Below are 72,089 nucleotides of genomic sequence, written 5' to 3'. Positions count from 1 at the left end.
GCGGTTGCTGCCGCGCAGCAGCAACCGCACGCGGCGCCTGGTCGTCGCTGCCACAAGGTAGCGGCGGATCAGACGCCTAGGGTTGCTGCCAAACGGCAGAAGCCCAACCTCGGGCCCGGACCGAGACCCACTTGTTTTTAAATCGTTTAAAATCAGTTTTGAATATATAAATATATGTTTCAGAAATTAATAGTTTTCTATTTTGATTATCGAATGACAATTTATTTAAAAGTTTGTTTTACCTATTTGTAAATCAAAATATTAAATGAATTGAAATCAAAATAATTGGGACGTGCATAATTAAAGTTTTGTATAGAAGATATGAAACTGTTAGAAGTAAAATTGGATGAAAGTTAATTTGATGAGTTAATGTGATTAACCTAAATATTACATAAAATACTCATATAATCAACCGATTAAATTTATTTAATTGAGTCTATGCATGTTTGGAGTTATTGACATATTTGGACCCTCTTTTAGTCTTTTGGTAATTTTGAAATAGGGCCTGCGAGTCCCGCCTTTCTACTATCTATTGTAATTTCTCCTCTCATCTAATTCCCTTCAATTCAATTGAAGTTTTCTTTAGTAGAATAGAAATTAATATGTAATTTCAAGGCGCCATGGAGAAGACGGAGGACCTAAAGAGAAATATGTAATAGTTAGTATTTCCCTAGGTTTGGCCTTTTTATTCCGTCTCTGGCTCGACGGAATAATTTAGATAATATGTCCATAACGCAAATGTATGTGTCTGATGTATGCTAAAGCAAATCAAGACTAAGTTAGATTATGAGACCTAAAATAAAATCCCTCATTAAAATTTAAGTAAATAAGCAAGTTATTAAAATCGGTTGCCCCTCCCTAATATTATAATTCAGCCGGCAGTACTGGGGGCCTTTGGGTTGTTGAGCAAACCCAAGCTCGGGGTCTTACGGTAACACCTAAATTATCGAAAATCATTTTTCATGAATATGGGGTAATACTTAAATTATATTATGATAATTGGATGAGCAAACTCATGTTGTCATAAACTAATGGGCAATATGGTTGGGATTAATATGAATAGCATATTAGTTACTAATGTGGTTAGTAACCCAATAGCCTAAGAATCACATTAAAGATGTGATTGATTACATGAATCTACCTAATGAATGAGACTAGCTTGTTGAGCAAACTCAAGGCGAAATCTCAAGAGTTAGGATCCTAGCTCACTAAAGGATTTGTGAAATTCTTTGAATTAATATGGAGGGCTATTAATTTGGCAAAATAGTGGGAGCAATCTAAAATAAACTAAAAGGCCTATACTTTTAGATTGATATACTTTAAAGCAAATGAATAACATACGTTTACTCTTTCTCACTCTCAGGTTTAATTAAACACTCTTAAAATCATGACTAAAACCAATCTGCAAAACATTCTTACCGATAACAAGTTGAACGGTTCAAACTTCACCGACTGGTTTCGTAACCTCAAAATCGTTTTGAAGTTCGATAAGATAGGGTATGTACTTGATACAACGATACCCCCTATCCCAGTTGATGATGCTCCCATCGAAGAAATCGATGCTTACTAGAAGCACAAAGCTGATGATGATCATGCGGGATGCATCATACTTGCATCGATGACACCGGAATTACAAAGGCAACATGAGGAAATGGATGCCTATTCCATCATCATGCACCTTAAAGAGGTATTTGGGAAACAGACTAGGTGCGAACGCTACGAGATATCCAAGTTGCTATATCATTGCAGGATGCAAGAGGGCACATCTGTGATGACACATTGTGTCAAGATGATTGGCTATATTACCAAACTTTCAAGTATTGGATTCGCAATGGATAATGAACTAAGCATAGACTTAATTCTTCAATCCCTCCCAGAGAGTTATTCACAGTTCATCATGAACTATCAGATGAATGACTTGCAAACCTCTCTTGAAGAGCTTGCAAATATGCTCAAGTCAGTTGAGCCCAATATGAAAAAGGACAAGGCAATATCAGCTCTTGTCATAGAGGGATCAAAGAAGAGGAAGGGGAATTTTCCCAATCCTAAATATCCCAAGAAAGGCAAGGGAGCCATGCCCACTAAAGCCAAGGGAAAGGAAGTGAAGAAGCCCAAAGGAGAGTGCCACTTCCGTGGTAAAGACGGGCATTGGAGAAGGAATTGCAAGGAGTACCTAGCCTCCCTCAAGAAGGGAAAAGGCAGTGCTTCAACATCTGGTATGTTTTATATTGAAATAAATACAATTTCACAGTCTGAATCTTGGGTACTTGATACCGGATGCGGATCTCATATTTGTACAAATATGCAGGAACTAAATCAGACTAGGGAATTGAAGAAAGGAAGCATAAACTTGCGAGTAGAAAATGGAGCAAGAGTTGCCGCCCTCGCAATTGGAGATTATGTTTTAAATTTGCCCTCTGGGCTTGTAATAGAATTAAGGAATTGTTTGTACGTTCCTCAAATGTCTCGTAACATTATTTCTATTAGCCGTCTTGTTGACGACGGTTTTCATATTTCAATAAAAGACAAACATTGCGACTTTTATAGAGATTCGATTTTCTATTTTTCAGGAATATCACAAAATGGGATTTATGTGTTAGATGACATAATTTTCTGTTTTCGCAATTGATACCAAAAGACATAAGCTAGATAATTCAACTTACTTGTGGCATTATCGTTTAGGCCATATAAACAAAAGACACATGCTTAAGCTACATCAAGATGGGCTTATAAATTCAATTGATCCCGAATCATTGGAAACATGCGAAGCATGTTTAAAAGGTAAAATGACAAAGACACCCTTTAGCAATAAAGGTGAACGTGTATCAGACACTCTAGGACTCATTCATTCAGATGTATGCGGTCTTATGTCAGTGCAAGCAAGAGGAGGATTCAGATACTTCATAAGCTTTATAGACGACCATACCCGATATGGTTATATCTACTTGATGAAGCACAAGTCTGAAGCTTTTGAGAAATTCAAATGCTTCAAGAATGAAGTAGAAAATCAATTAGGAAAGAAAATAAAGACACTTCGATCCGATCGAGGTGGCGAATATCTTTCAGATGATTTTCTGAATTATCTAACTGAATGTGGGATATGCTCACAATGGACACCTCCCTATACACCACAACACAATGGTGTATCCGAGAGGAGGAACCGTACCATACTAGATATGGTACGATCCATGATGAGCATAACATTACTTCCAAAGACATTCTGGGGCTATGCCTTAGAAACCGCCCTCTTCACCCTAAATCGAGTACCAACTAAATCCGCTAATTCCACACCATATGAATTGTTCGTTGGTAGGAAACTCATGTTCTCATTCATGAGAGTATGGGGTTGTTCAGCATTTGTCAAACGCATTGCGTCCGACAAACTAGATTCTAAATCTGATAAATGTTTCTTCGTTGGATACCCTAAGGAAACTGTGGGATATTACTTCTATCATCCAGATGATCAAAAAGTAATAGTATCCAAGCACGCAACCTTCTTAGAGAAAGATTTTCTCGAAGACACAGAAAAGGGAAGCATGATTGAACTTGATGAAGTTCATGAACAAGAAACACCAACTGAAACAACAGAAGTAGTCGAGGAACCCGATGCAGTCCCATTAGATGAGACTCAAGTGCCACCCCTTCGTAGATCACAAAGAGTTCGTGAACTCCCTATTAGATATGGTTTTCTAGTGGGAGATAATGATGAGGTTCCCGTGTTAGACGACGAACCCGAAATCTACGAAGAGGCTCTTAACAGTCTAGATTCTAAAGCATGGCTTGAAGCCATGGATTCTGAGATGGATTCCATGTACACCAACCAAGTGTGGACTTTGGTTGATCCACCCGAAGGGATAAAACCCATTGGGTGCAGGTGGATCTTCAAAAAGAAGACTGACATGGATGGAAAGGTTAGCACCTACAAATCTAGGTTAGTAGCGAAAGGATATCGTCAGAAGCAAGGAATTGATTATGACGAAACTTTCTCTCCTGTGGCTATGTCCAAATCAATCAGAATAATGCTTGCTATTGTCGCTCACTACGATTACGAGATTTGGCAAATGGATGTGAAAACAACTTTCCTAAATGGAAACCTGCTTGAGGATGTATATATGATGCAACCTGAAGGTTTCATATCAAAGGATGCAAACAAAGTTTGCAAACTTCAGAGATCCATTTATGGACTCAAGCAAGCATCTAGAAGCTGGAACAAGCGTTTTGACGAAACCATAAAACAATTTGGTTTCGAACAAAATTGCGAAGAAGCTTGCATTTACAAGAAAGCAAGTGGGAGCTCTGTAGCATTTCTGATATTATATGTGGACGATATATTATTAATGGGAAATGACGTAGCTCTACTACAGTCGGTAAAAGTATGGTTATCTGGTAACTTCTCAATGAAAGACCTCAGTGAAGCAGCTTATATACTTGGTATAAAGATCTACAGAGATAGATCAAGAAGACTGCTTGGTCTTTCACAGGCTACATACATCGAAAAGGTGCTAAAGCGGTTTAGCATGCTTGAATCGAAACGAGGTAACTTACCCATGCTACATGGAGTAAAGTTAAACAATCATCAATGTCCTAAAACCGATGATGATAAGAAGCGCATGGCTGTAGTCCCGTACTAGACCTGACGTAGCGTTCGCGTTAAGTATAACGAGTCGTTACCAAGGAAATCCGGGAGACGAGCACTGGATTGCCGTCAAAAACATTCTTAAGTACTTGAGAAGAACTAAAGATATGTTTCTAGTGTACGGAGAAGGGGATCTGAAAATAGAAGGATTTTCAGATGCAAGTCATCTCACAGATGAGAACGATTTTAAATCCCAATCAGGATACCTGTTTATCTTGAATGGGGGCGCGGTCAGCTGGAAGAGTTCCAAGCAAGGAAGCGTAGCTTTCGCTACGACCGAGTCAGAGTATATCGCTGCTGCGGAAGCAGCAAAGGAAGCGGTTTGGATTAGGAAGTTCATTACTGAACTTAGTATGGTGCTTGACATTGTAAATCCCATTACATTGTACTGTGATAACAATGGAGCCATTGCGCAAGCAAAGGAACCACGGTCTCATAATGCATCCAAGCATTACCTAAAGCGATACCACATTATAAGAGAAATTGTGGCAAGAGGAGATGTGAGAATAGAAAGAGTACCTACAGAGGACAACGTTGCAGATCCGTTGACAAAGCCCTTAACCCAGAAAGTACATGATCGTCATCTAACTTCTACTGGGATAAGTTATAGAAACAATTGGCTTTAGTCCAAGTGGGAGTATGTTGGGGTTTAGTGTCCTATAGACAATTGTTCTAGGATACAAACTTAATGTAAATGAAGTGTTCTTTATATCATTTGTTTTAATGAGATATATGTCTTATGACTATATAAAGGCAATCCCTTTTAAGCACTAAATAAAGTCTAATAAAAGGAAATCCGTAAGTTTGTTTAAAGTGATTATAAAGTGTTCATACAAGCATGAAGTGAGACGAAACTTTGTAATAAACTAATAAACTTAAAACCACCCCAAGTCAAGTAATATGTTCAGGATTGACATATCACTGTTGAGACTTGCATGTAACAATGTCTTCTGTCCAACAGAAAGCTGATCTCACAAGCTTCATATATATAGATATCTGGACAGTTACATGGATCCGATGAAAAGTAGTTCATTAGGATTGGGGACCCGACTTGAGATAACAGGATGGGTAGATTCATCCTTGTCACCTGTTCATCTCATTGGTATTAATAGGTATAAATAATCCTCAGACTCAAAGGAATGTTAATTAGTCATTCTGGATTACTGAATGTGACGCTTTGATCCTGTTGTAACACGATCCTTAATAGAGATGACTCTGGGGTGTGAACAACAGACGTTGGGTATCACAGGAAGTGATTGCGGGATCGTTATACATTGGATTGAGCATTTATCACTCCCGATAAATGGGAGATATGTCCATGGATCGCTTGTGGAAGTCTTGACTCTAAATCCTTGCAAGGTGATAGCTTAAGATTGAAATACGGATTTCTCTTAACCTATCTAATTGGAGTTGACTCGGCCAGAACAAGTAAAACGAATGTCTCGCTATATGTGACTTGACATTACCCATAGTCATAAGATTCAGTTCAAGGACGTAGTTGATAAAGGATCGAATTATACCGTAACTAATACGGAAAGGTCAACGACAGAATCAACCTGTCTTCTTATAGCTCTAGGGGAATGATTACGGACTTGCTAATCACATACTTTGTACATCATTCTATTATGCAAAGATTAAATATAATTCTTTGAAAATTAATTTAATAAGTTGCATACGGCTAGAAGCAATAAGAACCTAATGGGTCACACATAAGACTTGGAACCCAAAAGAGAGACAGATGTTAATTAATTAACGGAAGCCCAACTGAGCCCAATAAGGCCCAATTACTATGGGGGGCGATTTTGTGTATGTTGATACATAAATAATTAGTTTAATTTTATTAATCCTAATTAGATTAGGATTATGAATTAAATTAATTAAAGGATAAATAAATTAGGAGTTTTAATTAGATTATATTACTCCTATTATTATCTAATAAGGTTATTATTATTATCTTTTATATTTAGATATATTAATAGATAATAATTAAGAATTCTATTCCGAATTGAATTCTTATTCAATAACCTAATTCTATCTAACTAAGGATTAGATACAAGAAAGATTATAAATACCCCCTTATATAGATTTTCGAAATCTAGCCCTAGTATTCAAGAGAGAGAATTTCGACCCCTAGCTCGAGGACGAGATTTTCCACCGCTTCCTTCCATTCAATTGATTTTAATCTCTTTCTCTTTATCCTTGATCTTGTGTTGATTAATTAGAGACAATCTACTTTGGTTGTTTTAAACGGTTGAGTCTAACTTGATCTTCCATTGTTTTGTTTTGTGCTCGGGAACTCGAAGTAAGAGTTGTGGGCACTTCGTTTGCAACGGTAGATAGAACTTCTGAAAGGTATTTCTTTTATCTCTCTTTATATGAAATAACGATTAACGAATCTTGGGGTTAATGGAAATAGGTTAAAATTTTTATATTTCCGCTGGTATACGTTAGCCTATTTTCCTACACTGATGTATGCTAAATCAAATCAAAACTATGTTAGATTATAAGACTTAAAATAAAAATCACTCACTAAACAAAAGTTAAATCGATAAATAAGTTACAAATCAGTTGCCTTCCTAATATTATAATTCAGACGGTAATATCTGGGGGTCTTTGGGTTGTTGAGTACACTCAAGCTCGGGGCCTTATGGATAACACCTGAATTATTGAAAAAATTGTTTTTCACGAATATATAAGATTAATGACTTAAACTAACCTAAAATAATTGGATGGGTAAACTCATGTTATTTGAAGGTAGTAGGCAAGATGGTTGGGATTGATATTAAAATGTATTAGTTACTAATGTGGTTAGCAACCCAACAACCTAGGAGTAACATAATTAATATGACAATTACATGATTGATTACATGAATCTACCTAACGAATGAAGCTAGTTTGTTGAGTAAACTCAAGGTGAAACTTCACTAGATAGGATCCTAGCCCACAAAAGAGTTTGTGAAATTCTTTGAATTAATTTAGAGGGTTATTAATTTGGTAAAAATAGTGGGAGACATTTAAACAACTAAAGTCATGTGTCTAAATTGTATACTTAAAACAAATGAATTACATATGTCACTCTTTCTCACCCTCAGGTTATAAATAAGTTACTTGTAATCATGTCTAAAACAGATATGCGTAATATTATTACCGATAACAAACTGAATGATTCAAACTTCACCGACTGGTTTCGCAACCTCAAAATTGTCTTGAAGTTCGGAAAAATAGGGTATGTATTAGATATGACGATACCCATCACTCTAGTTGATAATGCTCCCATAGAAGAGATCGATGTTTACCAGAAGCATCGGTCCGATGATGATTATATGGGATGCATCATACTCGCGGCTATGACACTAGAGCTACAAAGGCAACATGAGAATATGGATGCATATTCAATGATTGCACACTTGAAGGAGCTGTTTGAGAAACAGACTCGATGTGAACACTATGAGATAATGAAGTTGTTATTTCTCTCCAATATACGAGAGGGCTCTTCTATTGTGACACATTGTGTCAAGAAGATTGGTTTCATTACCAAGCTTTCTAACATTGGATTTGTGATGGATCATGAATTAAATGTTGACTTAGTTCTACAATCCCTCTCAGAGTATTCACAGTTCATCATGAACTATCAAATGAATGACTTGCAAACCTCTCTTAAAGACCTTATGAATATGCTCAAGTCTGTTGAGAGCAATTTGAAGAAAGACAAAGTAGTGCCTGCATATGTTATTGAGGGACCTAACAAGAGGAAAGGGAAGTTTACCACCTCTAATATCCAAGAAAAGCAAAGGCTCAAAACCAATACAAGCCAAAGGTAAACAAGCAAAGAAGCCCAAAGGGGAATGCCACTTCTGTGGTAAAGACGAGCATTGGAAGAGGAACTACAAGGAGTACCTAGTTTCTCTCAATAAGGGAAATGATGGTGCTTCAATATCTCATATGTTCTTAACCGAAATCAATTCAATTCACAGTTTGAATCTTGGGTATTGGATACCGGATGTGGATCTCATATTTGTTCAAATATGCAGGAACTAAGACAGACTAGGGACTTCATGAAAGGAGACATAAACTTGTGGTTTGGAAACAGAGCAAGGGTTGCTGCACTCGCAATTTGAAATTATGTCTTAGCTTTCCCATCTAGACTTGTAATAGAATTAAGGAATTGTTTATACCTGAGATTTCTAGAAACATTATTTCTGTTAGCTGTCTAGTAGATGATGGTTTTACTGTTTCAATAAAGAATTCAAATTGTGATTTTTATAGATATGGAATTTTCTATTTTTAGGAATATCATTGAATGGCATTTATGTATTGAATGATAAAGTTTTTGTTTTCACAATCGATACCAAAAGACATAAGATAGATAATTCAACATACTTGTGGCATTATTGTCAAGGCCATATAAACAAGAAACACATGCTTAAGTTACATCAAGATGGGCTTATAGACTAAGTTGATTGTGAATCAATTGGAATATGTGAATCATGTTTAGGAAGGAAAGATGACAAAGACACCAGTTAGAAATAAAGGAGAGCGTGTATCAGACACTCTAGGATTAATACATTCAGATGTATGTGGTCTTATGTCAGTCCAAGCAAGAGCAGGATTCAGATACTTCATTAGCTTCATAGATGATCACACTAGATATGGTTATATCTACTTGATGAAGCATAAGTCAGAAGCTTTTGAGAAATTCAAATGCTTCAAGAATGAAGTATAAAATCAAACAGGAAAGACTAGTAAAATACTTCAATCAGATCGAGGTGGAGAATATCTTTCAAATGATTTCCTGAATTATCTAGATGAATGTGGAATTCTCTCACAATAGACTCCTCCGTATACACCAAAACACAATGGGGTATCTGAAAGGAGAAATCGTACTCCATTGGATATGGTATGAGCCATGATGAGCATGGCAAAACTTCCAAAGACATTCTGGGGCTATGCCTTAGAAACTGCCCTATTTACCTTGAATCGAGTATCCACTAAATCCACTAGTTCCACACCATATAAACTGTTTGTTGGTAGGAAACCCTAGATCTCTTTCATGAGGATATGGCAAAGTTCAACATATGTTAAACGCATTGCATCATATAAGTTGGATTCTAAATCTGATAAATGTTTCTTCATTGGATATCCCAAAGAAACAATCGGATATTACTTCTATCATCCGGATGATTAGAAAGTAATAGTATCCAAGCATGTTGTGTTTCTAGAGAAAGAGTTTCTAGAGGAAACATGAACATGGAGCATAATTAAACTTAAAGAAGTTCAAGAGGAAGCATCAGCTGAAATGGCGGAAGCGGTAGTGGAACCCGAAATAATCCCATTAGATGAGACTGCAGTACCACTAGCCTCTCGTAGGTCACAAAGAGTTCGTAAACTTCCAAAGAGATATGTATTTCTAGTGGGAGACGGTGAAGAGGTTCCCGTGTTTGAGGATGAACCCGAAACCTATGAAGATGCTAGTACTGGTGCAGAATCCAAAGCATGGCTTGAAGCCATGAATTCTGAAATGGATTCCATGTACACTAACCAAGTTTGGACTTTGGTTGATCCAACCGAAGGGATAAAACCCATTGGGTGCAAGTGGATCTTCAAGAAGAAGACATACATGGATGGAAAGGTTAGCACCTATAAAGTTAGGTTGGTAGCGAAAGGTTATCGTCAAAGGCAAAGAGTTGACTATGATGAAACTTTCTCTGCAGTAGCCATGTCCATATCCATCAAAACTTTTCTTGTTAGTTCCTCTCATTTTGATTATCAGATTTGCCAAATGGAGTGAAAACAGCTTTCCTAAATGAAAACCTACTTGTGGATGTATATATGATGCAACCTGAAGGTTTTACATCGAAGGTGGCAACTAAGGTTTGCAAACTTCAGAGATCCATTTATGGCAAGCATCTAGGAGCTAGAACAAACGTTTTGATGAATCCATAAAACAATTTAGTTTCGAGCAAAACTGCAAAGAGACTTGTGTTTTGATGCGCCCCGAGCTGTCGCTCAAAGGCTCACAAAGGGATACGTGTACCCCATCGTTATCAAGTAATAAATCTGGAAAAGTCGAGTGATCGAATCCAAATGATTTATACCGCAAGTACCACTAGGCTTCTAATGTTATCTAGGCAGTAGGGGGGTTTAGATTGAGTTTTATCTAAGTTAATCCTACTCCTAAGTGATCTTAAGCAAGGTAATTTAACTGGACGTGAATGGAATGATACGATAACACTATTTTCAACCTAATTTAACACTTAATTGATAATCTAATCTGAGGTGCTTAGGCCTAAGGTGATTAAACCTACTTATCCTTATATGGTTCTGTGAAGCCCAAAATATACCTAAAATATCATCATTATTTACATCACTTTTGCTACGAATTTGTGTTGTTTATATCTATTTAGAGTACTTTTACGTCCGAATATGTTTCTTTCATGCAAGGTACCTAAATATTTGGTAAAATCCGAATAGGAGCGAAAAAGGTTAGAAACGAAGGAAAAACCATACGAAAGGAGTCAAAGACGACGAAAATCAAAAGCACCGAAATGAAGACAAGGAACGAAGTCGGAGAAAAACCTCCCGTGTCGCGATCGAGATTCCTTATTCTCGATCGCGACACGCGTTGCTCAGGCATTTCTCTCCTCCATTTTGAAGACTGAAATTTACCCCCCTAATCTCGGTAGAGATTTTCTATTCTCGGCAAGATCAGATTTTCAGGCAGCACAATCTACACATGTCCGATTTCAAAGATACGCGTCCGCTCAATTGGATAGAAACGTCTCTTGACAGCAGACACGTCCCCTAGACTCAACTCTTCAATAACTATAAATACATAGTTGATTTCAGAGTTGAATATATGATAATTGAGAGTTAAGATTCAGTACAGAATTTATACCGAAATTCTGAGTCAAACGATTCAGAGTTAGAAGTTCGATTTTGTAAAAACGATATGATGTACACACATTGTTTATCAAATAATTACATACACAGTAGCATTTAGATTTAGATTAAGATCTGTTTATATTAGTTTACATTTTGGTAGTAGAAGAACCATCTCTATTCTGAAGATTCAATGAGAAGATCAAGTAGCGGATTCGACTCCGGAGCCTGACAAACTTTAACGAGGTTTGAGGAAAGGATTGATGACCCGGAACTCTCATGTCGTTTGAATGCTTCCATGCTTTTTATTCTCTGTAAACTTGTATCAAATTCATACTTCATCTAATAAAGTTCATGCAATTCAATATAATTTTATGTAGCACTTCTGTAAACGATTGAAAGTGAGTTCTGATGTTTTCATTAAAACGTAGTTAAATTCAATATCTTTACAAGGAAACTTTGTTGAACACTTAGGCAAATTCATTCTTCGAGAATTAATTTGGTTAAGGTAACGATCTATCCCGACCGTAGAAAGATTGTCTGCAGTTCAAAGCATTTTAATTAAAGGAGTTTACGTTATTACACTTTTATAGTTTATACAAAGTTTAAAGTTTTTTTCTTTGCTTAATGCAAACAAACACAATTATTCTCTTATTTTAAACACTAAATGTTTTTGTTTTGTAATTCATATTCAGAACAGAATTGATTTCTAACATTCTACATATTCTAGCCTAATTCTTATTCTATCAATCTCAAAACAATTTCAAATAACGATTATCTATTTCTATAAACCTTAAGTCGTATTTAAATTACACTCAAATAAATTTTCGTTAAAAAACGTTCCATGTGGGATCGATATCTTTTTATTACTACAAGCGAAACCGTCCACTTGCGGAAATCGCTCAACAGGTTCCTAGTCTGTTATTCCTTTATTACAAGTTGAACTAGCTCTAACGTTTAGGAATTTAGGTCTTACCAACTATGAGGTTGTCAATCTCATAGGTTCTTCTATTAGGGTTAATCAAATTCAACTCGCAATATGAACCTAGAGGATATTTGGATTATTGAACGATTTAAACCAATTAGGTAAAGCACAAACAGAAGGAAATAACAATCAATGGAAAAATTAATACTGAAAATATATATTAAAGATGAAAAGAGTATTGTTGTCACGGGTTTACAATCAACCTGGGATACATAAGAAAGATCTAAAGCAAACAAGAAATAAAAGAGAGTAAAAATCCCTTTTAGGGAACCTGTCGACCAAGCAGTCATTTTCTTTGGACTGAAGGATGAACAACCTTGATGAGTCATTGGAGCTTGAGGAGTTCTTCAATGGCAAACGGAGGCAGGAAGGAGGATTCTCAAGGTAGGGGGTAAGTTATTTTACACAAGCCAAAGATAACAACTACATATGAAGAGGGTCTTATTTATAGATACAATACCCAAACCCTAATTTAAAGTGTTTCCCAACGCAGGTAGGAAGTTTGGGTGAAAAAGGGTACTTCGTGGGGCTGGAAATCATCCCCATAGGCTAGCTCAGTGGGCTGGTTTTAACAAGCTCCTCGAACTTCTCCCGGGGGTCCCCAAGACGCGATTTTCTGCCATTTTTGTCCATGACTGACCTGCACACACGTATTTGAATAAAAACTCCTTTTGGTGGATTAATTAGCCAAAATAAATAAGGTAAACTTCAAGTGTGTGCTGTTTTGATGCTATTTCGTCCAGAAACACTTAGAAACATCTAAAAACTACAAAAATGCTAAAACAAGTGCGAAAACTAAACAACTGATACAAATACATAAAAGTGCAAGAAATACTTGCTTATTTGCCAAAAACTAAGTAAAACTACCCTAAATCGTACCTAAGGGGTTTTTTGACCCCTATCATGTTTATAAGAAGAACAGTGAGAGCTCAGTCATGTTTCTCATATTATATGTGGATGACATATTATTGATGGGAAATGATGTAGCTATGCTACAATCGGTGAAAGTTTGGTTATCTGGTAACCTCTCTATGAAAGACTTGGGAGAAGCAGCTTATACCTTAGGGATTAAGATCTATAGAGATAGATCGAGAAGACTGCTTGGTCTTTCACAAGCTACATACATTGATAAGGTGTTAAAGCGGTTTAACATGCTTGAATAAAAAAGAGGTAACTTACCCATGCGACATAGGATGAATTTAAACAACCATCAGTGTCCGAAAATGGAAAACGATAAGAGACACATGGATGTAGTTCCCTACGCTAGTGCAATCGGTTCGATTATGTATGTTATGCTATGCACTAGGCCTGATGTAGCGTTTGGATTGAGCATGACAAGTCGCTATCAGGGAAATCCAGGTAATGATCACCGTAATGCCGTCAAGAACATTCTTAAGTACTTGAGAAGGACTAAAGTCATGTTCCTAGTGTATGGAGAAGGGGAACTGAAAATAGAAGGATTTTCACATGCCAGTCATCTCATAGATAAGAATAATTTTAGATCCCAATCAGGATACGTGTTCTGAATGGGGGTGCAGTGAGTTGGAATAATCCTAAGCATGGAAGTAGTTTTCTCTACGACCGAGTCAGAGTACATCGCAGCTTCAGAAGCAGCAAAAGGAAGCGGTTTGTGTTAGGAAGTTAGTGACTAAACTAAGAGTGGTGCCTGACATTGTGAATCCCATTACTTTGTACTGTGATAACAGTGGAGCCATCGCACAAGCAAAGGAACCACTGTCTCATAATGCACCCAAGCATTACCTTAAGCTATACCACCTAGTTAGGGAGATTGTAGCCAGAGGAGATGTGAGAATAGAAAGATTGCCCATCGAGGACAACGTTGCAGATCCGTTGACAAAGCCCTTAACCCAAAGAGTTCATGATCGTCATTTGAATTCTTCTAGGATTAGTTTCAGAAACAATTGGCTTTAGTCCAAATGAGATTATGTTTGGGTTTTATGTCGTATAGACAATTTTTTAAGGATATAAATACTTGTAATTTAATCATTTGTTTTAATGAGATATAGTATGTTTAAACTATATTAAGAACTAACTAAAGTTAAATGAAAGGAAATCCCAAAGTTTATTTAAAGTGACTATAAAGTGTTCATACAAGCATGAAGTGAGACTAAACTTTATGTTAAACTAATAAACTTAAAACCACTCCAAGTCAAGTAATATGTTTAAGGGATTAACATAATGCTGTTGAGCCTTGCATGTAATAATGTCTTCTGCTGTGAATAGAGAGCTGATCTAACAAGCTTCGGATATGGAGATATCTGGACATTTGCATGGATCTGATGAAGGAGTTCATTAGGATTGAGGACCCAATATGAGATAACATGATGGGTAGATTTAGCCTATGTCACCATTTTATCTCAAATGGTATTAATAGGTATAAGTAATCCTCATACTCAAATAAATATTAATTAATGATTCTGGATTATGGAGTGTGATTATTTGATTCTGTACAAATATGATCCATTAATAGGAGTGATCCTGCGGTGTGTGCATCAGTAGTGGGGTATCACATAAAGTAATTGTGGAATAGTTAATATTAGATTAAGTATTCGTCACTCCTGATAAATGGGAGATATATCCAAGGGCCACTTGTGGAGAATTGACTTGAAATCCTTGCAAGGTGATAGGGTTAAGAGTTGAAATGGAGATTTCACTTAACCTATCTATTCAGAGTTAATTCTATCTGAACAAGTAAAACAAACGTCTCATTATATGTAACTTGACATAATCCATAATTACATATTCGTTTAAAAGATATAGCTGATGAAGGATCAAATTATACTCGAACTAATACAGAAAGGTAAATGACGGAATCAACGTGTCTTCTTATTACTCCGAGGGAATGTTTACGGTTCTGCTATTCACAGTCCCTGCACTCATTCCGCTATACAAACGGTTAAATATAACTTAGAGAAATTAATTCAATGGTTGTATAAGGCTAGTAGTGATAAGAACATATTCGATCACATATGAGACTTAGAACTGGAAGGGCGAAATGGTAATTATAGGGTGGAGTAATTGAATGGCCCAAAATTTATAGGTATATATATTAAGTGGGAATAATTGATTTATTTAGATAATTGTAATTAGCTTATAATTATAGTTAAATCAATTATAGGATAAAGTTTAATTAGAATTATAATGAGATTAAATCTCTAATTAATATTATCCTAACCTAAAGATAAGTTATGTAATTTTGATTAGAGATAATGTTTATATTTATATGGAATATAAATATAGATAATATGATAACTAATCATACTTATCTAATTGATAATCCTAATTAGAATGAGATTCTAATTAAGTGTTTTAATCTAATCCCAATAGGGTTTGGACTCAAAATTAAAACTATATATACCCCCTACTACATATATTTCGGCCAAGGCTATTTGAAGAACAAGAAATTTTTCCGACTCCTCCCGACTAATTATTATTCTCGTCTTCTCTCTTTGATCTCATTTTGATTCCTTTAGAGGCAATCCTTTTGGTCGCTATTCAATGGTTGATTACTAATCGTTTTATTCTTATTTGTTTTTGTGTGTTTGGAAAGACGGTTGATTTCCGTGAGGACACATCTTTAGCAATGGTAGATAATTCTTCATAAAGGTACATACTTTTATCCCTCTTTGATATGAAATAATGATTAATGGATCATTGGTTAAAGTAAATAGGTAAAAAAAAAATATATTTCTGATGCGCCCTATTTTCCTATTTTCTTACATGTAGGACACTAAACCCCAACAGTTTTCTCACTCGCGGTTTTCCTATCACATTTTTCTTTTTCTTCCTTCCACCAGCTTTCACGTTTCTGACACAACCTCTTTTCTCTTCCTCTTTCTCATCCAAGTAGTGTTTACAAAATCCTAGAGGACGACACCCAACAAACCCATTTTCTTTCCACTTGCTTCACAAGACATACTCAGCAAACCAACAGTCCTCAGCCACCCGAAAGAAGGTGTAAACAAAATTTTCAATCGATTAAAGGAGAAGGCACTAACTTAACTCTCCTCGAAGTCATTAGCATGAAGCATGGAACATCCAAGAACGACGATTTGATCATTCCTTGGCAAACACCTCTATTTCGTGTTGCTCTAAAAGGACATTTGAAATATGCAAAATTCAGTTCCAAGGCAAATTCTCCCCCTTTTATAGAAAGGGCGTTACCATTTACAACCAAATCGACTCACGCGTGACTCTTACGCAATCGTCATTTTTTGCCTCTTAATGACGCATGCTTTGTACAAAGCACACAACGTCACCAGATACCCCATAAATGAGAACATTCATAAGGAAATTTGGCAATCACACAAGTTACTTTTAGAAAAGGCAAAACAATGGGCACACCCATATTAATCATCCACTGCACTCGCGCTCCCTCTCCGGACCTCATATCATATGATTAAACGCCACTTGTATGGGGGACTAATTGATAAAGGATATGGGCTCATGGGCTGAGCCAACCCATTTGAGCCGTCTTCGGCTGTCCAAAGGGCGAGCCCAATAGGAAAATGGCCCACTTGGCCATGCCCAACGGTATTATGGACATTGAACAAGATGTCCAACTCCTATAAATAGTAAAACCTCATTATGGTAAAGGATATTGAACTCTCTCTCTCATTGGTTATTAGCTTTTTTCTATCTCTGTTCGGTATTAACTTGATTGTTGGAGTGTTCTCAATAAACTGATTTTAGCACAGTAGGAGGTAAGCGGAAGAATCAGTGACAGAAAATCTCATATCTATATCATCAAAAAAAAAAAAAAAAATCTCATATCTACATTGATTAAGGTGGTTTTAAAAATATAAGAGCAGCCTAGATATATCTAACCAAATTAGGAGGTGTGATCCTATGTATTAAAAATCCATCTAGATACTTAATGTGATTGCTATATTTGTACTATGTAGTTGCCGAGGCGATGTGTGGAAGGCGTTAGCCACGAAATTTAAAAGGCATTATCAAAAAGGAAAAAGCTAAAATGCAGTTATGGTATATCCGCATGTAGTATAAATAAAATATGTTGTTGGAAGCTAAATGTGGAGAAAAAGAAAATGGCGATAGTAGTGTATGTAGGTATGTTTGTAACATTTGTTTCCATTGGGTTTGGGTGTTGGTGGTCGAACAGAAGGTCAGTAATTCTGAATTGGCCTGTTGTGGGTATGATTCCATCCATTCTCTACAATGCATCTCGAACCTATGATTTTCTGACTGATATTCTTCAGCAAAGCAATGGTACTTTTATTTTCAAAGGTCCTTGGTTTTGTGGGATGGACTTTGTAATCACTAGTGATCCTATGAATGTTCATCACATTTTAACCAAAAACTTCTCCAACTATCCTAAAGGCCACGACTTCAACCAGATTGTCGAAACTCTTCTTGGAAATGGGATTTTCAACGCCGATTCTGATAGCTGGCGAATTCAGAGGACTATGATTCACTCTCTTCTTAAAGACAAGAGGTTCCAGCTTTCTCTCCACACCTCTATACACCACAAGATTTCCAAAGGTTTATTCTCTGTTTTAGATCATGCCTGCCAATTTGGTAATGAGCTAGATATACAAGACATGTTTCAACGTTTTAATTTTGATAATATATGCACTTTAGTTTTCGGTACGGATCCTAATACTCTTAGCATTGAATTCCCTCACGTTCCTTTTGAGAAAGCTTTTGATGACGTTGGCCAAGTTGTCCTTTATCGCCATATGGTGCCTGCTGTGATTTGGAAGTTCCAGAGATGGCTACAGATTGGACAAGAGAAGAAGATGACTAGAGCATGCCATGTTTTTTATACTTTTGTGAATCAATGCATTAAAACAAAGCAACAAGAATTAGAACAAAACAGAAACAGAAACAGAAACATTAACCGATTCGACGCCCTAACATACTTTCTGCAGATGGAAGATATTCAAGTATCATCAAACAAGTTCATAAGAGATATGGCTCTGAATCTTTTGTTTGCAGGGAGAGATACAACAAGTGCTGCTCTTTCATGGACCTTTTGGCTAATTGCAACCAACATATCTTCACAAAAAAACATCTTGGAAGAGATGGAGCAACATTTTGGTAGTCACAAGTGCAGATTTTTGGATTTTGAAAAGATGAGAAAACTTGTTTATCTACATGCAGTTATATGCGAGGCTCTAAGATTATATCCATCGGTACCCTTTGGACATAAAGTATCGATTGAATCAGATGATCTTCCAAGTGGTCATCATATCTCAAAAAATACAAAGATGTTGTATTCTTTGTATTCAATGGGAAGGATGAAGGAAATATGGGGTGAAGATTGCTTACAATTTAAGCCGGAGAGATGGATTTCCCCGACTGGAGGAATTAAACATTATCCTTCATACAAGTTTATAGCATTCAATTCAGGACCAAGAACTTGTTTAGGTATTGATGTGGTCTTTTTCCAGATGAAATCAATTGTTTCTGCAATATTATGGAATTATTCTCTTCAATTGATTCAAAATGAGCATGCTTCTCCATCTACTTCTGCAATTCTTCATCACAAAAATGGTTTAAAGGTTAGAGTTTACAAAAGAATGGTTTAATAAGCACTACTATTTTTACCAATACTTGTTTACATCTCTTACTTTTTGTAATAACAGTCAAATTAAGTCTTAAATTAGTAATTATAGTCGTATAATCATACATTTTTATTAAATTAATATAAAAGACCATATTATATTACTACTCTTGAACTTTTTTTATTTTTATTCATTAATTTTAATTAAAACTATAAATTTTGAGAGAGAATATTTTATGCCTAGTGCATGACGCTATCTGTGTGTCGGATAAATAATTTAATACCACGTGTGATTTTAACTAATAAAATACTAATATTGTATAATTAATTATATATACTTTTACTTAATTATTTATATGAAATTCTAGAATTCATATTTTAACAATGTTATTTACAATAGAAGAGTATATATAAAACACAAGCGTAACTCCAATATGTAAACAATGATATCAAGCTTTCTATACAATCATATTACATAACACTCGGCCACCCTCCCCAATATTGGTGGAATAAATGATCAAATTGAAACAGTGTTAGGAAAAAAAATATTTGGATAAGGGTTCTAAAGTGGGAATGTGTTGAACACAAAGAAGACATTTGGATACATGGCCACGAACAAAAATGAAATCAACTTTTATGTGTTTGCTTCGGTGATGAAAAATATGATTTACATGAGTTGCTGAAAGATTGTCACACAAATGTGATGTCCGGTCGAGACAAGTAAAAACCAAGTTCATTTGCAATGATTTACAACCAACAAATTTTAGAGGCAACCGCAGGACGAGCCGTATACTCAACTTTTTTAGAAGAACGATTACTTTTTAGAACCCCAAGAGATCAAGGAATGGCCTAGATAGATTGCAATGCCAATGGTAGACTTTCACTAGAAAAAATGGGTTTTAATAAGAGGGAAAAACCTTATTGAAAGTCAAATTATCCTTATTATAAGCTTTTACTAAGGGAAATTCCTTATGAGGGGTGGTTAATAAATGCTTCCTTACTAATATTTTTAATAAGGGAATATATCCTCTTATGATTAATATACAATAATGGTAACTATTTCCTTATTAAAAAATATTTATAATAATTAAAAATTCTCTTATTGAAAATTATTTGTAATAATTAAAAACCCCCCTTATTAAAATTATAAAAATCTCATTATTAAAAAGTATTTATAATAATTAAAAATCCCCTTATTAATACTTACTCTAATTAATGATATTTATTATTTGGATTAAAAATCTGGATTGAAGATAGCTATAATATCATCAAATAATAATTAGTATCCATATCACTCCGAAGTAAATTAAAATGTATATTATATCATACAATAAAAGAAAATTATACAATTTTTTTAATGTTTGAGTTGATAATAGCCAATCAAATTACACAATTTTTTCTTCTTGTTCACAAGCTAAACTCATGGGCTATACTTTTGAGGTTCACTATAAGCCGGGAAAAAAATGGACCAGCTGATTCTCTTTCTCGACAACATGAGGTTTCCTTCGCTGTATTCCATGATTTTCGTCCCAAGTTGGTCGGATGGACAACAACTAATTGAGGAGGCAAAAAAGGACCCTCAGATAATGTCAATCATGACAACTTTACAGCTTGACCCTTCTTATCGACCAGGGTACGTGGTGAAGGGGTTGTGTGCCGTAAAGGTAACTTGGTTTTTTCGCCATCTTCTAAATGGATTCTGACTATTCTCACGGAGTTTCATGATTCTGTTCTTGGAGGCCATTGTAGTTACTATCGGATCGAACCTATCGTCGAATCGTGTCCCATTTTTATTGGCACGGAATGGTACAATGCATAAAAGATTATCACTACAAGAAAACAGCCACTTAGCTACCGAGTTTAGCTACTGGATCAAAAGCAGTCGCTAAATTGCGACCGGTTCAGTCGCTAATCGATTTTCCCAGTCGCAAAGAGGAAAAGTAAAATATACGACCTATTTTAGCAGAGAATAACAAAAAAGAAATTAAAAGTAATAAAACAGAAAAAAGAAAGAAAAAAGAAATGATAAATATAAAAAGGCAAAAGATAAAGACAAAACCCTAAATCTCTCTCTTTCTCCTCTTCGAGCTCGATAAGCCGGCGGTTTCACTCTTCTGTGTTCTCGACCTAATCATTCTTCTGCTCCGGCCTAATACCGCTCTTTTCAGGCGGCATCTTCTCCGATCTAATCTCTCAAGCTAATCCTTCCTCTCTTATTTACCGACCTAATCCCTCTCGTCTCTTCTTCCCCGACCTAATCCATCTCCTTTTAGACCTCTAAACTTCTCATTTCTTCAGAAGCTCGGTCTTCACTTTGTGATGTAAGTTTTCAATTTATATTTTTTTTTTGTTGTATTGAGATTCCTCTGCCATAATATTTTAATTTGTGAGTCGGGTGTGAGATTGGTGTTGTTCTTCATCTTTGTGTGACATTTCCTTCTGTCTGATTATAATGATTTTCTCATTTTAATGAAATTGTGTCTTTAGATTTCTACTCTGCTTATTATGTTGATTTATGTTGTTTTTTGTGTATGGATGCTGATGGGAAGTGTTGTGCATTGGTCTGAGTATAATAATTTGGGGAAACAAAATTAAAACAGAAGTTTTTTTTGCTCAGAAAGTATATCAACCTTATACAAATACCTTGCTTCTGCTCATTTAATTGACTAAAAATTTGCTGAAATAGGTATATCCCATGGAAAGCTTCAATGTTGAGGGATTTAACCTTCTGAATCAAACCAGTTGGAATGATTTTGTATTTAATTTGAAGGTTTCTTCATCTCCTGATATACTTGTTCATAATGATAAATGTTGTTAATTATTGTCTTTTAGGATGATAGAGATAAAGAGACAAGGGAGAAAGCAGTCAAACAGAGAATTTTCTTATCATTCTAGGTTGTGTAAACAGGTAAAAAGTATTCATGTAAATCTAGTGCAAATAGCTATGTTTCTTTAAATGTTCATCATGTCATATGGTCCTTTTTGAATTAGGTTTGCTAAAGCCTTAAAAGAAGTTTGAGATCAGACGAGTACGACATTAAGAGCGAGTTTGAGCAACTTCTGGCAGAGAATGCCTCTCTTAAGGTGATTATTTTTTCCTCCTTTGATCTTTTAACTTTGTTGGCTTTATTTTTCTTAAGTCAATAGTAAGATACAATATCCACAAGATGAGAAAAACCTAATCGTTGGAATTTTGTAGGCTGTAATGTTGATGCTGATTTTCATTTTTGCAACTGTTCATAGTGCCTTAGCTAGCCTACGAGATACGGGTGATGAACTTATTGGAGAGCGAGCCTATCGTGTTCTGTTTTCAGGAGTGTCTCTTCCTTTGGCTGTTAGCACCATTGTGAGTTCCAGCCCTTTGATAGGATGGATGCACAAACTAGGTTTTTACTTGTTTAAGTGGTATTCCTTCTTGTCAAAGTAGGTCTTTTTTGTGCGTGAGTGTGCTAAAGCTGACTTTTAAAATGCTTGTATTTTAGGTGTACTTCATCAATCATAGGTATGATGGATTGCAGGTATGGCAACTTCAAAATGTTCATTTATTGCATCAAACTGTGTGGCTCTCCAATTTTATCTCTTTCTTTTTTCTTTACCCTTCAACCTTTAATCTATTAGAAGTAGCAACTGTTGACAAGCCTAAGATGCATATTTGGGAAACTGGAATAATGAGAATAACCAGGCACCCTTAGGTAGAGTACCTTTTCTTAAATCATCCTTTGGATTTTGTCACGGACACAGCCTCTTGACTATCTGTCGATCGTGCGGCACTAGTAATTTCTCCCCTTGATTACTAGTTCAGCCTTAACCTCGTATGCTTAGCTCCCACGCTAGGCAACGTCATGCAGCGGAAATACAGGATCTTGCACAAATGCTAAGTGAGGAAAACACTCTTCTATTAAGAAAGAATGCTTTACAAAGGCTAGAACACAAAGTAGCACTCACACTTTTGTGTCTTGTGATGTTATATGTCAACTTGTTGTATGTCTACAAATGAACCCTTCCCTCCTATTTATAGGCAACCTAGGAAGGTTCTAGAATACTTTACACATAAAAATCCTAGAATAATCTAGATAAAGAACAAACTAGAATAATTTACAAGTGTTGGGACATTTCTCCATTGTCCCTAGAACTTTCTTGGGCCATCCTAGCACTTTCCCGCACATTCCGGGTTGTTCCGGCATGTTTCGGCACCTTCCGCACGAATCTGGCACGTTCCGGAAGTTTTTGGCCCGTTCTGGCACGCTCCGGGCCCGTCTGGAATTTTCTGGGCCCGTAGCTCGACATCTTGAGGTTCAGTAGGCGAAGTCTCCCGCAGCTCCTGGCCGTCACTCGCATGTCCTGGCAGTCCCTGGGCCTGTTGCCTGCTCGCCCCGCACGAACCGAGGTTCTTTGTGCCTGCTGGCACGCACACGGGCCCGACGGCTCCAGCTCGGGCCCGCAACTTTCTTCCATGGCAATTTTCCTTGCCATTAATATTTTCCCCGCACATCCTTGAGCACATAGCTCCATAATGATCCCAAGGAACCACATACCAAATATGAAGACATTTGGAACCGTCTAGACATACCTTTGAAAAACATGTGGTGTGTGGGGCTTGGCAATGTCTGCCGACAGTGTGTCCCAAGTTGGTATAAGACACACTATAGGGGGAACCTTCTCTTGGCCAAATCCGCCCCCGGCAGGCACGGGCCTGCTGTCCGGCTGCCTTATGCACGATTGCACATACAATTGGCCCGATGTCCACCGGCATGTCCCGCATCGTCCCGATGAACAGTAATATGACCGTTTTGCCCCTGGACCGCTTCTCCTAGCCCTTTGGGCATTTCGCTCGGGCCTTCCCTCGGATGACTTTAGGCGGGCCGTGACATCCTCCCCCACTCCATTTGGCAACGCCCTCGTTGCCATCCTTGGGTGTGTCACGCCTCCTTGCCCACCATGTTGCTTATCGGCCTTGCTTTGACGTCTCCTCCTTGCTCGGCCCTTCGGTTTTGTTGCTGCCCCTTCGGTATGAGCAGCTTCCTTCATAGGTTGTTGCTCCTTCGCAACATGTCGTTCTCCCAACGACTTGTCCACACGTTGGCCAACCCATTGGCCTACAATTTTGGAGATTTGGCCCTCCATAGCCTTAATCTTCTTCGACCTCCGCCTCCTTGGCTTCTGGTCATGCTTGTCTTCGGTTGGCAGCTATCCTTCCACAAGCCTTGATTGGCAAGCCTTCCCTTGCTTGGCCAACCTTCTCCCATTGGCTCTCGGACCCCGCACCTTTTCCCCATTGGTGCTTACTGCCGTAGGAATCTTCGGTTGGGTGTTAGCACCTTGCTCACCCTTGCTGCTTGCATCCTTGGCCACTCGTTTGGCCTTGGATTTCTTCCTTTTCTCCACCGCTCCCTTGGGTGAAGTCTTCGCTGATTGGTGCTCCGCCTTGCCCTCTGACGACAACACCTTGTAAATTGTGTCCTTGGTCATCCTTTTGGCCTCGGACTTCATCTTCTTCACCGCTCCCTTGGGTGAATGCTCGGTAGGTTGGTGTTCCGCCTTGCCTTCTGACGGCAACACCTTGCAAACTTCTCTTGGCTTGAGCTCCACCTTGCCCTCTGATGGCAGCTCAATCGGCATCGTTGGTGGCTGAATGTCCTTTCTCCCTTGGACATCCATGGTTGGCTCGGGCTCGACGCTTGATTTTTCTCCCGCTCCATGGGGAGATCTTGGTGTCGAGGGGTTCGAAGTCTCGCCATCGCTTCGTCCCTCAACTCTCATTGCTCCCAAATGACGTAGGGACCCCATGTGCATCTCGGACGGTGGCTCTTGCTCATCATCATCGCCTCGCAGTAGACGCTCCTGTTCCTCGATGAGCGCATTCAACTTCTTCTTCATCGGGCAGTCCCTTGTCAAATGTTGGCCGGTACACAAGTAGCACTTGAGCGGCCTTTCCACATTGTTGCCTTTGATCGGCTTGGCCTCCTGTGGCTTTGGGACATTCTTGCTTCGGTCGTGGGCGTCTCCCCCACTCTTGCCACTGGCTCCTCCATCTTGGCCATTTCTATCCTTGTCATGGTCGAAGCTTTGCCTTCCCGACTTGTCGAACTCCACTAACGAGTCGGCTACGGCAATTGCGGCAGAAAGTTCCTTCACATTCCTGCGTTGGACTTCTAGCCTAGCCCATGGCTGCAATCCTTCCAGGAAGAGATAGAAGGCCTCCTCTTGTGGGTAGTTGGGCAGCTCTAGGAGAATCTCGGAGAATTCCTTGATGTACTCCCGCAAACCACCACGTTGCTTCAAATGTCGTAGCTTCGCCCTCTTCTCGAGCTCACCCACCTTCGGATAGAATTGGGCTTTAAGCTCTCGTTTGAAATCGTCCCAAGTAGCGATTGAACATGTACCTCGTCGGATCTCTTGCTCCTTCAATCGCCACCACACCATGGCCGTATCTTGCAAGTAGAGTGGCACATCGTCGATCATCTTGGCATCATTCGCTATGCCAAGTGCCCTGAAATACTTCTCCAAACTCCAAAGAAAATTGTCGATCTCCTTGGAATTCCTCGAACCACCATACGCCTTCGGTTTTGGTACTTCTAGTCGCTGCAGACTAAACGCACCTGAAGTTGACGCATCGCTATCTGCAATGGCCCTATTGCACAAGGCTAATTCTTCCTTTGTCGTGACTAACTCGGCAAGAGCTCTCTCTAGTTCTTGCCTAAGAGAAGCAATTTGAGCTTCCAAGGCCTTGTCCCTTTCCTCACAATCATCGGCGACCCTGTTCACCATGGCAAGCACCTCTTGCCGGAGCTCGTCACCTTCGAGCACTTCCACGCATTGCTCCATGGCCTCGAACTTATCCCGGTCTTCGACGATGGCAAACTTCACCTTTGCCAGCCTACTGTTGATGTCTACTAGGACGTCTCGTGACCTTGATCTTCCCCTCTCGCTCGTCCTTTGCTCCTCCCCACGCACGCTAGTCGCCTCGACCTCACTTCTCTTCGACATCGTGCAATCCGTCAGTAAATCAGAATTCCGTAGGCAATTCAGTCGAACCTTCAACCTTAGGCTCTGATACCACTTGTCACGGGGTTAGAGTTTTCACGCAGAGGCAACTCCCGTGCGGCACCTCAAGTTGCGGGACTTCCTTGAGGTCAGCCTTGTCGTCTCCGTGCTTGGCTGGTTTTCGCCCTCCCATGGGCTCATCAGGGAAGCGGGATCAGCTCCCGAACCAGTTTAGTGCCTAGATGAACACCCTTCCGAGGATAGGATGCCACCTATATAGCACGTACTCTTCTTTAATGCTAATCCCGCACCCGACATTTCAAGTTCAACCAGCAAGCATCCGCTCTGTCTGCGCGTCACGAACTTCGATCGTGACATTGCTGGTTGAACTTGAATTGTCGGGTGCGGGATTAGCATTAAGGAAGAGTACGTGATATATAGGTGGCATCCTATCCTCGGAAGGGTGTTCATCTAGGCACTAAACTGGTTCGGGAGCTGATCCCGCTCCCCTGATGAGCCCATGGGAGGGCGAAAACCAGCCAAGCACGGAGACGACAAGGCTGACCTCAAGGAAGTCCCGCAACTTGAGGTGCCGCACGGGAGTTGCCTCTGCGTGAAAACTCTGACCCCGTGACAGCAAGCATCCACTCTGTCTACGCGTCACGAACTTCGGTCGTGACATGCTCCCCCACTCAATTCGTGCAACGTCCTCGTGCACGACTTTTTGTACGCCAGGATCAGTGTGCAGATTCCCTGCCTGCTCGCGCTTCTCTTGGTGAAAACACCCACTTCCGACACCCCCTCGAGTTGGGCAAGGACTCTGAGGCTTAAGGTGCGAGCAACTTCCGCGTTCGCTCAGTCCTGTTCTCCTTAGGACCCGGCACCGTGGCTTCCCAAGAGTGCTTGGCGAATTTTTCGCTGCGGTTTCCTGCCTACTCGTGCTCATTCTGTTTCGAGCACACCACTTGCGGTCCCCTACCAAGACTCGCCACCGCGGCCAACGGAGCGCTCGGCAAACTGCGCAGCTAGCACACTATCGGCTCTGATACCACTTGTCACGGACACAGCCTCTTGACTATCTGTCGACCGTGCGGCACTAGTAATTTCTCCCCTCGATTACTAGTTCAGCCTTAACCTCGTATGCTTAGCTCCCACGCTAGGCAACGTTATGCAGCGGAAATACAGGATCTTGCACAAATGCTAAGTGAGGAAAACACTCTTCTATTAAGAAAGAATGCTTTACAAAGGCTAGAACACAAAGTAGCACTCACACTTGCTCACACTTTTGTGTCTTGTGATGTTATATGTCAACTTGTTGTATGTCTACAAATGAACCCTTCCCTCCTATTTATAGGCAACCTAGGAAGGTTCTAGAATTCTTTACACATAAAAATCCTAGAATAATCTAGATAAAGAACAAACTAGAATAATTTACAAGTGTTGGGACATTTCTCCATTGTCCCTAGAACTTTATTGGGCCATCCTAGCACTTTCCCGCACATTCCGGGTTGTTCCGGCACGTTTCGGCACCTTCCGCACGAATCTGGCACGTTCCGGAAGTTTCTGGCCCGTTCTGGCACGCTCCGGGCCCGTCTGGAATTTTCTGGGCCCGTAACTTGGCATCCTGAGGTTCAGTAGGCGAAGTCTCCCGTAGCTCCTAGCCGTCGCTCGCATGTCCTGGCAGTCCCTGGGCCTGCTGCCTGCTCGCCCCGCACGAACCGAGGTTCTTTGTGCCTGCTGGCACGCACACGGGCCCGACGGCTCCAGCTCGGGCCCGCAACTTTCTTCCATGGCAATTTTCCTTGCCATTAATATTTTCCCCGCACATCCTGAGCACATAGCTCCATAATGATCCCAAGGAACCACATACCAAATATGAAGACATTTGGAACCGTCTAGACATACCTTTGAAAAACATGTGGTGTGTGGGGCTTGGCAATGTCTGCCGACAGTGTGTCCCAAGTTGGTATAAGACACACTATAGGGGGGACCTTCTCTTGGCCAAATCCGCCCCCGGCAGGCACGAGCCCGCTGCCCGGCTGCCTTGTGCACGATTGCACATACAATTGGCCCGATGTCCACCGGCATGTCCCGCATCGTCCCGATGAACAGTAATATGACCGTTTTGCCCCTGGACCGCTTCTCCTAGCCCTTTGGGAATTTCGCTCGGGCCTTCCCTCGGATGACTTTAGGCGGGCCGTGACAATTTGCATAGGAGGGAGATATATTCTGTAATTTTCACACTTAAAGCAAAACACATTTACTTTACATGTTTGTGGCATGGAGCCCTTGACTTCTACTTTCCCTTTTTGAAATGTAATTACACCACCAAAGGTGCACAAAAGACCTAAAGAAAAAGGCTCAATAGATTTGGATTATAAAGTTGAAGGGCTTGATAGAACAAAGTTGAAGTTGAAGGATGGGTTCCATAGCAGAAAGATGTATATTTCTGGCATCATTATAATCTTTTTGCATAAAAATGATACGGGAGTTTGATGCTATTATAAAAGAATCATTGAACAATACTGGTTTTATATGCTGATTGTATTCTGTGTTTGTGGGCATATCTAAATGTATGTATTTGTGTTGCATATCAAAGGAGCTATTGTGTTAGTAATTTTGTTATGGGTCAGTTCCTTAGTTGTTAAGTATTAGTCATTTCTTAGTTGTTAAGTGATGCGCCTTCGGTGAAGAAGACTCACTAAGGGATAAGTGTACCACGTCGTTATCAAGTAATAAAATCTGGAAAGTCCAGGTATCGAATCCACAGGACTTATTTACCACAAGTATCGAATTACTTGGTCTCAGGTGTTATCTAGGCTTTGTGGGTTTTGAGTTTGTTTGTTTAAGTTAATCTACTCCTAGGTTGAATTATACTACTCCTAGCTAAGTTATCTAATTCTAGCTAAGTTATTCTATGCCTAATTAAGTTAAACTACTCCTAATTAAGTTATTACTACTCCTAATTGATCTTTCACTAATGCAATTACCCGAAGGAACATGGTATGAACGATAATAATGAAGTTAGGTTATTAGGTCTATTGATTAAAAACGTAATCTAAGTCACTTGTATTCAAGGCGATTAACCCTACTTACCCTCCTGAAGTTCCTAGTGCGTGATTCCCTTGTAAGGCCGAAACTAGGTCTAAGGCTCAGCAATTTGGGCTTAATCAACTAAGAGGTCGTCAATCTCCTAGGCTCTGACTAGGTCAGATTCAGCTCACAATATGTGCCTACTCGATTTTGGGGCTTTTGAATGAGTTAAACCAATTGAATAAAGCGTAAGACAGAGATTAAACAATTACGCATAGAACAAAATAAGAGCTAAAATATTATTAAAGATGAAGGATAATGTCACAGGATACAATTAGCCTAGGATTCATAAACTGTATCAAAGAGTACAAACAAGGAAATGTAAAAGGAGATACAAAAATCCCTTTCAAGGAACCTGTCTACTCTGCAATCGGCTTCCTAGGTCTTAAGGACGGACCTTGAATATTCCTCGAGAACAGCTTTGAAGGACCTTCAATGGAGGTCGAAGAAGATGGAGGAGATGGAGAGGAAATTCAAGGGGAAAGCTAAAGTAATTTACAAATAATGAAAGATGCCTAATTACATTGGAAAAATCCTATTTATAGGCGTGGCTCGGGCCCTTTTGATGACCTATTTCGTGTCCTTATGCAGGTAGGAAGTCATGGGGCCGATCGTGGAGTCGTGGGGGCGGAATTGGTCTTTTTGACCAATTCCCACAGGTCTGCTCGCCAAGCAGGGCGAGCTGCTCGGCGAGCAGGCACTGCTCGTCGTGAGCAGGCTCCCTGCTCGCCCGAGCAGGCCTCTGAGGGCCTGCTCGGTGAGCTGGCCTACGAAGGCCAGCTGGCCGCGAGCTGGCCACGCCAGCTCACCCGAGCAGGCCCTTGAGGGCCTGCTCGGCGAGCTGGCATAGCCAGCTACGCGAGCTGGCCTAAAATAGGCCAGTTCATCGAGCTGTCTTGCCCGATACGCCCCCGCGCGGTTGCCGAATGCCAACAATGTGTTTTTCGCCAGAACTTATCCCTGCGCATGCAAAGAAACTCCAGATAACATTAGTCCAAAGGCTAAATTGACCCGCCAATCGCTTATTTTGAGCAAACGCTTCGTTTGGTGCGACTTTTGACGGATCAATTAGCTTCAAAAGATAACGGAATTATAATATGCATGCCATTTTGGCCGTATTTGCCTAAATTGATCATAAAACGAGCCTAAACAACGAAAAGTAAATAAAACATTTCCAATTTCTAACTAACTCACACAAAAGCATTTAAATGCGAGAATTGCTCGCTTATTAACTAAATAACGCTAAAACCCGTCCTAAAACCGTACCCAAAGATAGGGGTTTTTGACCCCTATCAAACCTCCTCGCACTTAAAACTTTACTTGTCACCAAGTAAACTAAAAAACTAAACCCGCAATCACAAGCAAGCTAGAAAACCTCCCGGTTTGACTAGGTGCTTGACACAATTTCGAGCATCTGTAATTACATGCATTCGGAAATACAAAGTAGAGACACGATATCCAAAAGCCGCATTTCAATTATCATAGGTCATATGTTTTAAGAAAAAGGACACATGTTCAATTAAACGAGCTTGAGGGGATCGCTAAGTAAAACACCTCACCATAGGTAGTTTACTCATTTCACACAATTTTGGTGGCTAAAGTGTTTACTCTCGGCTTATGTTCTTGCTTAGGATTACGTTGATTTTGCACGTTCATCCGAGTTCCTCTACTATGCTATATGACTCCGATGATATCAAAAACAGCCTCGAATTGGGGTTGTAATGTGGTTAGAGGGTTAAAGGTACAACAAGGGTTAATAGTTCTAGCGCTAGAAAAACAAAGTTAAAATGGCTTTAGCGAGTATGTAGTGACTGAGCTTTTTATTTATTCACTATTCACTTTTTAGAACGTTTTCTTGAGACGTTTTTGATTTTAAGAACTGGGGAATGAAGTTCTCCCCTTTTTGTTCGTCTCTTTTCTTTTCTTTTCTTTTTTTGTTTTTTTGTTTTTCTCTTTTCTTTTTTTTTCTTTTTTTTTTCTTTTTGGGATAGTGATGCTCATTCACTTCTTAGCCTTTTGGCTTGCTACTATAATGCCATAAACAAAGAAAAAGCACTAGAAGAAAACAAAGGCTCAATTTGAGCTTTGCAAAAACTTGGGTTAGGTAACAAACTAAGTGATAGTTTGCAAAAATAAGGGTTAGAACGAAAAAATTCTACAAACTACAAAAATACAGGCTCAAAGGGGCTTCCTAGAGTGGTTGAAAAAGAGAAAATAAGGTAAAGAAAATGGTTAATTCTAATGAGGCTGATTCATCGTTTATCATCTTAAATCATTGCATGTAGGTTCAACACACTATTAGGTGCAAAATCTGTAATCTTTCCACAAGTCAAAGCATTCACACAAAAATGTCAAGAAAAAGAGCTTTTTGATGTTCGCTCTTAGGCTCAAATTCAACTCACAATTCTTTGGGTTTCAATTTTGTGTTTACTAGTTCTCCCCAAACTCAAGATTAACATCACATGCCTTCAATTCTTAAGTTATCTACCTAAGTAATGATTTTAGCATTTCTTCAAAAGTAGGGTCTAAATGCAAACTTTAGCTCATGCTTTTACAGATACAAGGATTGTGTCTTACACCTAAACTAGTTGTCATGCAATCTTAGATTCGGTTCTCAGCCCTCAAGGACAAATAACGAAGTTTAGATTCGAAGGAGGTTCACGGTTTTAGGTCCTAAACATGCAAAACATAAATAAAACCTGAAAAACGCAAAAACTAAACTAGACACGACGCAACAAAAATTTAAAAATTATACAATTTTTGTAAGTTTGTCTACCCCTCCTCCTCACACTAAAAATATGCAATAAGTTCTAACATTGCATCACAAATCATAAAGAACAAGTGTAAAAAGTTAGGGTGGAGAAGACAACTTACTGATCGGCCGGGGGAGATGGCCACTGCATGTTGTAGCGCTCACAGTAGTCTGCCGCTACATATTCAAGGCCCGTGAGCCTCCAGTCCATGTTCTGTTCGAAGGTAGTGAACCGTTGGTCCATTTGTTGAACAGTATTGAAGGTCCGAAGGTTAAGGTCTCTCATTTCTGCCATCATGGTGTTAATGGCGTGGAATTGGGCCTCCGTCCCCGGCCCTTGGTGTTCCATTTGGTCATCTGCTGCTGCAGCTTCTTCTTCCTCAAGTTCGTCGTGCTCTCCCTCTCTTAGTCGTGGTAGGTTTCTTGCCCGTTTTCTTGCCCTCCCACTTGAGCTTGCTCCTCCAAATGAGTTCCTGTTCAAAACTGAATGGAAAGTAGATTTTCCCAGAAATGTGGAGTTAAGCAAGGTGGGGTGGAAACCATCTTCCTGAATGTCCAAATCTTTGAATTGGTTATCAAGGAAGTTGGTAACCAAATGTCCGAGGCCAATGGACCCGCGTTTTTTACTTGTTTGGCTTGAAAAGCCTTCAAAGATGGCTTTGATACTATTAACGGGTTTATGGTTGGCCACACACCACAGTATGAGCAATTCTGTCTTTGAGATCTTATTGCTCTCATTTTTGCCTAACAAGTTGTGAGCCACAAACTTGTGTACAAGGTTTAGCACTTGGTCTAAGAGGTGGATTGGGCTAGCAGTGCGGGAGTCAAATTCTGATAATCCTGTTAATTGTTCCCAAGATTTATCTTTTGTCATGGGTTCCTCAAAACCCGAGACTGCCTCTGGATGGTTATAGACTCCCATCAAGGCTGCTAACGTAGTGTCACTGAGACGATAGGGTACACCGTTCAGTCTGAAAGAATGCTTACCACACTCCACAGGTAACTCATTTTTCAAGGTGGTCAGAAATTCTACAGTGAAATTGTAATACACTAGGGTCCTTTTTGTGGCCAGTCTATGCCAACCGTGGAATTTTAGGATTTCATTGAAATCCTTTTCCAGACCTATGGATGCTAGATATTTCTGGTCAACAATGATTAGAGTGGCAAGTTCTTGCCTAGAAAACCAATGATACAACAGCCCCTCTCTCTCATCGACTAGCCCAAAAGGTGGGTTATACTTAGCTTGCAGAGCGTCACTGAATTCGATGTCAGAGTCGGCTTCATTGTCCACTGTGATCTTGGCCTTGCCTTTCCTTCCCATAGTGCCTGAGAGATAGACCAAACGGACTAGTTAGAATCTCTTTACAAACATAAACATAAACCTCCAAATAACCAATAAATAGGTAAAACCATAGTTTAGAAACTTAGGGACCAAAATCATAAGCTTTTAGTCCCTAAGTAATTTACCCGTAATTCTAAATTCGTGCAAAATTAGAGATGCCCAGTGACTAAAATGTGTTAAGAATGTGATATAGAATTCTATTGGAAAGTTGTCAACTATAAACTGAATAGTTGAACTTTGAGCTAAAATGGAGATTTTACCCAAATTGAGCAATTTCTCCAAATATTCACAAATTAAGAACAAAAATCATACCCAAACCACATATTGATCATAATGTAACTATATATTGCAAGAATATCAAGAATTAAAAGCAAGTAAAAAGTTATTTGAGAAAAAAGATAAAAACCCAAAACTTAGGTTTTGTCCCAAATCTCAAAAATTAACACCCTAAACTAAAATCTAAACCTAGAAACATGTTAGAAATCAAAAATAGGTAAGAATACATACCTTAGTTGTTGAATTCGGGTTAGTATGGAGGATTTGAGGTTTAGGTTTTGTAAAAAAAAGAAAAAGAGAGAAGAAGAGAATGAAAAAGAAAGAAAGAAAGAAAGAAGAAGGTAAGGAAGGGGATGATGAGTCATCCCCTATCCTTATCTTTATTTTATGTATTTTTTTTAGAGAGAGTATGGGGTGCAAAGCTTGACAATGTAATAAAAATGCGAATTAAAAATTAACAACCAAGACTAACAAAAACAAAAGGAGAAGAAAAATGCAGAAATAATTGTTCAAGCTTTGAATTTAAACCGAGGAGAACTCGATTTCTCCCCCTTACTCAATCCTTTCACAGGATCTTTGGATTCTTCTCTGTTGTGCTTGGGAGAGAACCCTGTGGTCTTTCCTGCTTGTTCCTATTGATCTGGGCTACCTGATTGCTCAGATCCTTGCAGAAAGCTTCATTGTTGGCAAGCCTAGCCGAGATTTCCTTCAAGAGAGTAACTACCTCGTCAGATTCCTTAGGAGGTTGCATTGGTCCTTGGTTCTGCTGTTGATATGGGGGAATGCCAAGCTCCTTCTCTCTATGTTCATGAACAAAACCGCTGGGAGGTCGAAGCACATTCTGATTTGAATTCCCGTAAGATAGGTTCGGGTGCTGAGTCCTCCTATAGTTGTTGTTGTTGTTGTAGGAGTTGTGGTTGTTGTGGTTGTATTTGTTATAGTTCTGGTTGTACCTCGGTTGCCCCCCAACATAATTGACCATCTCCACCCCATCTCCAGCGAAAGGGCTCCCTGCCTGACAGTCCTTTCCATGGTGGTCGTCGCCACAGTGCACACAGGTGGGAGGTTGGCTAAATTTAGCCAACAGGACGTCCATCTTCCTACTTATATCCGCAACACTTGGATTTTGTTCTTGCTCTTCCACAGCAAACACCCGCTGCCTTGTGGGGCCAGCGAGTTTCTCCTCTTGCCACTGCACGCTCTTCCTAGCCAGCTCGTTAATCATGTCATACGCCTCTGTTGCTGTCTTCCTAAACAAATCTCCACCCGCTGCGGAGTCTACAATAGCCCTGTTGGTGGGTGTCAATCCGTGGTAGAAGATGCTCACCAATTGATGCTTGGGTATGTCATGATGAGGGCATATGCGCAGCATTTTTTTGAATCGGGTCCAAGATGTGTGGAGCGCTTCGTGCTCAGGTTGGTGGAAGGATGTGATCTCACCCCTGAGCATTGCTGTCTTCGAAGGAGGAAAGTAGTAGGACAAGAATTCCTTCTCCAATCCTGCCCAAGTCGTGATTGATCCGGGCTCCAGTGTTCTCAGCCATTCCAAAGCCTGCCCAGTTAGAGAAAATGGGAACAACTTCAGCCTAGCAGCATCTTGGGGAACCCCATTTGTTCTTGCAGTGTCTGCGCACATTAGGAAGCGGTCCAGGTGATCATTCGGGCTCTTATGTGCTTCCCCTCCAAACAATCCGGTCTGTTGGATCAAGTGAATTATACCGGACTTGATTTCGTATGTATTGGCCGGAATATTCGGAGCGGCAATGCCGGACAAATGCTGGTGTTGGTGTGGTGCCAGGATCTCACTCATCAGACGAGTGTCATTTTCTGGCCCGGTGTTCTCAGTGTTCCGTTCATTGTTCCGTTCATTGTCAGTCATCTTGATAGGCTCGATGATCTCGTCTTGCTTTAGCTTTCCAATCTGTTTGCTCCTGCGAAGAGTACGTTCAAGTTTAGGGTTAAGAGGGACACACGGTATTCTTGCTGATCTTGTAGGCATATGCTGAGAAGAAATAAATACAAGAAATAAATGAAAGCGGAAATTTTTTCTTATGAAAGAAAATTATACACATCATACAAGGTTGCACAGTTTTATACAAGTATTCTTATTATTGACAGATATAGATTGATGTACATGGTACAAACTAGTAGAGATAAACAAATATGTATAAGTATGACTCAGAATATGAACAAATATAAATATAAGAATGAACAAGTATAAAAATGTATAAACAAGCACAGACAGAAAAGTATAGATGAATTTAAAAGTATACATACACGTTTGTATAAACAAGTATAAATAAGAATAGGTATGAACAACTACGCATGTTATGAGAGAACACGGTAGATGTAAACAAGTATAGAAAGGTCATATGTACTTTTAGGTATAAACGAACAAACAAGTATTTGTATATGCAAGTATGAATATAATTAAGTATATAAACAAGTATATAAATAAGTATAGATGTTATAAACAAAGGATATTTACAATGAATGCCTAAACTAACAAATCGACCTTTGGTTCGATATTGCAGAAGAAATAAATCCCCGGCAATGGCGCCAAAAACTTGATGCGCCTTCGGTGAAGAAGACTCACTAAGGGATAAGTGTACCCCGTCGTTATCAAGTAATAAAATCTGGAAAGTCCAGGTATCGAATCCACAGGACTTATTTACCACAAGTATTACTTGGTCTCAGGTGTTATCTAGACTTTGTGGGTTTTGAGTTTGTTTGTTTAAGTTAATCTACTCCTAGGTTGAATTATACTACTCCTAGCTAAGTTATCTAATCCTTGCTAAGTTATTCTACGCCTAATTAAGTTAAACTACTCCTAATTAAGTTATACTACTCCTAATTGATCTTTCACTAATGCAATTACCCGAAGGAACATGGTATGAACGATAATAATGAAGTTAAGTTATTAGGTCTATTGATTAAAAACCTAATCTAAGTCACTTGTATTCAAGGCGATTAACCCTACTTACCCTCCTGAAGTTCCTAGTGCGTGATTCCCTTGTAAGGCCGAAACTAGGTCTAAGGCTCAGCAATTTGGGCTTAATCAACTAAGAGGTCGTCAATCTCCTAGGCTCTTACTAGGTCAGATTCAGCTCACAATATGTGCCTACTCGATTTTGGGGCTTTTGAATGAGTTAAACCAATTGAATAAAGCGTAAGATAGAGATTAAACAATTAAGCATAGAACAAAATAAGAGCTAAAATATTATTAAAGATGAAGGATAATGTCACAGGATACAATTAGCCTAGGATTCATAGACTGTATCAAAGAGTACAAACAAGGAAAGGTAAAAGGAGATACGAAAATCCTTTTCAAGGAACCTGTCTACTCTGTAATCGGCTTCCTAGGTCTTAAGGACGGACCTTGAATATTCCTCGAGAACAGCTTTAAAGGAGCTTCAATGGAGGTCGAAGAAGATGGAGGAGATGGAGAGGAAATTCAAGGGGAAAGCTAAAGTAATTTACAAATAATGAAAGATGCCTAATTACATTGGAAAAATCCTATTTATAGGCGTGGCTCGGGCCCTTTTGATGACCTATTTCGTGTCCTTATGCAGGTAGGAAGTCGTGGGGACGATCGTGGAGTCGTGGGGGCGGAATTGGTCTTTTTGACCAATTCCCGCAGGTCTGCTCGCCGAGCAGGGCGAGCTGCTCGGCGAATAGGCACTGCTCGTCGCGAGCAGGCCTCTGAGGGCCTGCTCGGCGAGCATGCCTCCAGAGGGCCTGCTCGGCGAGCAGGCCTACGAAGGCCAGCTCGCCGCGAGCTGGCCGCGCCAGCTCGCCCGAGCAGGCCCCTGAGGGCCTGCTCGGTGAGCTGGCCTAAAATAGGCCAGTTCGTCGAGCAGTCTTGCCCGATACGCCCCCGCGCGCCCCCGCGCATGCACAGAAACTCCAGATAACATTAGTCTAAAGGCTAAATTGACCCGCCAATCGCTTATTTTGAGCAAACACTTCGTTTGGTGCGACTTTTGACGGATCAATTAGCTTCAAAAGATAACAGAATTATAATATGCATGCCATTTTGGCCGTATTTGCATAAATTGATCATAAAACGAGCCTAAACAACGAAAAGTAAATAAAACATTTCCAATTTCTAACTAACTCACACAAAAGCATTTAAATGCGAGAATTGCTCGCTTATTAACTAAATAACGCTAAAACCCGTCCTAAAACCATACCCAAAGATAGGGGTTTTTGACCCCTATCATTAAGTAACCTGAGTAATTATGCTCCTATATAAAGGTCATTTGAATCCATACCTTCTCCTTCTCATACTTATGCTTCTACATCAAATTTTGGTAAAGGAATTCTCGCTAGCGCTCCCGTCAATTTTCAAAGTTCCGATCAGAATAATTCTAAACCTGCTTATTTCAACAAATTGCTACCGAAGTGCTAATTGCCGTTGTTCAATGGATCTGAAGTTGAAGTTTGGATTGGCAAATGTGAAAAATACTTCCAGATTTTTGAAGTGCAGGAGGATCGGAAGGTAGATCTTGCCGGCTTGTTTTTGCAAGGTAGAGCCGAGAAATGGTTTCGTAATTGGAGTCCTCTGAATTCCAAGATTACTTGGCCTGGATTTGTAGAGGAATTGGCGAAACGATTTCCAGATACTACAATTTAGGATGCGGTGAAGCAGTTAACACAACTCAGGCAAAATACAACTGTAGACGCCTTCCAAGATAAATTCGAAGAAGTTAAGCTTCGATTGGAGAAGTTATATCCAATGATCAATGATGCATTTTACAGAAACAGTTTCATTGCTGGACTTAAACCGGAATTACGTTCTGCGGTAAGATCTTTTCAACCTGATGATCTTTATACTGCTGTTAAACAAGCTAAGTTCCAGGAGAATCAGTTTAATGCTATGTTAGAAGCTATTAAACCTAAGCCTACTTTTCGGTCTCCTTTAATGCCATGGAATTCTTCCAATACCAAACCACCAATCACAGACACTCTTAACCAGAAACAACCTGATAGCCATCCTCATACTAGTAATACAAATTCTTATGTCAAACGCACACCAGGTGTTTGTTGGAAATGCAATGATAAGTATTTTCCTAGTCATGTCTGTACTACTAAGAAATTGAACATGCTCAACACTAAGGACAGTTTGGAGGAAGATATGGAGGAGCCAGAAGAAGGTTGTGAGGAAATAATTCAAGAAGAGGCAGAACAAGTTCCACCAGAGTAGATTTCACTGTCCATTCATGCTTTAGAAGGGGGAGTGACCAGTGGTACTCTTAAATTGAAAGGCATTTTGCAGAAGCGACCTATTCAGATCTTAATAGATAGTGGCAGTACCCACAGCTTTGTGGATTCTAACTTTGCGGATTCTACGAAGCTTCCTCTTGTGCGAGTTAAGTTGGTGACAGTAACAGTGGCGGATGGTAGGCAATTGGTGGTCCAGTCTAAGTGTAATGATTGTGTATGGTCCATGAATCAGACCAGGTTTGCTTTTCATTTCAGAGTCTTAGAATTGGGAGACTATGATCTGATTTTAGGGGCTGATTGGATGCGTATGCATACTCCTATTACTTTTGATTTTGACAAAAACATGTTAGTAGTACATAAGACTGGCAAGGCTGTTGAACTTAAAGGAATGGAGGATAAGGAAGTTAAGCTAAAACAGATTACTCTGAAATCTATGGGTAAAATGATTTCTAAGGGGTGGAAAGGAGTTTCTTCAACATTGTTTCTTATATCAGTTCAGGAGCAACCTTTTGAGGATTCAATTAACCTTCCCGAGCATGTACCTAAGGCACCTCTTGCTTATCTACCCTTATTAACTAAATATCAGCACATTTTTGTTCCTCCTACCTCTTTACCTCCTAAAAGGAGCCATGATCATGCTATTCCTCTTAAAACAGATGAACCTGTTAATGTAAGACCCTATCGCTACTCTTTTCATCAGAAAAATGAAATAGAGAAACTAATAGTTGAAATGCTGGATAGTGGAATTATACAACCTCGCATCAGTCCCTATGCCTTTCTTGTTCTCCTAGTTAAAAAAAGGAGGGAACCTAGCGATTTTGTGTTGATTTTAGGGAGCTTAATAAGGCCACTGTTGAGGACAAGTTTCCAATTCCTGTTATTCAGGAACTCATTGATGAGTTACAAAGAGCAAAGGTTTTCACTAAGCTTGATCTCAGGTCTGGATATCACCAGATAAGAATGAAGGAAGTGCATATTCCTAAAACTGCATTCAAGACTCATTCTGGACACTATGAGTTCTTGGTAATGCCATTTGGATTGACAAATTCTCATGCTACATTTCAATCCTTGATGAACACAGTTTTGCAACCCTATCTTAGAAAGTTTGTGCTGGTGTTTTTTGATGATATTCTCATTTATAGTGATTCTGAGTTTACGCATCTGAAACATTTGGAATTAGTTTTTCAAATCCTTTCCAATCACCAGTTGTGTGCTAAGGGTTCTAAATATGATGTTGATGTGTCCTTTGTCACTTATATGGGCCATGTAATATCATCTGAGGGTGTTGCTACAGATCCTAATAAGATTGCAGCCATGATAGAGTGGCATGTTCCTACTACTCTAAAAGGATTGAGGGGTTTCCTTGGACTGACAGGATATTACAGAAGGTTCATTAAGGGGTATGGCCTTCTTAGTAAACCCTTGACTGAGTTATTAAAGAAGGATAGGTTTGCTTGTCATGATGAGGCTCAAACTGCATTTTTACAGCTCAAACAGGTCATGACACAAGCACCGGTTTTAGCTATGCCTGATTTTTCTCAGCCTTTGATATTGGAGTGTGATGCTAGTGGAATGTGTATTGGTGCAGTGTTAATGCAAGGGTGCAGACCTATTTGTTTTTTGTCTAAAAGTCTCAGCCCTAGGAATCAGTCTTTGTCCGCATATGAGAGAGAGCTGTTGGCCATTTTACATGCTTGCACAGTTTGGAGACATTATTTGGAAGGTACTTCTTTCATCATCAAAACTGATCATGAAAGTATCAAGCACCTGTTGGAGCAAAAGCTTCATACATACTTGCAACATAAAGGTATTTCTAAGCTTCTTGGATTGAAATATACTATTCAATATAAAAAAAGGGGTGGAAAATAGAGTTGTTGATGCCTTATGAAGGCAGATGGAGGATTCTGTAGAGCTTCAGGATATTCCAGTAGTTATTCCAACTTGGTTGGAAGAGGTCATTCATTCTTATGCAGGAGATTCAGTTGCATCTGCTCTAATCCAACAGTTGTCCATTCAACCTGATAGTGACCCAAGATATACTTTGCAACAAGGCATTTTACATTTCAAACAAAGAATCTACATTGGTTCTAGTACAGATTTGTGCAATAGACTTGTGGCTATATGTCACATTTCTTCAATTGCTGGGCATTCTGGAGTTAAGGGGTCTTTCACTCGATTGCAACAACATTTTTATTGGCCAAAAATGAAGGTGGATGTCACTGTTTTTGTAGCTTCTTGTGACACCTGCCTAAGGTGTAAACCAGACCATTCTGCATATCTAGGACTTTTGCAACCTCTCATGATTCCTCAAGGGGTTTGGCAGGATATTTCCATGGACTTTGTGGAGAAACTACCCAAATCTGGAAGGTTTGACACTATCTTGGTGGTGATAGATAGATTTACTAAATCTGACCGTTTCATCCCACTTTTGCACCCTTTTAATGCAGCTCAGGTTGCCAAGGCATTTTTGGATTGTGTTTTCAAGTTACATGGCATGCCTAAGTCCATAGTATCAGACCGGGATAAAGTCTCTCTACATGTGCATTTTGGAAAGAACTTATGAAGCTGTTGGGCATTCAACTTAAGTTCAGTAGTGCTTACCATACTCAAACAGATGGTCAAACTGAAAGGCTGAATCAATGTCTGGAACATTATCTCAGGAGTATGTGTTTTATTTCTCCTAAGAAATGGCATAGTTGGTTGAGTTTAGCTGAGTATTGGTATAACTCCAGTTATCATAGTTCCATTAAGATGAGTCCTCATCAAGCCTTATATGGAAGTGTGCCCCAACTTCATGTGGTCCCTAATACAAACTCCCCTATTGATGCTGTTGAAGATTTCCTTCGAGCCCGAGAATCTATGAGCTCTTTTCTTAAGGAGTGTTTAACCTCTTCTCAGAATCGCATGAAGCAGGTTGCTGACAGGAAGCGTTCTGATCGAGAGTTCAATGTTGGTGACATGGTTTTCCTCAAGTTGCAGCATTATCGCCAGACTATTGTTGCTCTTCGCACTTGTCTTAAGCTATCATCTAAGTATTATGGGCCTTTCTTAGTTCTGGAGCGCATTGGCTATGTTGCTTATAAGTTGCAATTAACTCCTACAAGCAAAATTCATTATGTCTTCCATGTGTCTCTTTTGAAGAAATGTTTGGATCCTACGATCCCTACTTTTACTACTCTTCCTCCTATCACTGATGCAGAGTGGGATATCCAGCCTGCTAAAGTTCTAAATACTCGCACGGCCATGGTGGGTACTTCTTCAGTTCCACAGTTGTTAATTCTGTGGTCTGGTTTTTCAGCAGTGGATACCACTTGGGAGGATGAATCTACTATCAGTTCTCAGTTTCCTGAGTTTTATCATTCTTGGGGACAAGAATGCTCTAAAGGGGGAGGTATTGTTACATATCAAAGGAGGAATAAGGTGGGAAAGTAGCTATTGTTGGTCCCGTGTAACGTGACAAGATTAGTTCCAAGGGGGGGATAGGAACTATTCAAAAATTTTGTCCGTTAAGACTCACTTTTTTTTTCTTTAAGAAAAGGTTTACACAGCAGTGCTGAGTAGTTTAAGACACAAGCTTAGTCAACTGGTGACTAAGTCTGTTTCTTTTCTTGAGTCGAGAGATAGCACTAAAGTCTATTCCTGAACTCAGCTTCTCAGTGAACTCAACTCAGCGTGAGTTCGTTACTAAGTCAGTTTTATAGCAAGCAATATATAAAGGAGTTAAGGGTTAGAAATATGTTACTCAGCAGACATATCCTGGTTCGGCCTCTCCGCCTACATCCAGTCCCCGGAACTCGTTCCGAGCTTTTTGAATCCTCTACTGAGCTCTTTAAAGGTAGAGCACAAAACCTTTTACAACAGAAGCTGAGTATACAAGAGTACCTTCCTCTATTCCTCTACCCACTCCTATTACTACCGCTGAGTACTGTTGGGGTTTAGTGTCCTATAGACAATGTTGGGGTTTAGTGTCCTATAGACAATTGTTCTAGGATACAAACTTAATGTAAATGAAGTGTTCTTTATATCATTTGTTTTAATGAGATATATGTTTTATAACTATATAAAGGCAATCCCTTTTAAGAACTAAATAAAGTCTAATAAAAGGAAATCCGTGAGTTTGTTTAAGGTGATTATAAAGTGTTCATACAAGCATGAAGTGAGACGAAACTTTATAATAAACTAATAAACTTAAAACCACCCCAAGTCAAGTAATATGTTCAGGATTGACATATCACTGTTGAGACTTGCATGTAACAATGTCTTCTATCCCGACAGAATGCTGATCTCACAAGCTTCATATATACAGATATCTGGACAGTTACATGGATCTGATGAAAAGAAGTTCATTAGGATTGGGGACCCGACTTGAGATAACAGGATGGGTAGATTCATCCTTGTCACATGTTCATCTCATTGGTATTAATAGGTATAAGTAATCCTCAGACTCAAAGGAATGTTAATTAGTAATTCTGGATTACAGAATGTGACGCTTTGATCCTGTTGTAACACGATCCTTAACAGAGATGACTCTAGGGTGTGAACAGCAGACGTTGGGTATCACAGGAAGTAATTGTGGGATAGTTATACATTGGATTGAGCATTTATCACTCCCGATAAATGGGAGATATGTCCATGGATCGCTTGTGGAAGACTCGACTCTAAATCCTTGCAAGGTGATAGCTTAAGATTGAAATACAGATTTCTCTTAACCTATCTAATTGGAGTTGACTCGGCCTGTACAAGTAAAACGAACGTCTCGCTATATGTGACTTGACAGTATCCATAGTCATAAGATTCCGTTCAAGGACGTAGTTGATAAAGGATCGAATTATACTGTAACTAATACGGAAAGGTCAACGACAGAATCAACCTGTCTTCTTATAGCTCTGGGGGAATGATTAGGGACTTGCTAATCACATTCTTCGTGCATCATTCCGTTATGCAAAGATTAAATATAATTCTTTGAAAATTAATTTAATAGTTGCATATGGCTAGAAGCAATAAGAACCTAATGGGTCACACATAAGACTTGGAACCCAAAAGAGAAACAGATGTTAATTAATTGATGGAAGCCCGACTAAGCCCAATAGGGCCCAGTAACTGTAGGGGGCGATTTTATGTATAGTGGATACATAAATAATTAATTTGATTTTACAATTCTAATTAGATTAGGATTATGAATTAAATTAATAAAAGGATAATTAAATTAGGAGTTTTAATTAGATTATATTACTCCTATTATTATCCAATAAGGTTATTATTATTATCTTTATATTTAGATATATTAATAGATAATAATTAAGAATTCTATTCCGAATTAAATTCTTATTCAATAACCTAATTCTATCTAACTAGGGATTAGATACAAGAGATTATAGATACCCCCTACATAGTGATTTTCGACATCCCCAAGCAATCCAAGAGAGAGAATTCCGACCCCCCTGTTCGAGGATGAGATTATCTACCGCTTCCTTCCGTTCAATTGATTTTCATCTATTTCTCTTTATCCTTGATCTTGTATTGATTAATTAGAGACAATCTACTTTGGTTGTTATAAACGGTTGATTCTAACTTGATCTTCCATTGTTTTTGTTTTGTGCTCGGGAACTCGAAGTAAGAGTTGTGGGCACTTCGTTTGCAATGGTAGATAGAACTTCTGAAAGGTATTTCTTTTATCACTCTTTATATGAAATAACGATTAACGGATCTTGGGTTATTGGAAATAGGTTAAAATTTTATATTTCCGCTGCTATACGTTTGCCTATTTTCCTTCATTGGTATCAGAGCCTGCATTAAATCCGTTATTTCATATATGAAAATTTAGAAGTTTTTCAATCAGGTTGAATAAATCATTAGTACAGAAATGCTCACTTGTGTCGCACCTCTTGTATCGCGCTTGAAGAGAAAGCGACACAACAGAGTAACTAGTGTCGCGCGTTCTGTAAACGCGACACAACTAAGTATTATGTGTCATCACTTGTGTCATGCTTGAAGAGCGTGCGTCACAAACAAGTTACTTCTTGTATCGCATGTCTTACAGTGTGACACAAGAGCAAGTTTGTGACGCGCATTTACCAAAACGACACAAAGAGTGCGTTATCTTTGTGACACGCTTTTATAAAAGTGACACAAGTAGTGTGTTATCTTTGTGTCGCTCCTTTTTAAAAGTGCGACACAACTAATACGAACTACTATTTGAATATAATTATTTTTTCTTCATATTTCTTAAAATACTAAAGAATTAAAAAAAGGATGAAAATAAAATAGCATGTATATACCTATGAACTTAAAAACTTATCTCATATAAATTAATTAAAAATAAAATGAACTGAAAAATATACTTATTATGTAAATATGGAGGATCGAACCTTTAACCAGTTATAAAACACCCACAAACGATCTTAACCATCTGAACACATTTTGTTTCTTGTCAACCATTCACTAACTATAACAAATATTAAAATTTTTAAATATATATTGAAAAATTCGATTATTTTCCACACTTATTCTTCTCTTTCTTATCTCTCTATTTGTGCAAGGAACCCTAAAACCTTAGATAAAAAACGTTCTTATTGTCCCTTCTCTCTATTTGCGCGAAGAGCCGATTTCCCTAATCTTCTGTTTTTTCTTTTTGCTTCTGCGATTAAAACCTAAACCATTTCTTCCTTCTGCGATTAAACCCATTTAATTGCACGAAGAACCCTAGACCCATTTCGTTCGAGTTTAAGTTTGCTTGAGTTCCTCCGTCTGCTTTAGTTTCTCCGTCTGCTTGAGTTCGTTCGAGTTCAAGTTGGCTTGAGTTCCTCAGTTTGCTTCAGTTTGCTTGAGTTCGTTCGAGTTCTTTGCTTTGAATCTGGTATATCCTCTTTCTCTTACTAGTGAGATTTATTTTGCATATTCTAGTGTATGAGTCAGTAGAAGGTACACGATGGTATCTTGCTATTTTTTAGTAATTTTTGCTTTGGAGCCGTGTCCAGGTTTCACAATTTTTACTTGTTATTTGTACATATAGTTTTCCTCTGTTCTGTAATTGTGTTTATTTCTGTTCCTTTGGTTCATTCTGGGTTTCGTTCCTTTCTTTCATTTTGGGTTTCGTTTGTTTCTGGGTTTCGTTAGGGTTAGTTTCGTTTGTTTTCTGCTATGAGGTTTGATCTATACCTAATTCATAGGACGAGTAGTTATTTCTTTGATGTAAGTCTTGATTTCTTTGCTTTTTACTTCATGTGGGTTAGAATGTAGCGACTGCTATAGTAAATGCCAGTTTAACAAACCTATTTAAGCGATGCTTAAAAAATGGAAATGTTGACAAATTCCTCATAAAAAAAGTTAAAGGGTTTGGAACTTGCATCATCACATTAAAATTAAGATTAGTTGTCCTAAGAGGGATAAGAATTAGCCTCAAGACAAGTAGAATGTTAAGTTCTTGCTCATACTGGAGATTGAGTGCAATGAGGAAGACTTATATGTAGAGTTCTAGGAGTATCTTGCAACAAAGACAAATAGACTGTTGTGAAGCAGATACATGTGTTCCAAACAAGTTTTTATATCTAGTTATCGTTGGTGGTTGTAGCTTCAGGGGGATTGAATCAGCAGAGCAATCAGATTGTTGATGCTGTTGTTTATTATAATGGACCCTTCCTCTTCATGCACTACTTCTTCTGTTAATGGCTTCTACAATTTTCTCACTCGTAGGCTGGACGATCTCCATAGATCTTCCCTTTCTAACAATTTCATCATGTCTTTTCAGTTCCTTCAAAACCTTCTTTCATCTCTTCAATCTTTCCATTCCCAACTTACCCTTTTGGTTCAAAGACTTCACCTTCCCATTGGTGAAAAATGGCTAGATGAATACATGGATGAAACTTCTAGACTTTGGGAAGCTTGTCATATTCTCAAATCTGCTGTTTCTGGTTTCGAAAACTATTACTCCTCTGCTTCTAATTTAGCTTCCTCTCTCCATGGTTTCCACCATTTAACTCCACAACATTCTCGCCAGGTCAGTTGCACACTTTTTTACTCTACACTATCTCAATGGTTTAAGTCTTGATTAATAAAGTATTATTGTGCAGGTGATGAGGGCAGTAAGGGGTTGCCAAAGGGAAATTGTAGTGGTGGAAGAGGATAAAAAAAGCTTAATGGAAACAAGAGTTAGGGCATTATCCTTACAAATGGATGAAAATATGGTGTCAATAGAACCAAAGCTGAATGCATACAATGGTTTTAGAGGTGTACTTTATGCAATCAGAAATGTTAACTCAGTGCTCCTAATGATGTTATTTGGAGGGTTAATCTGATTTGGGGCGATAAGAGGTACATAAGTTAAATCTTTACTCAATTAATGTTTGATGTTCAATTGCAGGGATACTCTTGCTTTTTCATTTTAATTTTGTTTCCGCTTCCATTTCCATTTTGTAATACGTGACCAATTTCTGTTTCCATTTCCTTGCGACTTTCTTCTTTTGTTGTTAAGATAGTCTCCTACGTATCTTGTTAAGTGACATTTTCTTGAGTTTTTAATGGAAAACTTTGTTACTAGAGTATGATCTGATGAGTATATGATGAATCTATATATGTTGTGATAAATTGCAGTGAATTCTCTATCATTTTTTTTGTTGTTGCAGAGCATTTCAAGAGGATTTTGCGAGCAGATGTATGAATTGTATCAGCACTTGCTTCAACTCATTTGATGTCCAAATAGTCTGTTAAAAAGCAAATTTCTATGGATTTTTCACCTTTATGGCTCCGAGCCAAGTTCTCGAGATAGGTAACTAAAAAACGGATTATCATATCATAATCGTTTGTGTGATCTATATAGGCATAGGGGGGACTCATTAGAGTTTACAAACTAATAAGGATAGAAAGTATTATCCCTTTATGAGAAGATAATTACAATGAAACTAAGATAATTAAGGGACGATAATTACAATGAAACTAGGATAATTAAGAGAAGAGATGAGGATAAAGATAATATTGATCTTTATCTCTAATAGTCGTATGCTGATATTCTGTGTAGGTTTGATCTTTATTTTGCGGACTGCTGTTATTAAAGCTATTGATAGGAAATGTAGAAAGTTTGCAGGTCTCATCATAGATCTCTTGTTGCATGGTAAACTGTTGGTAAAAACAAAAGAGAGGGCGAGATGGATACATGTATAAAATGGGAGATCCTATTTTGTGGTTGAGACTTGCGATGTTATCTTTTTGTCTAGGTAACAGACATTTTCATTGTGGTCTTTTTTTATGTTCAATTCTAATCACTGGCTTGAGTTTTGCATCTATGTTAGTGAGCTCCAGCTTTCCGATGAATGCTAACACTTGAATGTACTTGCATGAACTTGTTCATCCCATGTTATAAAATTATTCTTTTTTTTTAGATAAAGAAATTGTACTAACTGACAAACTAAATATGGTTCTGGAATATCTTGTTCTATATATGTTTGCCAATCTAGTTTTATGTTGGTGGCTTCACCTTTTGTTTCAATTTAAAATGAACATGTCCTGCAATTTATTTTCTTAATTAATCTTGTGTATGAGGGAATTTATGGAATTATTGGTGGCTCCACCTTTTGGTTCAATTTAAAATGAACATATCCTATAATTTATTTTCTTAATTAATCTAGTGTGTGAGGGAAATTATGGAATTATTGTCAGCTTTGTTTATATGTTAACAATTGATATTAGTTACCTGATTTCTCCCTCATCTCATATTTTTATTTTAAATAAATTTGATCAGTGAACAGCAATCATTAAGGTTGAACCCTACTGAAGTATGTGAGGTTATTGCTGCAGTTAGCTCAAAGACATATTGTCCAAGTTCTTATAATTTGACTGTATCATCTAGATTAAGCAACAACAGTGGAAAGCCCTCAGTGGATGTGGTTGTGAGCGTCCTCATCAAACTTGTGATTGACATGTAAGTTATGCTGCAACTCTGAGAATATGTCCAAAGTCGAGTTAGTAGAAAAGATGGCAGATTTCAACATTGAGTATATGTTAGTTTTTTTTTGTGTTCGCAGTTAATTTCAGTAATATAGGGTAACTAATCTTGTTTACTATTAATTACAGTACTACTAACTAATCTTTTTTATTTGACTATGTCCTTGAAAAAAAAAGATCATTACATTGTGCACTGCTATTAATTTATTAGTTGGTTCAACTCTTTTTCAGAATTGTCTATGTTGATTCGGATTTCTCTGTTCATGCCGAGAATTTTTAAATTCTCTACCGTGAATCAGAAGGTTGCTTTAATGCCTGATTTTCGCAAGAAAATCAGCGTGTCGCGACCGCGGCTTTGCCATTCGCGGTCGCGACACGCGTATTTCCTGCACTATCAGGCCTGAAACACTCTCACCCTTTCGACGAACCTCTTGGCAATTGAAACATTAAGTTTCTTCATTACCCGAAAGGTACAATTTATACCTTTTCATAATTAAAACAATACCTCTTTTCATCCTAAACTCTTATAAATTAACCCTAAAGGTTTCAGGTTCTGGTTCAATTCTTTTTCATCTTTGTCAGAACTCTGATTTTTCTTCGCAAACACCGTTCTTTGCTAAAGTTACACTAACTTTGCACCATGCCTACCAAATACAAATCACATAGGCACAATGCTGCCTCAATCAACAAACGCCCAGACTTATCCAAGCGATATGGGGTGCCTTTTCCTGTCTTCAACCACGATGAAGGTAGGCGTTATTGGAGTCTCCGTTACACATTCTTCACCGGAATGTTGTATATGGATGAATTCCTTAACAACCAATTAGGCATTACCGATGACATGAGCCGCTATATGGAGCGCCTAGGGTGGACAAAATTCTCCCAAATGCGATTTCCAATAATAGGCGACTGGATACTCGAATTCTTCTGTACCGTGCGTTTTACTAATAAACGACGAGTACGTCTCAGTTTTCGTCAAGAAGGCGAAATCTTCACTTTCGGCTGTCCCGAGTTGCATTCTTGGTTTTGTTTTCCCCCGAGGGATACAATCAAACGTCATCCTGGACGAGACATGACATCCTCAGACATTTGGAGAATGCTTACAGGATTCTGGCGATTCAATTCAAAACTCGCCTATAATCACTCTTTTTGCTCCAACTCCATGCTGTATTTACTTAAATTTATGTGTCACAGTTTATTCGGGCGCACATTCAGTAGTGTGGTCCGTGACACAGATTTGTATGTTCTGGGAGATATATTTCAGGGCAATGCAGTGGATTCTTCCAAAATTCTGATGGAAGGTCTTGTCGCTGCTTCTCGATCCAAAGATAAGAAGATTGGGTTCGGCAATATAATCTGTGGAATAATTCTCGGTTCAAAGGGTACTATTGATGTTCCCTGGAGTGATGATGAATTCTTCCCGACAATTGACTATGAATTTCTCGAGCGCAAAAGACTTGTGAAACGTGTCTTTCGAGCAGGGCCTCAATTTTTGTCTGCACCGAACGTGAAACTTTCGTGCAGTTTCAAATTGATCGTATTAAGGCCAGAAATATCCCGTTAGATAGGGATGAATATGTAGAATAGTTTCTATTTTTTGTATATATTTTGTTTTGTTTTGATTATTGGTTTATTTTCATTATTTTGTACATATGTTTATATAATAAAAATCTTATTTAGTTTAATTCTTAATTTTTATCCATTTGATCCATTATCTATACTTAGCATATTTCATATGGGTACTTTCTAATTTTTCTTACTCAAATTAAGATAAAAAATATTCACTTGAACTAAATATGTTTTTTCTATTTTTCCACACATTTATCTACGTTTAATTTTATTTTGTAACTCAATTTTTTTTTCTTTCAATGAATTAAGTTATCTTTTTATCATTTCAATTCATGTGTTACATATGTATTAACATGCACTTATTATGCATTTAATATGGTTCTCTTAACTTATATGCATAAATGAACATTTAAGTTTTATTAATCTCATAAATCAATTTATTATATTTTAATTCAATTTATTAAGGTAAAACCTTTGGTTTTCCTTGCAATTAATGTCATTTATTTAAAGTTTTTAGTACAGGAACAATTAATATTAAGTTCAGGAACCATTTCAACAAAAACAATGCACAAACCAAGTCAAAAGGAACCAAAATTGGCCATTTCAACCAATTCTCTACCGAGAATTAAGAAATTCTCGGTATGAGCAGCAAGTTTGGACCGATTTCAGGGCAAAAATTGCCTGAAAGTCGTGTGCCGCGGCCGCGGCTATGCCATTCGCGGTCGCGACACGCGTAAAAATTGCCCTATTAAATCCGATTTTGCCACCACTTTTGCCTATTCCTATTCATATTCTACCTATTCACCTACCTATACAACCCTATATAAACCTACCTCTTACACAAACCTCACATCACCTCTATTTTTACCCAATCCCTTACTCTAAACTCTTCCCCAAAAATCTACTTTTTATCTTCCCAATTTATTCACTCCAATTTCTATCCTATTTCGTATTTCCAATCACTTCCATTTCACAACCCCAAACTCATCTTCCAGCTTTGGTCTTTCTTTTCACTTCTTCTTCTTCTTTTTTTTCTCATACCATAAGCCCTTAAACACCATCACCATGGTTAGGACAAAGCGTGTTGGTAACAAACCCGCCGTTACGGAAGCTAATCGCCTCCAGATTCAATGCGGAGCTTATTTTGACATCTATTCGGAGGAAGAAGCCGCTCGTTTCAAATATTTTTCATAAGCCGACCGCCAATTTGTAGATATGCACTTCTTAGACTTCCATTCGGTAAGAGTATTAAATTTCTCTACTCGAATTGATGCCTTTATTGAAGCTTTGGGTTGGCAAGAGTTCGTTAATATGCGTTTCCCGCGTATTAATGAGTATGTTGTGGAATTTTTGGTCACTTTGTCCATGAACAAGAAGAAAACTTCAATTTCTTTTAGGAATAATGGTATACCTTATACCATTGATTATGAAGCAATGAGAAACATGTTTGGCTTCCCTACTTCTGATTTTTTACGATAAGCCTAAGGATTTTGATAATGATGCTGTTTGGCAAACTCTCTCGGATCAAGATTATTTTAATTCCAAAAACACTTCAAGCAAGTTGATTAAGGACAATTGTGTGTTCTTCTTTCATAAATATTTAAGTTTCTCCTTGTTTGGTCGTGTTGAGAGTTCAAAGGTCCAAGTTCGGGATTTGTATGTTTTGGATAGTTTGCTTAAAGGTTTGAGGATTGATAGTATTGGTATCATGTTTGACAATTTGTTTCGTGCTTCGAGGGCTAGTACAATTCAAATCCCTCTTTGTAATTTTATCACCGGTCTTGTGTTGGGAGCACGGGGTGAATTGGCCGAGTATGACATGTCCACCTACTGTGGGTATGTTCCGCTTTTGGACATCTCGGCTCTTGAGCGAGCTCATTTATTGCTTCCCCAAGGACCTCCCGTCTTTATTTCCTATGCTACCCGTATTGCCCATCTTCGTGGCACTATGGGTGGTGGCGCTTCAAGTTCTCAATTTGTAGGTACCGAAGGCGGCGGAGATGCGGAAGGAGAGGAGGATGCACCACCGGCTCAGGCACAACCCCAAGCACCTCAAGCGGAGGATGATCCGGTAGATTTGAGGAGGATTTTGGACCAAATCAATTCCAACAATCGCTCAATGAATCTACGCATTGATGATTTGGTTGAAAACAATATGGTGATGAATGACAAGCTCAACCTTTTAAGGCGTGAACATCGATCGACTCGGCATCGGATGCTTTCCTTTTTCCGACGCCGCCATGTGGAGACGTCACCTACACCTCCCGATTCACCACCTCATGCTTAAGTTGTTTTCCTTTCATTTTATTTTTATCTTGTTATATGTTTGATACATTTTCCTTTTATTATGTTTGGTACAATTTTTACTTTTATGTTGAATGTTTCATTTGCTTAATTTAAATCTTTGTTTCGTATGCCTTATTTCGCATTCTATATTTTCTCCATTCTTTTTGCACCAATGAGGACATGGTCCAATTTAAGTGTGGGAGGAGACATACATATATCAATTTCTACATAAATACGAAATACGAATAAATTCAACAAAGATATTATTTTGCAAAACAAAATAATAAATGCAACGAATGATATTCATGCAAATGCAACACATATATATATTGCAAAACATTTTTCACAATAACTTAACATTTTCATATATTTTTAGAAAATTAATCATAAGTTTTTATGATTATTTTTAGGTTATCATTATCGTTAGAAATAATATTTCTATACGGGTAATATTTTTCAAATCTTTCACAAATCTCCGATACGATTTTAAGTAAAATTGTCTCGAGTGAATGATTTTAAGTAACAATTCTTTATTCAATCTCCATTTTATATCATGCAATTCATGATACAATAAATCTTATTTTAAATTTTCAATTAGGTTTATAGGCATTAAATTGAACTAACAATTTTAGCTCGGTTTGATTTCGTATTACATTAAAACTAATTGAAGTTTTTAAGGAAACTTTAGCCATAATACATGTTGAATTTTAAGTCAATATAGGATGAATGTGCTATTTTTTTCCCAAGTTAAATTTAATAATTCATGTTAATTAATTGATTAGTTGAATTCTTAACTTTTGGCCACGATTGAGACCAACCTTATCACAATCGAGGTATGAAAGGGAAGAAAATTAAGTACCGTTTACTTTTGGCCACGATTGAGACCACCTTTATCACAATCGAGGTATGGAAGGAACGTTTAAAAAAAACAAGCGTGTATAAGTAACGATTGCGTCCACACATGGTATGATCGGTACCTCTTAAGCAAACACAAAGAAAAAAAATAAAATAAAATACGTATAAGGTTACGGTTGAAACCACCCTTATTTCGGGCGTAACCAAGTAAATAAAATCAAGTACTTATTCATTTTAATATATCTTATATATTAGTTTAGGTTTGGGAAAGAAAATTTTGTGCTTTGAAATGCCTTGAGATGAAAGACTCAATAACATGCGTGCTTATATCGTCCCGAATGCTTCAATTCAAAATTGGAAATACAAGACGAATGATATATCGTATTTATACTAAGTTAGTTTGATATTTTGCGTATAAAATTGCCATGCGAAGCTAGTCTTTTCGGCTTAACTAATTTAAAAGATAATACAGAGATATATGTTTTATTTTCATAAAGAGATTAGTTAGAGAATAAATTCAGTGAAATTTTGCTCGGGACTAGCAAAAGATTAAGTGTGGAGATTTGTTAAGCCCAAAATATACCTATAATATCATAAATAATTACATCAATATTGCTACGAATTTATGCTATTTATACCTATTTAGAAAGCTTTTACTTTCGAATATGTTTCTTTCATGCAAGGTACATAAATATTTGGTAAAATCCAAATAGGAGTAAAAAGAGCTCAAAAATAGAAGAAAAGGCCTACAAAAGGAGTCGAAGACGACGAAAACTAATAACGCCAAGTCGAGGACACGAACGAGGGCTGAAAAACGAAAAATGCTCCGTGTCGTGACCGCGGCTTTCCCTTTTCACGGTCGCGACACGCGTCGCCAGTCACTTTTCCCCTTCGTCTGAAGTGCATTTGATGCTCCTCGGTAGTGAATTTGATAAATCTCGGTACGAGCAGGAGACTTTAGAAGCATGTTACACACTTTCGTTTTCAACGGAACGCGATCGTTCGGGTGGATAAAGATGTCCTTTCGCAGCGGACACAATCCTTCACAACGGACACGACACTTCGATCAAGACTCTTCACCATCTATAAATAAAGAATTGATGGAGAGTTGGATATAATGTTATATGTGTAGAAGAAAGAGATTAGTGTAGAATTTATGCAGAAGTTCCGAATCAAGTGATTCAGAAGTTAGATTTAGATTCTATTCAAAAAGCAATATGATGTACACACATTGTTTACAAAATAATAACAAACTAAGTAACGTTTAGACATTTTTCCAGTTTAGTTTTCATTTTGGTAGTAGACCGACCCAGTCTCTATTACGAAGATTCAGCGAGAAGATTGAGTAGAGGATTCGCCCCTGAGCCTGACAAACTCGAACGAAACCCAAGGAAAGGATTGGCAACCCGTTCACTTGCACGCCGTCGAAGAATTCAATGCTCCATGTTCTCTGTAAACTTGTATCAATTTATATTTCATCTAATAAAGTCCGTTCTATTCGATAGATTTTTATGCAGCACTTTAGTAAATGAGCCGAAGTGGATTGATGCTGGTGTTTTCATTAAAACGTATTTAATCCAAAATCTTTACAAGGAAACTTTGTTGAACACTTAGGCAAATTATTATCTTGGTAGAGTTTTAATTTGGTTAAGGGCAATTATCCCGGATAAGGGTTTTGTCGCGTTCAAAGCCTATTAATTAGAGGTTCCGTCATTTATTTCATCTTTATAATTCGTACAAAGTTTAAAGTTGTTTCTTTGCTTAATGCAAACAAATATACCTGTTTACTTTTCTAAAGTACTAAAACGTTCCTGTTTTGCAAATTCATTCTTAAGTCAGATATTTTCTAACATCTTCATATTCTAATCTAATTCTTATTCTAGCAATTTCAAAACCAAAACCGATTAAACGATTTTTTCCATATTATAAACCTTAAAGTAAATTTAACCGATTATAAATAAGTTTTGTTTAAAAAGCGTTCCCTATGGGATCGATATCTTTTATTACTACAAGCGTATACCGTGCACTTGCGAAAATCGCTCAACAAGATACAAGAGAATATAAATACCCCCCCCATATGTGAATTTCGAAATAGACATACTAAGCCGGGAGAGAGAATTTTCGACCCACACCATAAGGATGAGATTATCCACCGTTTCCTTCCGTTCAATTGATTACATCTCTTTTCTCTTTATCCTTGATCTTGTGTTGATTAATTAGAGACAATCTATTTTGGTTGTTATATACAGTTGAATTCTAACTTGATCTTCAATTGTTTGTTTTGTGCTTGGGAACTTGAAGTAAGAGTTGTGGGCACTTCGTTTGCAACGGTAGATAGAACTTCTAAAAGGTATTTCTTTCTATCCCTCTTTATATGAAATAACGATTAACGGATCTTGGGTTAATGGAAATAGGTTAAAATTTTTATATTTCCGCTGCTAAACGTTAGCCTATTTTCCTTCAGTGGTATCAGAGCCTGCGTTAAATCCGTTATTTCATATATGAAAATTTAGAAGTTTTTCAATCAGATTGAATAAATATTTATAGTTAGGTTAATTAACAAAACTGTTTTGATTAATTAGTTCTAAAGATAAATAAGTTTTAATTAATTGTTAATTAAAATAGTTTATGCATATGTTCCTAATAATTTTGGTTGATAATCATTATAACAAAATCTATTAGTTTTATAGTTAGATTGATAAAAGTTAGTTTTATTGATTCTAAAGATAAAACGGAAAATCTATAATAGGTTTTCCTACTTTCTGAAAATCGTTTTAAAACCGATATATATATATATATATATATAATTACTTATAAAAAATGAAAAAAAAATTTGACAGCGGCTCGGGTCGCGCCTCACTGCGCAACCCGGCTGCTGTCACGCGGTCGCTGCTTCCATACGGCAGCAGCCGCATCCTCGGGCCCGGCCCGAGACCCACTTATTTTAAAATCGTTTTAAAATTAGTTTTAAATATATTTATGTATATATGTTTCAGAAATTGATAGTTTTCTGTTTTGATTATCGAATGAAAATTTATTTAAAAGTTTGTTTTACCTATTTGTAAATCAAAAGTATTAAATGAATTGAAATCAAAATGATTGGGACATGCATAATTAAAGTTTTGTATAGTTATATTAATCTAAAAGGTTAATATAGAAGATACGAAACTGTTAGAATTAAAATTGGATGAAAGTTAATTTGATGTGTTAATGTGATTAACCTAAATATTACATAAAGTACTTATGTAATCAACCAATTAAATTTATTTAATTGAGTCTATGCATGTTTGGAGTTATGGACATATTTGGACCCTCTTTTAGTCTTTTGGTATTTTTGAAATAGGGCCTGCGAGTCATGCCTTTCTACTATCTATTGTAATTTCTCCTCTCATCTAATTCCCTTCAAATTAATTGAAGTTTTCTTTAGTAGTATAGAAATTAATATGTAATTTCGAGGCGCCATGGAGAAGACGGAGGACCTAATGAGAAATATGTAATAGTTAGTATTTCCCTAGGTTTGGCCTTTTATTCCGTCTCTGGCTCGACGGAATAATTTAGATAATATGTCCATAACGCCAATGTATGTGTCTGATGTATGCTAAAGCAAATCAAGACTAAGTTAGATTATGAGACTTGAAATAAAAATCCCTCGCTAATTAAAAGTTAAGTAAATAAGCAAGTTATTAAAATCGGTTGCCCCTCCTTAATATTATAATTCAGCCGGCAGTACTGGGGGCCTTTGGGTTGTTGAGCAAACTCAAGCTCAGGGTCTTATGGTAACACCTGAATTATCGAAAATCGTTCTTTCATGAATATGGGGTAATACTTAAATTAGATTATGATAATTGGATGAGGAAACTCATGTTGTCATAAACTAATGGGCAATATGGTTGGGATTAATGTGAATAGCATATTAGTTACTAATGTGGTTAGTAACCCAATAACCTAGGAATCACATCAAAGATGTGATTGATTACATGAATCTACCTAACAAATGAGACTAGCTTGTTGAGCAAACTCTTAAAATAGTGGGAGCAATCTAAAATAGTGGGAGTAATCTAAAATAAACAAAAGGCCTATAATTTTAGATTGATGTATTTTAAAGCAAATGAATAACGTACGTTTACTCTTTCTCACTCTCAGGTTATATTAAAACACTCTTAAAATCATGACTAAAACCAATCTGCAAAATATACTTACCGATAACAAGTTGAACGGTTCAAACTTCACTGACTGGTTTCGTAACCTCAAAATCGTTTTGAAGTTCGGTAAGATAGGGTATGTACTTGATACAACGATACCCCTTATCCTAGCTGATGATGCTCCCATCGAAGAAATTGATGCTTACCAAAAGCACAAAGCTGATGACGATCATGCGGGATGCATCATACTTGCATCGATGACACCGGAATTGCAAATGCAACATGAGGAAATGGATGCCTATTCCATCATCATGCACCTAAAGGAGCTGTTTGGGAAATAGACTAGGTGCAAACGCTACGAGATATTCAAGTTGCTATATCGTTGCAGGATGCAAGAGGGCACATCTGTAATGACACATTGTGTCAAGATGATTGGCTATATTACCAAGCTTTCTAGTATTGGATTCGCGATGGATAACGAACTAAGCATAGACTTAATTCTTCAATCCCTCCTAGAGAGTTATTCACAGTTCATCATGAACTACCAGATGAATGACTTGCAAACCTCTCTTGAAGAGCTTGCAAATATGCTCAAGTCAGTTGAGCCCAATATGAAGAAAGACAAGGCAATACCGGCTCTTGTCATACAGGGATCAAAGAAGAGGAAGGGGAATTTTCCCAATCCTAAACATCCCAAGAAAGGCAAGGGAGCCATACCCACTAGAGCTAAAGGAAAGGAAGTGAAGAAGTGTTGTCCTCAGAATAGACTCTAGCAAGTGCACTAGATACAAGTAATAAAATGATAAGTCCAGTATCGTATCCACAAGGATTGAGGATCAAAGTTTACAAGAAATACTTTGTAGAACAGGGTGTGTGGTGTGTGTCAATTCTTTAATTTGAGAGGTGTTGTTCAAACATAAACAAGATCAAATCTTTAGTTGATTTCAAAGAGTACTTAATGATAAAAAGGCAGAACAGGTCGAGCACAGCAGAACAGGTCACTTTCAGTCTCTAAACATCCTATTTATTCATGAATGAAGTAAAGTGACGCCAAGGTCTCTGTTTTAATGCTCACTTAAGTCAACTCTCGTGTGTTCTTAAGATTCTAAGATGTACTGCAACCTTAAGCGTCCCCAAAGTTGGTTCTTTCTTGCATTACGATCTAAACAACATTTCTATAAAGAAAACCCTTGAGGCAACCTCCTGACATTTCTGTTTCGGGGTTGAATGCTTGACAAATGGTTCCGTGAAGATGAAAGCAGTGTCCTATCATGCATCTAACACTAACATACATGCATTTAGCAATGGAGTTAAGGATTTGTCAAGCACATCATAATATATCAACATTCATTCATAAATAAGATTAAAAGAAGACTTACATAACCGGCCCTAACTGGCCAAACCCATTCAAAACCACTACTCACTCATAGTGAAGAGTGAATAGCCACCATTAATTTCACAGACCTCCATTGGAGGCGTCATCATCCTAAGAGAGCTTCGCCTCTCTTCAAAAGTTCTAACTAAAACTGATTGTCTTAAAAGTAAAAGGTGTGTCCTTTTCCTTCCCTCGACTACATCTATATAAAGGAAGAAAAATGAACCAAGCCACCAAATATTACAAAAAGATTGTTTTCCTCCAGCTACTAATACTAGGGAATGATTAATTTAAGTTGACCCTTGAACACTCAAGGGGTGATCCATCTTTTCATCATGTTGCTTTCCTGCCTCCCTGCGTACTCTGCACCTGCCGCGCCGCTCCTGACACTTGTCCAGTCGCTATCCGTCATCGGGTACACAGCGGAAATTCGCTGGATCAAAGGAAGCTCAACTCCTTATGGTTTGTTGCAAAACAGGCTCTGTTATCGCCCATTTTGACTTAATCGATACAATCTGCATAAAACACTTATAAGCCCATATGTTTCAGAATATTTTGCCTGAAATGCACATAAAATGTTATTAAAATGCTGTTTAATTATATCATATTCATGCCCAACAAATACCCCCAAATAAAATCCTTGCTTGTCCTCAAGTAAGCAAAAAATAACAATAACACAAGAGAATAGTTTTAGGCATGAATTTCGAAGGAGTATTTACAGAAAGAATTTATGCAGAAACTAGGGAAACAGATTTATAGGAGAGTGATTTAAACAGAAAGATTTAAAGAAGAAAAACTTTTTGAACAATTTGTGACTGCTAATGAGGCTTTTGCTAGAATCAAAATTTACATCCATTTCTTATGAAATTCCTCAAAGCTTCAATTTGAACCTCAATCCTCATTTAAACCACCTGTTATGCTCCAAGTGCCTTACTAAGTTCAAGAGGATTCACACACTCTCAAATGGCCTTTGTTGCCATAGTGGGAAAGTATCATCACTCCTCAGCTTAGTACTATGATCGCTAGGCTATGACATTGCTTATTGGCCCTATCTCGATTGATCAAAAAATTTCCGATCATAGTCAAAAGGTCTTGACATGGGTTGTACAGTTAGGCTAAGGCTAAGGTATGGACGTGAATTGGCAATTTAAGTGTATGAATTTTGTCTACATGCAATGCAATTCACCATACTCGGCACTTAGCACAGATCATTACGCACAGCCTGTTTCACAATATAGACCAAACTATCCCTTGAATACACAAACATAATTTCCAAACATTTGACCTCAGTCTCAAGATGTACGCATTTGTCCAAAAATTTAAGAGACTAATTCAAAACACTTTCCTATTATCTTTTAAAATTCCTATTCATTCCTCAAATGTCATCCTTTCACCGTTTGATCATTATAAACACAGATTTTCTCAAAAAAATTTCATTTTTCTTTCTCTCGAGCAGCTTGTTCTGAGCATGAGACAAATTCAAGGTGTTTTTGGGATTACAGTGAAGGGAATTGGTTTCTTAAATTTGTGTTTGCGAAAGAATAGGTTAAGGTTCAAGTTGGATATCCTAAAAATGTGAGTGCAAAGCACATGTAGGCTTTTTACGGAGTGAACTTGGGATCTAACTGCCTTTTTCCTCCTATGACCATCCAAAATTTTACCATTTTGATTAGGCAGCCAAAGCAATAGCTACCTAAAGACAATATGCACTAGCCCTCTCATGAAGAATCATCGCATTTTCATGCTAATGTAGGCTCAAGTTCTCACAGTTCAGGGCTTTTGCATTGGAGCAGGAGATTCTTTAAGTGAAGATTGAGCTAAAATTTGAAAATTTTCAGAATTTCACGATTTAAAAGGGAGCTCAATTAATAAAACAAAGCTATATCACCTCAAATTTGCAATCACAAAAGCACAATCAGTTGCAAAAAGGATCAGAAAGTGAAATGATTACATAAACACATTATGCGATTTGCTTAACGAGGACGTCAAGATTTTATTAGAGGGAAATTTGCTTAAACTTATCATACTACAACAACAGCATGCTTCATCTTTTTATCATGTTATGCTGAAGTAGTTTTGCAGTAGTTTAAACGCATGCAATCCACCCCCAAATAAAAATTAACATTGTCCTTAATGTTACTCTAATAATAGGGTAGAAGAATCATAACATGATAACATGGGAGTGTAACAATAAAAACAAAGAAGGGTTATAAGTGTTACCGGATGCTTGGATAGCGGCAAGATTCAGGTTTTTAGACAAGTGGGGAACGAGAGGAATCAACCTCTCGATCCTTAGCAGGAGCAGCACCATCCCCTTTCGAGGAGGTAGCGGCATTTGTTTCAGGGACAGCAAATTTCGCTCTTACCGGACTTTTAACCGAGGTACCCGAAGGACTTTCCCGCCCATGCTCTTCTATACAGACATGCTTCAGCATATCCACTTCTTGTTGCAGAACAGCAGTTTTATGCTCAAGAGCATGGATCTGGTCTTGGTTAGCCACATTCTGCGCAAACAAAGCATCGAACTTACTAACAATATCATCATTGGTGAGCTTTGCACATTTCTTGTAAAAAGCGAGGTCTTTTTTGGGCGCAATCTGCTCGGACTCAGAGGAAACAGACACAGTAGGTTCACTCTTTCTCTTGCGGCTTTTAACTCTCCTTGCTTCAACAAAGTCGGCCATCCATACCCATTTCCCATTCACTAGCTTCCCAAACAACATGCTTTGTAGGCTCCTTAGTCATTTCAAAGAAGCAGCCGAAATGGCCTGCCTCCATGAGCCTCCGCACACGCTGATCAAGCTTGAGCCTTTTTAAGGTGTCCCAGCATACTGTCCTCATAGGCCCGAATTCTAGTTGCACAAGTTCCTCGTAGTATTTCTGTGTGGCCACATCCTTGAACTGAGCAAGCTTTTTCACCAATTTTTCGTCCGGAACAAAAGCAACTGAGCATGTCCCCGTCATTTTTCCTTTAGCTTTTTCTTTCTTCGATGAGCCCTCGATTTTCACCTGCTTACCAGAGCCACGAGTTCTCATGGTGTGCTCAAGTTTAAATAGGGTTTCCCAATGGTAGAGAGCACAGAGCATGTGGTGACTAGTGAAAAGAAATGTATGAAAAAGAAAACAAATCGAGCAAGGGACCGTAATGAGGTAGGTCTCCTTAAGTAGGGAGAGAGATGGAACGGTCTGTTGCCAACCTGTCTTTATGAGGGCGGTCCAAAGGACGCCACCTAGACAAATTGGAAAAAGGTGCGTATCTTCGAATAGACCCCTGGGTGACGAACGGTCACGTTTCAAATTTTGAATTTACTACTCCCCTATCCGTTCGATTGCATCGAGAAAAAGAGAGCAAACGAAATAAGAGCCTAGTGACATAGGATTAGACGTTTTTACTTTTCAGGCTTTTATTTCGCCACCCATCTTCCAATGATAGCCCTGTTTGATGGGTAAATCAACTCCCTATTTGAACAAGTAAAATCATAAAACTTGACCCTTATGAAAAGGTGTAAGTTTTACAACTGTGCTTATTCCGGAGATACTCATTATGGACCACTGCTCGACATAAAATGGATCTAAACTACTTTTGACATTACTTAACAAAATTTGAAATTGAAACTAATTTAAATGCAATGTTACTTGTGCTACAATTGGTGTTTGTAGCGAACACCCTGTTCGATCTTCTAATGGCGTGGGGGATCCTGGAAGTGGACTATATCGATCTTCCTCGTGTGATCGTTCTCCAGATAGGGTTTCAGTCTTTGCCCATTCACCTTAAACGGTTCCTGTCCATCCCTGCCAATTTCAATGGCACCATGACCAAACACCTTGTGTACTAGATAAGGTCCCGTCCATCTTGATTTCAGCTTCCCAGGAAACAACCTGAGTCTCGAATTGTACAAGAGAACTCTTTGACCTTCGTGGAATGTCTTTTTCTGGATTTTTCTATCGTGCCACACCTTTGTTTTATTCTTGTAATTTACGGCATTTTCATACGAGAACAGCCTGAACTCTTCCATGTCACAGAGTTGAAGTTTTCGCTGATCTCCAACAACATGTTGCTCAAAATTTAAAAATGTTAATGCCCAAAAAGCCATGTGTTCCATTTCCACCGACAAGTGACAAGACTTTCCGTACAGTAATCTAAAGGGAGATATGCCAATTGGTGTTTTATAGGCTGTTCGATACACCCACAGAGCATCATCGAGCTTGTTTGCCCAGTCCCTCCTAGAATTGCCAACTATTTTCTCTAAAATTCTTTTGATCTCTCTATTCGAAATCTCCACATGTCCACTTGTTTGTGGATGGTATGGTGTGGCAATTCTGTGAGTGACCCCAAGTTTTCCCATTAACTTTTCAAATTTAGCATTACAAAAATGGGCTCCCTGATCACTGATGATTGCTCGTGGGACCCCGAATCGGGCAAACAGCCTTTTCAGGAATTTAACTACCACACGAGCATCATTGGTGGGACTAGCCATTGCTTCGACCCACTTGCTCACATAATCCATAGCTACCAAGATATATTTGTGCCCAAAGGATGTAGGGAATGGTCCCATAAAATCTATGCCCCATATATCAAAGATTTCACAAACAACTATGTTATTTAGGGGCACGACATTTCTAGCCGAGATATTACCTGTTCGTTGTCACTCATTGCAAGTGCTAACGAACAGATTGGCATCTTTAAAAAGTGTTGGCAAGAAAAAACCTGATTGAAGAACCTTGGATGCAGTTCTGCTAGCGTTATGGTGCCCTCCAGTTTCTCGATCATGACAATGGCTTAAAACATCCTGTCCCTCCTCCTGAGATATACATCTTCGAATAATTTGGTCGGCGCACAACCTGAAAAGATAGGGTTCTTCCCAAAAATAATATTTAATTTCAGCAAAAAACTTCCTCCTCTGATTAGTGGACAGGTTGTGAGGCTTAAACGAACTTGCTAGGTAATTAGCAATATCGGCAAACCATGGCGCAGGCTGTGTGGCGTATAGACGCTCGTCTGGAAATCTTTCCAAAATCTCTGGTTGTTCCTGACTGCTTTGGTGAGAAATTCTTGACAAATGATCAACCACGACATTTTTCGTTCCCTTTTTATCCTTAATTTCGAGATCAAACTCTTTAAGCAATAATAACCAGCGGATTAACCTAGGCTTAGCATCCTTTTTCCTGAACAAGTAGCGTAGCGCAGTGTGGTCTGTGTGCAGAACAACTTTGGACAGCACCAAGTAGGGTCGAAATTTGTCGAAGGCATACACAACTGCAAGAAGCTCCTTCTCTGTAGTGGTGTAGTTCTGCCGGGCCTCGTTTAATGTTTTTCTTGCATAATAAATTGGCCTAAACTTCTTCTCTATCCTTTGTCCAAGAACAGCTCCCACACAAGTATCACTCGCGTCGCACATCATCTCAAAAGGTTGTTCCCAATCTGGTTCTGCCAGTATAGGCGAGTTGATCAGCTTGCCTTTTAATAGTTCGAAAGCATTGAGACAGCTTGCATCAAAGGAAAATTCCGCGTCCTTATGAAGTAATGCTGACAAGGGCAGCGCAATCTTTGAAAAATCTTTGATGAACCGGCGGTAGAATCCTGCATGCCCTAGAAAGCTTCTCACATCTTTGACACTGGTTGGAACAGCCAGTTTCTCTATTAGTTCCACCTTAGCCTTGTCTACTTCCATCCCCTTGTCTGAGATCTTGTGCCCGAGAACGATTCCTCCTGTAACCATGAAGTGACATTTTTCCCAATTCAAGACCAGGTGAGTCTCCTTGCATCGCACAAGTATAGCTTCAAGGTTGTTCAGACAATTTCCAAAAGAGTTTCCATAAACAGAGAAGTCATCCATGAATATTTCTACGGTCCGCTCCACCATGTCATGAAAAATGGACATCATACATCTTTGGAAAGTGGCTGGAGCGTTGCACAGTCTGAACGGCATTCGTCTGTAGGCATAGGTCCCATAAGGACATGTGAACGTTGTCTTCTCTTGATCCTCACTGTGAATTGCGATCTGGTTGTATCCTGAATAACCGTCAAGAAAACAATAGAATGCATATTCCGCTAACCGCTCCAACATCTGATCAATGAAGGGCAAGGGAAAATGATCCTTCCTTGTGGCTTCGTTGAGCTTCTGGTAGTCCACACAAACTCGCCATCCGGTGATAGTTCTCGTGGGGACCAATTCATCTTTCTCATTGAGTAATACTGCCGTTCCTCCCTTCTTCGGTACAACATGAACAGGGCTTGTCCATACATTATCGGAAATGGGATAAATAATCCCTGCATCCAGCAATTTGATCACTTCTTTTCGCACAACCTCCTTCATGTCGGGGTTTAATCTGCACTGTGGTTGGATAGAGGGCTTGTGATCCTTTTCCATCAAGATTCTATGGACACATACTGTTGGGCTGATACCTTTTATGTCATCAATCTTCTATGCGATTGCATCCTTGTTTCTTCGCAGCACCTCCATGAGTTGAGTTTTCTGATCAGGAGTTAGCTTTGAGGATATAATCACTAGGCTCCCACTAGGTGGTTCCAAGAAGGCATACTCAAGGTGTGAGGGCAACGGTTTCAATTCTAGCTTAGATAATGGCACAGTTGGTATCTCCGGTGGTTTTTGATGAGTCGGGACAGTAGGATCTAAAGGTGGAGTAGGTACGTTGGACTCAATGGAACAGCATGTTCCTTCACATAAGTTCACCTTTTCTCCCAATAGAGTTTCCAGAGTGTCCTGTTCCTGCAAAGTAGAGAGACTTTGGAATTCATCTAAGAAACAGCATGTGTCATCATTATTGTTAGCTCGTCCCATTGCTTCGTTCATTTTGAAAATGACTTCCTTCCCATTAATTCTTAAGAACAGTCGTCCTTCTCCTACGTCTATCAATGCTTTACCCGTGGCTAAAAATGGTCTACCTAGGGTAATAGGAACATGCAAGTCTTCATCAATGTCCATTATAATGAAATCAACAGGCAATATGAATTTTCCTACTTTGACCAGCACATCTTCCACAACTCCCCTAGGATAGCATATTGAACGATCGGCCAATTGAATAAACATTTTAGTTGGTTGTGGTTCTCCTAATCCTAGTTTAGCATACACAGAATATGGCATAAGGTTTATGCTAGCTCCTAGGTCATAGAGTGCATTTTCAATATTTAAACTTCCAATTGAACAGGGAATAGAAAAACTCCCTCGATCTTTTAGCTTTTTCGGAAGCTGCTGCTTGTTCTGGAGTATTGACGAACAATCTCTGTTGAGTTAGATCATGGAAATGTTTTCTAGCTTCTTTTTGTTTGACAGGATATCTTTAAGGAACTTTGCGTATGTCGGCATCTGTGCCAGCGCTTCTACGAAAGCGATGTTGATGTGTAACTTCCTTAGGGTGTCTAACACCTTACAATTTTGTTCTTCCAGCTTTTTGTTAATCAACCGTGTTGGATATGGCACAGGTGGAACATACGGCGGAGGTGGCTTATACATTCTTTCGCTTTCCCCCTGATCCTGCTTACTGGTAATGGTTGTCTTCCTGGTTTCTTCTTCACTGGGAACAGCTTGTTCCTACTCCCCTTCAGCTTCTTTGGATGTTCCTGCGCATTCAGCATTTTCATCAGCAGAAATAATGGGTTGGGTTTGCTTACCAGATCTCAGAGTTATCGCCATGACATCGCCCTTTGGATTTGGCTCTGTGTTGCTTGGCATTATTCCCTTCCCTTTTGACGTAGATGCAGCTAACTAATGGACTTGTGTTTCTAGATTTTTAATCGAAGCTTGTGTCTGTTTCATGAACTGCATCATCATCGTCTTCATATCTGGCTCCACGTCCTCCTTGGGTGGAACAGGTTGTTTGTAATGCTGCTGAGGTTGTCTCTGGTAATGTCCTCCTTGCTGTTGTTGATATCTCGATTGTTCCTGCTGGTTCGGCTGGCCTGTCCATCCAAAATTAGGATGGTTTCTTGTGGCAGGGTTATATGTGTTAGAGTACGGGTTAGGCGGGTTCCTTTGGTTGTACCCTGCATAGTCGCATTCTGCCTGTGCACCCTTCCCTTGCTTGACTCCTGGGCAATTTATGTTGAAATGCAGCCCTCCACAAAAATCACAAATGTCATTGAATGGTGGTTCGTTGTGAATTGAAGACACATTTATCTTGCCGAGCTGTCTAGCAAGCTGTTCTACCTGGCTTGTCAATTTTGACACAACATCTTCATTTCCCGCTCTTTTTCCTTCACTTCTGGCAGAGTGCCAGTTGTAACTTGTGCTTACTACCCTCTTAATAAGGTCGTACAAGGCCTGAGGTTCTAGATCTTCGGGATTTCCATTGGCAATAGATTCGATCTGGATCTTATAGATGTTGGTTACCCCATTGTAAAAGTTCTGCATCTGCATCCACATAGGAATGCCATGATTGGGTACTCTCCTTAATAGTTCCTTGTACCTTTCCCATGCTTCGGCTAGTGATTCATCTTCTTCTTGCATGAAATGGGAAACCTCGTTTCTGAGCTTAATGGCTTGTCGTGGTGGGAAATATTTCATTCAGAACGCACTAGCCATTTCTTCCCAAGTGGTGATCATTCCTAGTTGCAAGCAGTTCAACCAAGTCTTCGCTTTGTCCCTTAGGGAAAAAGGAAACAGCTTCAGTCTGATTACATCGTCAGAAACGCCCCTGTTTGATCTGAACGTGTTGCACAGCGTGATGAATTCGAGAATATGCCCATTTGGATCTTCTGATTGGTATCCGTTGAACTGTACTACGGCTTGTAACATTTGTATCATCGACGCTTTTACTTCGAACATGTTGTTCCCTTCGTTTGGCAACGTGATACATGATGAATGTCCTTCTATGGTTGGCCTTGAATAATCTCTAATTCGCATGACAGGAGGGTTGTTATTCTCCCCTTCTTCTTCTTGGTTTGGTTGAACTGGTTGTTCGGGTGGTACCCATCCAACCATTCTTCTCTCTCTTTGTCGTTCTCCTTATCTTGTACGTCGAGTTCCCGCTCTGTTTCGTCTACACGTTCTCTCTAATTCGAGATCGATAGGAAAAACAGGAGGTCCAGCTCTGCGCATAAACTGATAAAGATTCCTTCTGGCTGCACTATTTAGCAAACAGATTAAAAACACCTTGTTTCACAGAAAAGTTCGTATAAACTTTGTTGCTTTCAATCCCCGGCAACGGTGCCAAAAACTTGTTGTCCTCAGAATAGACTCTAGCAAGTGCACTAGATACAAGTAATAAAATGATAAGTCCAGTATCGTATCCACAGGGATTGAGGATCAAAGTTTACAAGAAATACTTTGTAGAACAGGGTGTGTGGTGTGTGTCAATTCTTTAATTTGAGAGGTGTTGTTCAAACATAAACAAGATCAAATCTTTAGTTGATTTCAAAGAGTACTTAATGATAAAAAGGCAGAACAGGTCGAACACAACAGAACAGGTCACTTTCAGTCTCTAAACATCCTATTTATTCATGAATGAAGTAAAGTGATGCCAAGGTCTCTATTTTAATGCTCACTTAAGTAAACTCTCATGTGTTCTTAAGATTCTAAGACGTACTGCAACCTTAAGCGTCCCCAAAGTTGGTTCTTTCTTGCATTACGATCTAAACAACATTTCTATAAAGAAAACCCTTGAGGCAACCTCCTGACATTTCTGTTTCGGGGTTGAATGCTTGACAAATGGTTCCGTGAAGATGAAAGCAGTGTCCTATCATGCATCTAACACTAACATATATGCATTTAGCAATGGAGTTAAGGATTTGTCAAGCACATCATAATATATCAACATTCATTCATAAATAAGATTAAAAGAAGACTTACATAACCGGCCCTAACTGGCCAAACCCATTCAAAACCACTACTCACTCATAGTGAAGAGTGAATAGCCACCATTAATTTCACAGACCTCCATTGGAGGCGTCATCGTCCTAAGGGAGCTTCGCCTCTCTTCAAAAGTTCTAACTAAAACTGATTGTCTTAAAAGTAAAAGGTGTGTCCTTTTCCTTCCCTCGACTACATCTATATAAAGGAAGAAAAACGAACCAAGCCACCAAATATTACAAAAAGATTGTTTTCCTCCAGCTACTAATACTAGGGAATGATTAATTTAAGTTGACCCTTGAACACTCAAGGGGTGATCCATATTTTCATCATGTTGCTTTCCTGCCTCCCTGCGTACTCTGCACCTGCCGCGTCTGCCGTGTCGCTCCTGACACTTGTCTAGTCGCTATCCATCATCGGGTACACTGCGAAAATCCGCTGGATCAAAGGAAGCTCGACTCCTTATGGTTTGTTTCAAAACAGGCTGTGTTATCGCCCATTTTGACTTAATCGATACAATCTGCATAAAACACTTATAAGCCCATATGTTTTGGAATATTTTGCCTGAAATGCATATAAAATGTTATTAAAATGTTGTTTAATTATAGTCATATTCATGCCCAACAAGAAGCCCAAACGAGAGTGCCACTTCTATGGTAAAGACGGGCATTGGAGAAGGAACTGCAAGGAGTACCTAGCCTCCCTCAAGAAGGGAAAGGGCGGTGCTTCAACATCTGGTATGTTTTATATTGAAATAAATAAAGTTTCACAGTCTGAATCTTGGGTACTTGATATCGAATGTGGATCTCATATTTGTACAAATATGCAGGAACTAAATCGGACTAGGGAATTGAAGAAAGGGAGCATAAACTTGCGAGTAGGAAATGGAGCAAGAGTTGCCGCCCTCGCCATTGGAGATTATGCTTTGAGCTTGCCCTTTGGGCTTGTAATAGAATTAGGGAACTGTTTGTATGTTCCAGAGATGTCTCATAACATTATTTCTATTAGCCGTCTTGTTGACGACGGTTTTCATATTTCAATAAAAGACAAACATTGCGATTTTTATAGAGAGGAGATTTTCTATTTTTCAAGAATATCACAAAATGGGATTTATGTGCTAGATAACAAAATTTCTGTTTTCGCAATTGATACCAAAAGACATAAGCTAGATAATTCAACTTACTTGTGGCATTGTCGTTTAGGCCATATAAACAAAAGACGCATGCTTAAGCTACATCAAGATGGGCTTATAAATTCAATTGATCCTAAATCATTGGAAACATGCGAAGCATGTTTAAAAGGTAAAATGACAAAGACACCCTTTAGCAATAAAAGTGAGCGTGTATCAGACACTCTAGGATTAATACATTCCGATGTATGCGGTCCTATGTCAGTCCAAGCAAGAGGAGGACTCATATACTTCATAAGCTTCATAGACGACCATACCCGATATGGTTATATCTACTTGATGAAGCACAAGTCCGAAGCTTTTGAGAAATTCAAATGCTTCAAGAATGAAGTAGAAAATCAATTAGGAAAGAAAATAAAGATACTTCGATCCGATCGAGGTGGCGAATATCTTTCAGATGATTTTCTGAATTATCTAACTGAATGTGGGATATGCTCACAATGGACACCTCCCTATACACCACAACACAATGGTGTATCCGAGAGGAGGAACCGTACCTTACTAGATATGGTACGATCCATGATGAGCATAGCATTACTTCCAAAGACATTCTGGGTCTATGCCTTAGAAACTGCCCTCTTCACCCTAAATCGAGTACCAACTAAATTCGCTAGTTCCACACCATATGAATTGTTCGTTGGTAGGAAACCCGTGTTCTCATTCATGAGAGTATGGGGTTGTTCAGCAATTGTCAAACGCATAGCGTCAGACAAACTAGATTCTAAATCTGATAAGTGTTTCTTCATTGGATACCCTAAGAAAACTGTGGGATATTACTTCTATCATCCAGATGATCAGAAAGTAATAGTATCCAAGCACGCAACCTTCTTAGAGAAAGAGTTTCTCGAAGAAACAGAAAAGGGAAGCATAATTGAACTTGATGAAGTTCATAAACAAGAAACACCGACTGAAACAACAGAGGCGGTTGAGGACCCCGAAGCAGTCCTATTAGATGAGACTCAAGTGCCACCCATTCGTAGATCACAAAGAGTTCGTGAAATCCCAATTAGATATGGTTTTCTAGTGGGAGATGATGATGAGGTTCCCGTGTCAGACGATGAACCCGAAAACTACGAAAAGGCTCTTACCAGTCTAGATTCTAAAGCATGGCTCGAGGCCATGGATTCTGAGATGGATTCCATGTACACCAACCAAGTGTGGACTTTGGTTGATCCACCCGAAGGGATAAAACCCATTGGGTGCAGGTGGATCTTCAAAAAGAAGACTGACATGGATGGAAAGGTTAGCACCTACAAAGCTAGGTTAATAGCAAAAGGATATCGTCAGAAACAAGGAATTAATTATGATGAAACTTTCTCTCCTATGGCTATGTCCAAATCAATCAGAATAATGCTCGCTATTGCCGCTCACTACGATTACGATATTTGGCAAATGGATGTGAAAACAGCTTTCCTAAACGGAAACCTGCTTGAGGATGTATATATGATGCAAGCTGAAGGTTTCATATCAAAGGATGCAAACAAGGTTTGCAAACTTCAGAGATCCATTTATGGGCTCAAGCAAGCATCAAGAAGCTGGAACAAGCGTTTTGACGAAACCATAAAACAATTTGGTTTCGAACCAAATTGCGAAGAAGCTTGCATTTACAAGAAAGCAAGTGGGAGCTCAGTTGCATTTCTGATATTATATGTGGACGATATATTATTAATGGGAAATGACATAGCTCTACTACAGTCGGTAAAAGTATGGTTATCAGGTAACTTCTCCATGAAAGACCTTGGTGAAGCAGCTTATATACTTGGTATAAAGATCTACAGAGATAGATCAAGAAGACTGTTTGGTCTTTCACAGGCTACATACATCGAAAAGGTGCTAAAGCGGTTTAGCATGCTTGAATCGAAACGAGGTAACTTACCCATGATACATGGAGTAAAGTTAAACAATCATCAATGTCCTAAAACCGAAGATGATAAGAAGCGCATGGTTGTAGTCCCGTATGCTAGCGCAATCGGTTCGATTATGTATGATATGCTTTGTAGTAGACCTGACATAGCATTTGCGTTAAGTATAACGAGTCGTTACCAAGGTAATCCAGGAGACGAGCACTGGAATGCCGTCAAGAACATTCTTAAGTACTTGAGAAGGACTAAAGACATGTTCCTAGTGTACGGAGAAGGGGATCTGAAAATAGAAGGATTTTCAGATGCCAGTCATCTCACAGATGAGAATGATTTTAAATCCCAATCA

General features: G+C 38.6%; 3 protein-coding genes and 1 non-coding gene across 5 annotated transcripts; all 4 read left to right on the top strand.

Annotated features, from left to right (window-relative positions):
• Nucleotides 1-17,569: 17,569 nt before the first annotated feature.
• LOC136233664 (alkane hydroxylase MAH1-like) lies at nt 17,570-19,072 on the top strand. Its single transcript, XM_066023385.1, has one exon. It carries the CDS (start codon nt 17,570-17,572, stop codon nt 19,070-19,072), a length of 1,503 nt encoding a protein of 500 aa, XP_065879457.1.
• Nucleotides 19,073-21,111: 2,039 nt separating this feature from the next.
• LOC136233351 (uncharacterized) lies at nt 21,112-48,772 on the top strand. 2 transcript variants are annotated; one of them, XM_066022985.1, is made up of 8 exons: nt 21,112-21,368; nt 21,880-21,955; nt 22,039-22,131; nt 22,291-22,393; nt 22,530-22,565; nt 46,468-46,716; nt 46,790-47,030; nt 47,342-48,772. In XM_066022985.1, exons 3-7 carry the CDS (start codon nt 22,118-22,120, stop codon nt 47,012-47,014), a joined length of 627 nt encoding a protein of 208 aa, XP_065879057.1. In that variant the 5' UTR covers nt 21,112-21,368; nt 21,880-21,955; nt 22,039-22,117; the 3' UTR covers nt 47,015-47,030; nt 47,342-48,772. The 2 variants fall into 2 exon arrangements, with proteins under 2 accessions (XP_065879057.1, XP_065879056.1); XM_066022984.1 differs by having other exon boundaries at nt 21,113-21,368; nt 22,247-22,393.
• Nucleotides 48,773-48,980: 208 nt separating this feature from the next.
• LOC136233350 (uncharacterized) lies at nt 48,981-50,341 on the top strand. The gene is made up of 2 exons (XM_066022983.1): nt 48,981-49,126; nt 49,207-50,341. Exon 2 carries the CDS (start codon nt 49,297-49,299, stop codon nt 50,218-50,220), a length of 924 nt encoding a protein of 307 aa, XP_065879055.1. The 5' UTR covers nt 48,981-49,126; nt 49,207-49,296; the 3' UTR covers nt 50,221-50,341.
• A 16,930-nt stretch (nt 50,342-67,271) lies between these two features.
• Nucleotides 67,272-67,378, top strand: LOC136234397 (small nucleolar RNA R71). Its single transcript, XR_010691281.1, has one exon. It is a non-coding gene; the product is annotated as a small nucleolar RNA R71 (small nucleolar RNA).
• Nucleotides 67,379-72,089: the final 4,711 nt, after the last annotated feature.

Source organism: Euphorbia lathyris, chromosome 6 (genome assembly GCF_963576675.1).
Source record: "Euphorbia lathyris chromosome 6, ddEupLath1.1, whole genome shotgun sequence".
Taxonomy (NCBI): domain Eukaryota; kingdom Viridiplantae; phylum Streptophyta; class Magnoliopsida; order Malpighiales; family Euphorbiaceae; genus Euphorbia; species Euphorbia lathyris.
The sequence above is the reverse complement of the archived record's forward strand: the minus strand, read 5'-3'. Positions and strand labels throughout refer to the sequence as shown.

What these genes read in the sequence shown, in the direction of transcription:
- LOC136233664 (XM_066023385.1), top strand. Translation starts at nt 17,570, where the DNA reads ATGGCGATAGTAGTGTATGTAGGTATGTTTGTAACATTTGTTTCCATT.
- LOC136233350 (XM_066022983.1), top strand. Translation starts at nt 49,297, where the DNA reads ATGCCTACCAAATACAAATCACATAGGCACAATGCTGCCTCAATCAAC.
- LOC136233351 (XM_066022984.1), top strand. Translation starts at nt 22,253, where the DNA reads ATGTTGATGCTGATTTTCATTTTTGCAACTGTTCATAGTGCCTTAGCT. An exon ending in CTTTGGCTGTTAGCACCATT is followed by an intron (nt 22,394 to 22,529) that starts GTGAGTTCCAGC and finishes CTTGTATTTTAG; the next exon opens with GTGTACTTCATCAATCATAG. An exon ending in CTCCACAACATTCTCGCCAG is followed by an intron (nt 46,717 to 46,789) that starts GTCAGTTGCACA and finishes ATTATTGTGCAG; the next exon opens with GTGATGAGGGCAGTAAGGGG.